The following is a 64,239-nucleotide window of genomic DNA, read 5'->3' as shown; positions in this document are numbered from 1 at the left end:
TATAAATGGATACACATTTTACACAGTTTCCCAAGATAAGAAGAGCATATACCAAAACAGTGGTGTCCGTATAGATACTTATGACAACGACATGCAGAGGGGCACATACTGCGATCAAATAGAGGAGATCTGGGAGCTGAACTATTTTGGATTCAAGGTGGTGCCGTTGGGTACATGGGGCAAAGAACATCACTAATGACAAGTATAGATTCATTAGCGTTGATCTCAAACATGTCGGATACAATTCTAAACTCTTTGTACTCGCTAAAGATGTTCGTCAAGTCTTTTATATGACCGACACAACAAAGAAGAAACGTCATGTGGTTCTCGTTGGGAAAAGACGCATCGTCGGAGTTACGAACGTCGTTGATGAGGAGGAGTTCTATCATTCGATGAAATCCACCCTTTTGCTAATGCAATCCTGGCACGCCTTTCGCTCACCTAGAAAACTCCTTACTTGTGCTCCGACCATAATGAAGGGATCCATGTCAAGAAAGCACGAAAAATATGAATATGAATTTGAGTGTCAAATTTGCAATTTTAATGTCAATTTTGTAATATTAATGTTAAATTTAAATTTTAGGTTTCAAATTATTTGAATTTGTAATATTAATGTTAAATTTATAATATTAAGATCGTATTTAAATTTGTAATATTAATATCAAATTTGTAATATTAAGATCATATTTAAATTTGTATATATTAAATTTACAATATTAATGTCAAATTTGTAATATTAATGTCAAATTTGTAACATTAAATTGCACACAACAAGTAATGAATTTGAATCTAGAATTTCTGTCAAAGTGATAGGTGACGGGTGATACTATTCACCCCTCACTTATTATACCTCATAGGTGACGGGTGACACCGTCGCCCATCGTTGTAACCGTCGTCATCGAGAACCCCGAGCCTGTCATTCGTCGCCCGTCGTTGCCATCACCACCGCGCCGAGAACCCCGAGCCCGTCGTCCGTCGGCGTCGCTCCAAGTACTTCTCCCTCCTTCCCCTTTCTCCTTCTCCCTCCTGAGGTTTGATGTCTGTGCATGGGTTGATTCTGCGCTAGTTTTGTTAGAGAGTTTGTGGGTTTTACTTGTTACGAGCTTCATGTGTTGTTTGGTAAGCAAGAAAATTACATAACATAACATAATGCTCAACTGCTCGGGGGAGACTGTGGGAAAGCAAGGAATGATTCCAAATGTGGACAAGGGGTGAATTTTGTTGCTAGATAGGTGCACCATGTATGCATTGGCAATAACTGGAGAAGAACTACACATGAAGTTTGATTGTAGTGTGGTTCTTGGTGGAAAATGTGATAAGGTGTTGATCAACCCAACAAAAGAAACTGGTAGAATTTGTTACTCTATAGTATTGTCGGTGATATACGAACCAGGGGTTCCCAAGTCCCGAGGCTAGGACAACACAATACCATGTGGCACCATCCCTCAGGGACCATCTCCCCGAGGGCCCGAGAAAAGATAGTTCTGGGAGGTGTGCTCGGGGCCAAGAACAGTTGGTCCCCGAGTACCCAGAGTTCCCCGAGGACCCGAGAAGAGCCAGTTCTGGGAGGGGTGCTCGGGGGCCATGAACAGTTGGTCCCCGAGTACCCAGAGTTCCCCGAGGACCCGAGAAAAGCCAGTCCGGGAGGGGTGCTCGGGGCCATGAACAGTTGGTCCCCGAGTACCCAGAGTTCTCCGAGGACCTGAGAAGCCCCTTGCCGGTGGACCCCACAAGGGCTCCACGGTAAGGTGTCAATCGGTGGGAAGCCCGATGCTGCATTTAAGAGGGAGCATGGCCTGTCACATCCAACCACTCCCCCCCCCACGCCTGTCGTACTGAGTATGTCAGTCCCTGCCACCGCCTGGCAGGAAGGCGTGGGGACAATGAATGCGACGGATCCCATCGCACGTCATCCTACGGGGCCCATAAAGGAAGACGGCTTGAAGATATCATTGATGGGCTCGAGACATATCGCCTGTCGCCCTGCCGTGTCAGACTGTGTCAGATCTATTCTGATCGGACGGGCACACGGGGATATTCAGCAGCTGGCTGGTGGGCCCCCCTGCACCTGCTAAAGTTGGGGCATAATGACCGACGGGACCAACCGAAGGGCGCATTTTTAACCCCTGTAACATCAAACTGTAGTCCCATGATGGTTGCTTTCCATTTATGGCTTACGGAAACTTGTGCCCCTGTTCTAGGCACGCCGAGCTTCCCCCCGATAGGATAAAAGGGGGGGAGCACTTCGTAGAAAGAGAGGTGACAAGTTCAAGCTAAGTTTTGAGCAAGTCGAAGGTCCAACAGGTGAGAAGCAAGGCGAAGTTAAGTTAGAAGTTCAGCAAGTCCAGAGAGACTGACACTTGAAGACCGAAACTCAAGACTTGTTAGATAGACCAAAAAACCTTGTAACACAGAGATCCAGAGAAAGGCATTCCAAAAGCATTAATAGCACATCAGACACACAGGAGTAGGGTATTACGCTCCGTGAGGCCCGGACCTGTCTAAATCCCTTATGCATTTACTCCTACTAGCTGAGATCATCCGTCCCGCCTAGATCCCATACATTCGTATTAACCACGTACGAGGTAGATCCAGAATCAGCCCCCCGGCCGAATCTCAAAGGGGGTCCCTCAGGATCCCCGCTTGCAGTGTTCATCCATCGACAAGTATAGTCAAGTATGATATGATTATTGTACTATTTTGTTTTACATTGTCATTGAGGTGTGTGAAAATGCCAATGTTTTTCATGAACGGATCACCAGAAGAAGCATTTTCCATGTGCATGGTGGCTTTGTCAGGATTCTAGTCTTGGGTAACTCTATTTTTGCTTTTATTTGCCCTGAAGAAAGCATAGCACCCAATTCTCTTCCTACCCTCTCTTCTCCATGCACTTGAGCGTGTCTCTCTGTGAGTTTTTCCTCACCCTTCCTCTCGACAACAAGGTTGCCTTTGGATGTTTGCTCGATGATGATGATATGAAATGGCATTGGGATAGATAGTTGAGTACAATAGATGTGGTTTAGTTTAGTTCTCTGATTATTGATTAGCATGGGCAGTAGCTGATTATTATGTATTGATTCCCTTTGATCAGTTCAAGTATTTTGATTTTGGACTTTGTAAGTCTTAGTTTACTGCCTTTGCTCTGATTCCTGGACATGAGCTACTGTAATTTTTTATTCTAGCTTATCATGTTTGCTTGGTAGAAGAATGAACAACTAATTTGGTTAGTTCAGTAACTAAGGTCCATTGCTTGCTGGTTTGTAGTTCTTCTTGTTTTCAAGTTATACATGAGCTAGTTTTTGTTCTCAGTGCTTAATTGCTTGTATAGAAGTTCTATCCAGGAAGTTGAACCGAACTCAGAGAACTCCTTTTCTAAATCCACATCTAGGTGTGAACTTAATATCTTGTCCAATTTGTGATATGTTTAAAGTACAGTTAGGGAGCATAACACTATTTGTTTTGGGGCCAACTATAGAGAACCATCTAAGAGCAACTTATGTTTTATGTGAGAGAAATTTGAGATATGTTTAAAGTATAGTTAGGGAGCAAAACACTATTTGAAGATCATGTTTAACAGATATGTACTACTCTGCTATTGTATTCTTATTTTTGGAATATTGATATTCATGCTCATTTTATCGCATATTATACAACAATCCAATTTTTTAGTTAGTTTGACAGCTTGTTAAGTGATTTTAGTTTCAGATTATAGTACTTTGAGGACCCAATTTACATATTCTAAGTCCAAAAGTTAAGTTTTCCATTGTGTTGCCTGGACAGGAGCAACCATTTGTTGCTTGCTTACATCTATTTGCTTAGCTCTCTTCACCCAAAGAACACAATACATATTAGCTTCTATTGATTTAAATCATCAAGCTTGCAATAACTGTAGAAAATGCATATATAGACATCTTAGTGATAGTTCGACTAGTAGATTTAAGAAAATCCTTAACCTTGATTCATTTTTTTTCCTCTAAGAAATCATAGGGAAGAAGAGAATTGTCACCACTGAGAAACCAAAAGCACAGAGGATACTAGCACTAGAGGCCGCCCCAGCACAAGATGAGGTGGATAGGATCCCAAGTCCGCACCTGATGTCCTCCTCCGGCAGCAGTGAGAGCCAATATCACAGCCCGAGCCCTGACCCATTACCGATGCGGGAGAGCAAATGTCGAGCAAGTGACGAAGAATACAATCCCACCAAAGAGGTATTAATATGAGTCAATGCTTTTTATACTTGTTGAATGGAGGAGTATTTTTTGTTTATATCAGCTCCCCTTGTTTTCTCTCTAGATGGCAGAAGCGCAGTTTCCAAGCCAGACAGCTGGTAGCGCTGCACGAGCCCAAAAGGCAAGGTCACAAACACAGTGGCCGACAGACAAGGTTACCATCACGAGAATCGATGCTGATAGGTTGCCTATGGATGAAAAGGCCCTGAATAGATTTCGGAGGGTCACAGAGCTCATTGCACGGGAGAGGGTACCGATAACGACTAAGTTCGAAGACCTCAGTGACGAAGCTAAGAGGGGCTTGTTCGATAATATCGTCAAGGAGTATTTGGAGTACCCTGGAAACATGAGTGAGTGTCAAACGATCGCCGCGCTCAATGCAGCAATGAAAGCGATCACGAAACTTCACCTAAGCTTTAAGAGCAAGCTTGTGAATCGGTACTTGGCTAAAGGGGTGGTGCCCTTCGAGAGCTACAAGAACTTGAAAGAGGAATATTGTGATGCTTTTGTGCAGATGAAGAACTCAGAGCAGTTCAAAAAGGTGAGTGAGAAGAAGAAGCAGCTTCGGGCTAAGAACAAGCATAATCACAGGACCGGTGCAACCGGGTACACTAGGAAAAGGGCCAAATGGCAGGCAGAGAACGAAAAGTTATCCAGAGAAGGCCACGAGAATCCTTGGCTCCAATTCCTGGGACGATCACAGTCATATTTGCGTGCAAGGGGTGAGCTGTCTGAAAGCGGGGAAATCACATTCAGAAACACCAAAACCCAGACAGTCGCAGAAAAAGTAAAATAAAAAATAGTCGAAGCCAGCCAAGGTTCTTTCACCGGGGCCAGGGAACATGATGTTCTCTCAGCGGCGCTGGGAAACCTAAAGCATCTAGGTCGAGTGCGAGGTGTATCAAGTTCCCAAGGCTGGAAATACAACTTTCCTGAAGACCTCGGGATGTACAAGAAGAGGAAGAGGCCTGCAGTGGATGTGGATGCATTGACACAGACATTGACACAGGATATCACCCGGAAAGTTTACGCAAAAATCATAGAGCAGCTTGTAGCAAAGGGAATAGATATTTCCATCCCAGCGAAAGTTAGCCCCAGAGCTGCAGGGAAGAGTAGCTGCGCCTCCAAGGAGATTGAGCAACAAGTAGTTGCTGCTGTGATTGAGCCGGATATGATTGACCTGCTAGAAGGGCCCACGCCCTGTAGCCTTGTAATTAGGCTTGGCGGGTATCACATCGAGATTGCAAGGGGTCAGGTGCTTCCAGGAGTCTGCATCTTACATACGGTCCCGATACATGCAGGCTATGTCATGGTTACGGTGGACATGGTACATAGCAATGCTACCGATCACGTGTTAGAGCTCCCCCAAAGTTGAAGTCACAACTCTGGGTGAAGCTCTTCGTCAAAGGATCCAGTGGAAGAGGGGCGCTATCGTGGTCTCCAGTGCATCCCAGTCTGAACGAGCTCTAAGTGCACTGTCGTCGCGCCCCCACTTCCAGAAAAGGCAGCTCCACTGCCTTCTCCTCTTCTAGAGAAGCTGGTTTCACTACCTTCTCTGCATCCGGCAACTTCGCTTCCAGATCCAATTCTGTCTCCCCTAGAGATTCCAAAGAAGAAGAAAAAGGAGGCCAAGAAGAAAGGCTCTAAGAAGAACCTGCCAAAGATGTCGAAGGCCATTGTATCGGCAAAGAAGTATACGGATATTGGAGCAGCATGGACTAGTGCCAACACGAAATTCCAATATAGGAAGCCCATGATGATGATAGATGGCCTAACAAGGGCGGGAAAATCATGTGTCAACCTATATAATTACTACACGCTGGCTTCTAGAGACAGCAAGGCCATATCCATAGTCATACAGTATAAATGACGACACCTCTTAAGTAATGATGACAGCTAGTTCATTGTGGGTTTCAATGACTTATACGACCTCTTCAACCTTGATGGCCTAGACGTTTCGTTATTACGGATCTTCACATTGTAAGTCCTTTAAAACTGAATATTCATGAATTAATATCACTAAGTCTTAAATCTAACTATGTTCTTATATGTAGACACTTGATGAAAGAAACAAAGAAGAACAAGGATTCCATCGTATGTCCTGACCCTGAGGCCATTACAGTATCGGTCATCCAACTTCACCCCGACTACGCTGTGGACCAAGTGGCCAGGGCAATGTAACAATATTCCAAAATTCAGTACCTGATGGGCTCCCACAACACCGGTGGCCATTAGATCTTACTGTTCGTTTGCCTCAAGTGGGACTTGGTGTTCTACCTTGACTCATCAAGACCAGTAGGACAAAAAGGCAAATCTGGAGAGCGTGATTACAACGCTGTAAAAGGACTCCTCGATACGTAAGTTCGGTGTGACTTAGTTTACATATTTAACTTTTCTAACATCCAAATGCTCCCTAATCGATCCATCATTATGCATTGCTTTTGACAAGTACATTCGAGCTCAACTTGACTACGACGCGAAAGCCGGCCGCAGACTGACACACAAGACCGGGTTCGTGGTAAATGCTACCTAACAGAATACCAAATGCTCTCTGCTACTACTTTTTTCCTTTTGATCTAAAACTAAATTTTCTTTCCAGCAGTGCCACCAACAACCACCGGGCAACACCTACGGATTCTATGTTGTTGTGGAACATGCTCCTCACGCTCCGCGTGAAGGATATCAAATCCTTCAATGTAAGTTCAATACGAGATTATTTGTAACTAATTTCAGTAATTAGTTTAATTCCATGATAACATGATATTGGTTACACGTCAAATTATTCAGGAATTTGACGTTCTTTTTTTCAACATCGGTGCACTCCCAGAGATTCGATGACGGACCGCAGAGTTCTTGGTGGCTGAAGTCATCAGCCCACACGGCGAGTTCCACTATAGAATCCCTAGGTTGTGAGATCTTATATGTGTAATATGAGTTGATCAGAACTTTGTAACATTTGTGATTCTGTTATGAATTGATTGAAACTTTATAACCTTTGCGATTATGTGATGAAGCAAGTTCTTATATGTGTGTTTGTGGATATAGATTTGGATGTGTTGCAGTTGTTTGCAAGGAGAAGACGGCTGCTAAATCCTGGCTATGCTCCAGGATGCAGCTTGGAAATTGGACATTCCCATAGGGTAACATACATATAAGTGATGGGTAACCATATTAAATATAAGTGATGAGTAACTAGCTTACCTGTCACTTATGTATTCCTCTCATTACATGACTGACAGATATTAGTGACATGTGAAGAGGTTACCCGTCACTTTTGTTAGGATATAAGTGACGAGTGAAGAATATCACCCGTCACTTATGTCTATTACCTATGTAATAGGAGACGCTCATAAGTGATGGATAACGGTATGATCTGTCACCGATGATCTTTTGTTAGGACATAAGTGACAGATGAAGAATATCACCCGTCACTTATGTCTGTCACCTATATAATAGGAGACGCTCATAAGTTTTACCCATCACTAATGACTAGTCATCAATAATGCGTTCGGGGTGGCGGATGCGGGACCCGTTACCCATGATAGTTATTATCCATCACCTATGATATTTTCTTCACGTAGTAAAACTAAGTTTGCTACCGAACTGCAACCCATGTTTGGCTTCAGGATTGATGGCGATAATTAAAGAAAAGAACTGAGGATAATGTAGACAAGGATCGATCACGTATATCGCATAGGATCGATTAAGGGGGCTTGCATGTATAATTAATAGCGAAGTGCCATTAAGAAATTACTCCCTCTATTTCACTACGTTTGTTCATGGTCTTAAGAGAAAACGTTTCAAAATGTTTGTCTATAGAAAAAATCAAGAGCATAGTCGTTACAATATTTTCACTTTCCAATCCTAATTAAATGCTTCAAAAGAGAAAAAAGTTGATTGTATTTATGGACAGAGCTACAAAGTAATCCAGGTAAGACAAGAACTACAAGGCAAAAATACGAATTTGTACAGTATACGTGAACGTATTTAAAAAAATGGATAATTTTTTATCTGTATTTACGATTTTAGCACATGTATTCGGCGCACGGTGTGTCGAAAATGGCTTTTCGGGACACGGTGTACCGAAAAAGGCATTTTCGGCACACCGTGCGCCGAATATACTGTATTCGGCACACGGTGTGCCGAAAATCACCTGTATTCGGCACACCGTGTGCCAAATATAGGGAAAAGCGTATTTTGGCACACCGTGTGCCGAAAATCACATGTATTCGGCACACGGTGTGCCGAAATACGCTTTTCCCATCACATCGTGTCGCGTCGCGCTTTACTTTTTCTTTTCTTTTCGCTTTTTCTTTTCTTTTCACTTTTGCTTTTTGCTTTTCCTTTATGCATGCACATGTCGACCGGTTGTTTGTTTTTTGCATGCGGCCAGGAGCTGAAGTCTCGCGCAGCGTAGCTATAAAAGGCTGTCGTTCGCTCCATCCTCTGCAAGCGCGAGCAGAGCGACGACGAGCAGAGCGACGGCGCTGCGTGAGCTGAGCAGCAGGTGAGCACGAGCGCGAGCAACATTTGAAGCAGCAGTCAAGCACGAGGAGCTATAGTGCAGCAGCGCGTGAAGAGGACAGCCTTCCGTAATAGTAAGTACGTAGATTATGTATGTACGTAATATTTAGATGTGTAGATGTAATTAGAGGAATTAGAGTATTTATTAAGTTGATAAAATATAGTAGGTATAATATTTGCATATTTTATGATATCGTAACAGAATCATCTAGTTATTTTGATCCTAGATTATGTATGTACTTAATATTTAGATTAGAAAATATGGCGAAGTTCAACGAGATATGGCGAGAGTTAAATGAGACCACTCGAAAGATGATTGTAGAGCAGGAAGCACAGGAGAACCATCTGCGGATGCAAATGGTGGGGGGCCAAACCATCATTAGCCATTCACGTGCTACGTTTAGCCAGTGGATCGTGGGAAAGCCGGCGGAGCATTGGGCCCTAATCCATGACACTCACGGTTCCATGTTAGAACATAGCATTTGAAAGATCGTATTTTACTTTTGGTTACGAAAATATCCCATCTAAAATTGTTGTCTCTTATGTTAGGTATACGATCATGACAACGAACATAGCGGAGGCGTTCAACAATATCCTAAAAGGTGTACGCGGCCTCCCATTGTGTGCCATCATTGAGCTCACATTCTATAGAATGGCTGACTACTTTTGAGACCGTGGTATAGTTGCAATGGAGTGCAGCACGTGGTTTGCACCTAAGGTGGAGGAAATCATGTTCAGAAGGAGGAGTAAGGCACACTTCCATCGGACTAGGATCTACGACCGGGCCAACAATGAATTTGAGTTCATGTGTCGTTGTCGGTACACTTCAGGATACAGCGCGGGGGACACAGTGCAACAATGTCAAATTAGTCCTCACGAGGTGAAGTGCACATGCAATAAGCCAAAACTGCACCATATCCCGTGCTCCCATGTCTTGGCCGCTTGCAGGGACATGGGCGGCAACGACGGATCACAATACGTATCACCCTATTTCACGATCGATGCACTGAGGAGCACATGGCTTCCAAAGATGTGTTCCTTCAACATCGGATCCAGCTACAAAGCAATCGAGGGGCCTAAGTGAGTACCTTATCCCAGGGCCAGACGCATAGATCCTGGAAGGCCTAGAGCCACGAGGCTACAAGGTGACATGGATGCAGCAGATGCTGTTGATGGACTACGTAGGTGCAAAATATGCAAGCAATCCGGCCATGATAGGAGGACTTGTTCGACCCGGCGGTAAACTATTAGGCTATGATCGAACTGGAATATATTAGATTTGTTGCCATTGAGTTTGTTATATGAAGTTTATTGGAAACATGGACTTTATTGTAATTTGTTATGCACGTATTAGGTGTTGTACCTATTTTGTAATAGTTGTTGTCTTATGTTGTTTTGTAATTGAACCATGAGGCTTGAAATTATTGGCATGGCTCACATTCACCTTCCCGAGCTTCTTCAGCTACGATATGACGAGAACCATAGGGGAAGGATGATTTTCACAGGGCAACAGGTACAACGATAATACGTGAATTTCAATTGCTCTGATAACTTGGTACTTACTCAATAAATGTATTGCATACCTTTGCAGTTGGTCCCGTTGTGTTCCAGGAGTGTGCGCAAGTTTAAGGAGTTAGACCCTCGATTCCACGAGCCACTCGCACAGGCCGAACTACTACCATTTGCTCTTATGATGGCAGGAGCTCCCATGGAGGGTGGTGGCAAGACTCCCCTACCGCCGATCGAGGTCTCACTGCTCACAGGCCTCGTCGACCGCTGGCGTCTTGAGACACACACGTTCCACTTTCCTTGCGGAGAGGTGACCGTTACTTTATGGGACGTGGCCATGCTGACCGGGCTCCCAATAAGGGGCACCCGTTAGTACTTCCACGACCAGCAAAGGAGCAATGGAAGAGTTATATTCAGGGCAGGTAATTATTTGTTACATAAAGCATTTCATACGCTGCAGTGTTGTTTATGGTTCATTGAGTCTCTGCATCTTGTAGGTTTAATGTGCAATATGACATGAAGGACGTAAGGCTCTCCATGTTATGGATTTATGGGCTACCACAGTTCAACCCTTGTCCACCGGATGCGAACGAGGCAACTGTTATGCAGCATTACGAGGTGTACTTGTACATCTTGCTTGGAGGCATTATGTTCTGCAACACGGCAGACGATTATGTACTTTCACATATTGTATGGTTAGCGCGTCAGCTCGCGTCACGTCCGTACGAGCCGACACATTACAATTGGGGATCTGCTGTGTTGGCCGCTACATATAAAGGATTGTGTGCCGCTACCCAACGGTCAACGAAGATGGGATCTATTTCTGGCTGCCTACACCTTCTACAGCTCTGGAGCTAGGAGTATCTCCCGATTTGTCGACCATGGGTGAGCAAGACCTACTATCCAGTTCCCATCTCTGATGGCGTTGTCGACGACATGAGGCCAATGATGGGGTATCGATGGATTCATGCCAGGCTGCGGTGGACTCACCACCAAGACCATGGAAACTACGCCCGGGTGATCAGTGACCTTGACGTCCTCAGCACCGACCTTGTGGAGTGGGATCCATGGCGTAGGGAACGAGTGGCCAAAATTGCGACTAGCGGCCTCATCGCATCCTCTTGTTTCCATGACTCTGACTTATGGATGACCAAAAGTTTTTTGCTTTACATGAACAATATACAAGTGTATTCTCCTGACCGTGTATAGAAGCAGTTTGGTCATCGTCAGTTGGTGCCCGTACCTCCCCCACGAGACGCTGGTCGGGCGCACGAGTAAGTGTGTTATTGTACGTACTATTCTTGTGTTACGAAATTGTAACTGTTTATGTCATATACAGGAGGAGTGCACAAGGGAACGCAGGCACACATGACTGGTCGGAGATTAATGCAGAGCACATAATCCGGTGGATGGAGTCAGGCCCAGTGGATGTCGTCGTTCCTGCGGGACAGTACGACGACAACACGTACTGGGAGTACCTTTCGTGGTACCAGTCACGCATGCGTGCCATCTTACTTAGCGGCAACGTACCGCCAGCCCCCAGACCCTTCCCCGAAGATCGTGCCTGGCTTCTTCATGTGGTGGTAAGTGATGTTGTACTTATAACGATTTTTATTAGTTTCTCATCCGTATTACTGACATAACCCTCAACAACTACAGACCGAAGTGGGGTACGAAATGCATAGGCATACGGAGCATGCATGTGGGGAAGCAAATGGATCATCCACGCGAAGGGATCGGCACCCTCTCCGGGACTACATGAGGACGAGAGGGTCTCGCTTGTTGTCCGCGATACGTGGTCTAGGTGGTTGCACCCCGTGTTCTAGGGGCTACGACGTACCCGCCATGGATCCGTCCTGTTCCTCCCACAACAGGCGCTCGTCCAGTGCTCATGAGGCACATTCACGGGAGGCACCTTCGTCTGCAGCCCATCATGTGACACATTCTTGTGCTGGAGCTGAGGAGGTGGCCGAGGCTCCTGCTCCCGAGGAGTGTACACTGGGTTCGCAGCCCCCTCCGTTCACACAACCTACTCAGGCTACGCAGACAACTCCACCAGTATTATCAACTCAACACGACGATATCATTGACTACACACAGCAGACGCCCACCTGGAGCAGCACACAAGATTTTGATTGGGTTGCTGCATTGCAAACGGGCAGCTTCACCAAGCTACTGAGCGGCCAATACCCCCAATATCCCGATGCACCTGGGGGTTCACAGTGGTACCTGGAAGCTGAGACTTCAGTATTTTGGACTCCATCCGAGCACGTACTACCGGCAGGCACACTCCTGCATGATGATCCTACATCGTGGTACATGCAGGGCCGAGTTAGCGGTTCTGGATACACATTCGGTGGAGTTGGAACACAGCACGATGATGAAGATGAGGACCAAGGGCACACGTGGCAGGGGCCAGCTCAGGCCGCTGGGATGAGGGCCACACACCCGCCAGACGCTTACACTCCTGAGGATTGCTTGCGGCGTCAACGTCGTTAATGAGCCAATGCAATATATTGTGTTCTCATCTATTTTGTGTACTCATCTGTACTATGTGTTATTCACTATATTATGTACTCATTTGTACTATACCATACACTTCAGTGTTCAAGTAATTACATTTAATTTACATAATCTTTGTCAACTAATTAGGACACATAACTTATTTATGAGTAACTTATTAAGCATTTGTATATATCATTTACGATATTTCATACCTGTTTAATGTTTATTAAATAACCAGCGATTCGTGCTTTGGTGCAGAGCAAAAAAGTTACAGTGAAAGATCAATACCTATATGGCGGGAAATTCTAGTACTAGCTTCCCATGGACACATACAACGATCGATATAGCATTAACTGCATCCTTGCATGTTGTGCATGGAGGGAAGGATGATCCCTTCAGAGAGAGCAACCTAATCCAAGCTATGTCTAAATTGAATGCAAGACCGCCATGTTCTGCGTTCACCGTTCCACCTCTACATGTAACAACTGACGACCTTAGGGCCCTCTTGCATGAGCGCCGCCAAATATACCTCAGGGTGTGCGAACTAGCCGACCATCCTTATGTACTGAGTTTCTATATGAGGCAAAGAAGGATAGCGATGTTGCCCGACCAGTATGCATCCCACATACAGGTTCGTCAATTTCTATTTGTTCACCATACTTATCTTATTGCTATTGATTCGAATACCCCTCTTTTGCTTTAGGCGCTCCCAGAAGATGCAGAGTTAATCAACAAAAAAATCCCACACTTCTTGGCAATGCATATGCTCTTCGGCGGGGGTGTGATACCTGGTTCGCGTAGAAGATGACGAAGATCAGCGAACCTAAGGGGTACAAGAGCTGATGATGATTTCATGTCACCAATGCCTCGACGTTCCACCAGCTATACAGGAGAAGGTTCAACGAACACTACAAGAGCACGTGCTTGTACCGTGATACCTCAAGACGACGACGACGACGATTTTATACCACAAATGCCTCGACGTTCCACCAACCATACAAGAGAAGATTCAACAAACACTACAAGAGCACGTGCTCGTACCGTGATACCTCAAGACGACAACGACGACGACGACGATTTCATGCCACAAATGCCTCGACATTCTACCAGCCATACAGGAGAAGGTTCAACGAACACTACAAGAACACGTGCTCGTACTGTGATACCTCAAGACGACGACGATTTCATGCCACCAATGCCTCGACGATTTCTCTAATCTACGTCGTCACTTTCCGCTGCCATCTTGAGATGATCAATGATACCAGTGTTAATGTTGCGTATGTTCAAACATACCTAAGTATTAAGACTGCCCGCAACCTTAGAGACTATATGCTTTCTTACTCATGCATTTTGAAATGTACAGTTAAATTAGCAACTAATTTCTAATTTTGTTCAGAGTTACTAATTACATAAAATAACAACACATCATTATATAAAATGAAGAGCCAAATCACGAGATAAAATGACTGTTAAATTAACAACTCGTTTCAAATTTAGTTGAAAGTTGCCAATTACATGAAATAACAAAATACCTGTAACATGAAATCGAACCGGCCGCACGGGCAAAAAAAAAAGTATTTCGGCACATCGTGTGCCGAATACACGTTATTTTCGGCACACGATATGTCAAAATACGCTTTTCCCTGTATTCGGCATACGGTGTGCCGAATACAGGTGATTTTCGGCACACCGTGTGCCGAATACAGTATATTCGGCGCACGGTGTGCCGAAAATGATTTTTTCGGTACACCGTGTCCTGAAAAATCATTTTTGACACACTGTGTGTTGAATACATATGTTAAAATTGTAAATATAGAAAAAAATATCCATTTCATTAAATACACTCACATAAATTGTACAAATTCGTTTTTTTTGCTGAACTACCCTATACTTTCAGGCTTTAGTACCTCGGATCTCCAGCGGCCTAGCCCGATCGCCAGAAAAAAAAAAAAAAAAAAAAAAAAAAGGCCCACAGGCGCTCAACAGAAGCTCCACGCGCGACGTCCGGGCGTCGTACCATCTCCCATCGGCCCCGACTCCCGATCCGCCATCCCCATCCGTCGCGCGCGACGGCCTACCGCGCCGAGGCTCTCACAATGGCGCGTCGACGCGCTCACCTGCTACACCTACCGCAAGTCCCTCGCCTTCCGCATCGGCCTCTGGAACTGGTCCGTTGCTGCACCACTGAGCATTCCTCCCCTCTCCCTCTCTCCAGATTTGATACTGCTGTTGGGTGCAAAAGTTTGAAACTTTGGGAGCGATTAGTTTAGGAGTCCCTCAGTTTAGTTGCTTCTGCTCTGTGATTCGTTTAAGTCGTTTTGAGTTGAATTTGGCATGAACTTTAATTTTTCCGATGAGGGTAATCTGACATGGAATCACTCGTGCTTGTGAATCCTGGTTGGTTGGAGGTGGTTTATTAGTCCAGGTATTGTCAATGTGCCTGTTGGTGCAAAGTGAGTGGAGAAGTAGCAAATTACTTGGATTATTTTCATTCTCTGTTTGGTATTGTAGTTAGTAGTTCTGAAACAATCGAACTATTAAACTGAGTGCTGGTTTTGATTGTAGTAGATGTTTGTGTTTATCCGGTTCAGATTGGAAAAAGTTCAGTTTCTTTTGCTTTTTTTTTTTGAGCAAGAAGCATGACTATGGAATATCTGATGGCAGTTCCAGTGTAATAGTTTTTTAGTTTGCCATCTTGTTCATTAATTTTGGGTGCTCTTTTTAGATAATGCTAATTTTGGACGCTTTTTTTAGATAATGCTAATTTTGGATGTATCCGCTAAAATTCTATAATTCAAAACCAAGACCGTTGAACTTCCTTTTAGTTAGTTTCGCATACATTTCTTCACCAACTTATATTTGGTATCTAAGAGAGAAGTGGAGGCTTTGCTTGGAACCAAAGATATTTCAGACAAAACTTTCACTTTCTTGAAGCTTTTAATGATTCCTTTCTGGTATTACTTAGAAAAAACCTTTGATTAATTTGTATGCTTCCTCAAATTTGTGAAAGAAATAAGGTCATCCTCCCACTCTGACACATTTAAAATCATTGAGAGTTCTTTCATTGCATTTGTAGAAGGGAAGCATGGATTTGATAACAATTGAAATACATCTTGATAATTTTATTGATGATATGAGAAAAGACGATAGATTCAAAGGCCTAAATAATCTTGCAGAGCTCTCTATTAGACTTGTTAAAATAAATAAGTATATTCTTTATGATTTGGTATACTTATTTCTTAAATTGGTATTGATCCTAATAGTGACGATGACAAGAGTTGAAATAGTATTTTCAGCATTGAGTCTAATAAAAAATAAGTTGAGAAATAGTATAGCCGACATGTTATAAAACGATTGTTTAGTCATATTTATTGAATATGATATTTTCTACAAGGTAAGTGAGGATGACATAATTAAGACTGTTATGGCCATAAGAAAACACAAAGTAGTGTTATAAGTAAGCATTGTAATTTTATATCTATGTAAGACTTAATTTCATATTTATACTATTTATATTATATTTTTCATAAATTTTAAATTTATTTGTTGAATTTACGATGTCAAGAACTTTTAATACTATTATATTATACTTTTTTTCCAATTTTTTATATGTATATTGGATTCAAAAATTTCTACCGGGCACACCAGCGAAAGTCCTGCTCCGCCACAGGTTGTATAATGTCATTTTAATCGGGGATGCTTGGATGGTCATTTTACATTGACTGTTTTTTTGGAGCTATTGCTTCTTTGATTAGTACACACGGTGGGCTAGGACGGAAGGAGAATCTTTAGGTATAGTTCAGGCTAGCAGGCAGCCTAACAGAAGGTCATTTTATTTAAAGGGTCTAAATAGGTCGTGCCTATTAGGCCGGCCCGAGATACGATATTATAGGCACGGTTCAGGCACGGCACGGCCCGTCCGGCACGATCCGGTCCGGCACGTAAATATTCGGTTATTTTCTATTATATATATATATATTTTTTTTTAATTTTGTAGCTATTTTTTATCTATTTTTTATATTTTTATCTATTTTTTATATTTTTATCTATTTTCTATATATTTTTTCTATATATTTTTATTTTCTATATATTTTTTTTATCTATTTCGGCCCGTCGGACCGATCGGGCCGTCGGGTTGAAATCGTGCCCGGGTCGGTACGCGGGTCGGTACGGCACAACCCACTACAGTAGATGAGCCGTTCGGGTATACCGTAGCCGGGCCGTGCCGAGCCGGATCCGTACCAGGCAGGCCCAAATGGCCCATTTGACCATATTTGACTTTATTAACACTTAGTCATTATTCCAGGTTCCATGCATTCCTCTTGCATGGCACTAAAAGTCTCCCTTTTTTCAAACAAGAAAATTATTCTGAGTACTCTTTCTAGTCACAAATATTTGATATTTTGAACGACGACATAGTCTTCGAAACATAGCTTTGACCACTACTTTTTACTATAATGTATTTATTAAATCCAATCATGATATTACGAAAATGTATTTAAATAAAAATCTAACAGTATAATTTCCATGCTTCCGGTCTATATGTTATGCAACATATTGACAGTCAAAAGTTTGAGTTTGACCAGAAGCTTGTCTGAAATGTAATATATTTCTGACAAGAGGAAGTATAAGGACATATAAAGAGCTCGTCAGCCATAACCTCATGTGCTGCCGTTTGGGTATTGGGAAATGAAAATTGGGAATGAGATCACGCCATGCATTTGTTTGTAGGGTATGAGAATAGAAGAGGGATAGGGAATGAGAACCCACGCTGGTTGAGAAAAGAAGAGGATTGGGAATGAAATAAGGATTCATTTCCTAGAGATTGAAACCCCATTGGGAAGTTTCCTTTTAGAAAATAAAATAATGCCTCTTGTCCTCTGTATCATATGATACACATAGCCATTAACTTTTTGCAATATCATAACACAAATTTGATATAGGTACCAAAAGTTCAACGAGCCATTAGAAGATTAAAAACAAGTTCGTCGATCAACATTCACAGTCCCGTACCAACAAATAAACGTGGGTGAAAACTTGTCTCTAATATTCATATTCCATTGCCAATCAACATTTCTTAAAATCCAAACGGCACCTAAAATCAGAAATAGGAAAAAGGAATGGAAAGGAAAGGAAAAAAAAGCCCTGCAACTGTCAACCCGACGGAACGTTTGGAAAGAACATTAGCACGTCGCCCATTTGTATCCGTATGCAGCCTGAGCAACAAGTATCCCTAGCCCAGTAGCTCACACGAGGCCCAAAAGGTGAGGTGTTCAAAGCTCCATATGTGCTTAGCTTTCCCGAGTTTTTTTAATATTAATATTTAAACAAATAGATTTTTGATGAAAAGATTTATAAGAATAAACGTCTATCATTATCTTATAGGACGATTAGACCCTTACCGTCTATTAAGAGCGGTCCTCGTGTGAATAGTATTGCACCAGAAGTGATGTTCACACACACACACACACACACACATATATATATATATATATATATATATATATATATTGTAAAATTACACTCTGTTTCAAAAAATAATGGCAGAGAATTAAAAAACCGGTGAGTGACACGTGTCACCCGTTCACCGAGCAAGACCTTACTTGTCATCGGTGAACAAGCAACACCCTGCTTTGGTCGAAATAATTTAATTTGGATCTTTTTTATTGTTGAATCGTCAGTGTCATTATATGTTTGTGTGGTATTTTGTATACTCAGATTTGATGAAAACGAAAAGTTGAACACGATGATTTTAATGGGAACTGCGACATACACAGACGTTGGTATGACCTAAACAAGTATCGTGTCTAAACTTAACATAATTTAAGAAATGTAAATAATATGATTACAATATCTGATCTACTGAGAGCAACATGTGTACTTTCCTTTCCTCGCCGCTTCGGATCCTACGTTACGTGCCCGATATGCCCTCTCGCGCTTTCTCTCCCTCTCCGCCTCACGGGCTTTCGCCATCATGCGGTTATGCTCCTCCCTCATCTTCTACTTCTCCTTCTAAATGCGCTTGCACGTAGCCTCTCTCCTCTCGTCGGCTTACATCTCATGAAAGTGTCTCCAAGCGGCGTGATGCTCAACGTGAAGGAGAAACACATCCGCTTCTGACTGCTCAGTATCCAACCACTGTAAGAAGTCACATAGTGGTGACGACAACTGTAATGAGGATTAAAATATTAAGTGGTAAATCTTAGTTGTTTTTAAGTAGTTTAGTAACAAGTTATTATCGGGAGACATGAGCCAACATTGGTGCTTCTCTGGGGTGGATCGTACTCGTAGTTGCGGCACATGAAGAACCTCCTTTCGTAGCTGTAGGAGAACTCGAATGATTTCATCATCCTACAAATGTCTCTACACCAGTATATTGGCACTTCGACCCCATTAAGTGGAGTATCCAACATATATTTCTTGGTGAAAGGATGAGATGCCATTTTTGTCGAAGTTGTAGAGGTTGAGGCTAGTGGTTTGATTGTACATGTGGGCAAGAGATCATGTATTTATACAGCGGAATCATGTTGGTGCATGGACTAAGTTCATGAAAATCGGCCTTGAAAAGTAGTTAATTCTGTAGTAAGGTGTGGTCATATCAACTGAAAATGTTACTTCGGAAAAACCTACTTCTGAAAAGGCTATGACTGAAAAGACTAGGTTTGAAAAAGGTTGCTCTGAAAATACTACTGATCAGAAGGCTAATTTTGAAAAGGTTAGGTCTAAAAAGGGTAGGTCTAAAAAATAGAGTACATGTTAGTAATGTGACTAATTCTAGTAGAAGCCATCGATTTTATTATTACGGTTAAATGTGTGTGAGTAACACAAAGTTGACGATAATATTACATTGATCCGGACAAAAAAAGGCTTCTACTGGGTGGACCGAGGATGTCTCCCTCTTCGTTAATATGCCGCTTCGTGTTCAGCCTCTTCCTGCTGGCGTAGGAGTGCTTCACGCCTTTGAAGCTCAACATCATTCCTCCTTAGAATATCCTATCAGAGACGATATTCCTCCTTATGCCTCTGAAGTTCCTCGGCCTCTTGCTTGTGTTCTTGTTCTTGATGTTGACGTTCTTATAGGTGCTCGTGCCTTGCCTCCTGCCGCAACCTTGCTTCCTTTATCCTAATCTCGTACTCACATTTTGTTTCAGCCTCTCTGATATATCCCTCACAGTATGGTGGCTTGACATGGTCGATCTATTCCTTGAAATGACAAGGCTTAGGATAATAAACTCGGAGTTAGAAGTGATATACTCAAGGTATAATTAGGAGGTGTGGACGAAGGCAAAGAGAGAGACGTACCATGAAATTGTCATCAAGCTCTGGGCATATAAAGAACCTCCTACTAAAAGTCTAGACCTCAAAGAACGTTGACATTCAAGCTCGATCGCTACACCTGTACAATGGATGCTCGTTCCATTATGGCACTCCTATAGGGTGGTTCCTCCAGGAATCCATGACGACCTCTTTCGAGGCGGCAAGAAAAGACAATTATTATCACGGTTTGAAAAGGCTAGGTCTGAAAATATAGTACATGTTTTATTATCATGGATGCATATGTGCGGGTAACACAAATTTGAAGGTAATATTACGCCACGGTAAAAGACCGTATGCTGCTACAATGTATCTATAAAAGACTCATGTATCTAAAAACTAAAGCAACAATGATCAACTTAGGGTAAGGCGGGAGGGGGCGAGGAAGAAGGGGGGCGGGGAGGCCGGCGGGGAGATGGGAGGGTTCATTTTGTCCAACTGAGTACGAGGAGCATCTCTACAACTTCAGGATATGAGTGATTTTCGTTATCTAAGTCACCTAAGGATTTAAGAGCACCTGAATGAGCCCTGGTCTAAGTGCTCCCATGGGTACGACTGCACCTTCAGATGTATAATGGGAGCATTCATTGGGGTCATCGATTATTCCGATGTTCTTTTGGTAGGGTGAGAACTATATCACCATGAACGTTTGCATCCTTTTTTGAAAACATTATACATTATGACCTTCACAATTCTGAAGGCCTCCAACGATGACCCCGATAACTGCCAGTACACGAGATGAGTTGATCCTCCTGTTCTGCAACATATCCAAGACACCACCTACGAGACCAAATCTTCGACTTGCAGAGGGAGGTTGAGAATATGCCAAGTCCTCCTGTAATATACTTGAAAGACACTTCTGTATGCATCGATCTATGGTGCACCTGCTCGTGCCACAATAGGGATGCTCTTCCTCTACCTCAAGCTCTTCCTCTACCTCCGTCAATGTAATACTGTGCTAGAGTATTGGGACTCAAGAGCCTCCTCGCAGTTCACTCTAATTTAGTATGATTAGAACCACAGTCAAGACGGCATTATAATTTGTGTATCAACCCATCGATCTTCACCCTTTTTACATTCCGTAAGGCATGTTAAGCGAAACTCTGGTACACCATTGGGGTATCACATATGCCATTCTACGTTTGGTTGCCATGTTATATTATGATTATTACAGAATGGTCATAGTACGAGTCTATGGTCCGAATAGGATAACAAAATAAAAACACGGTACATGAAAGATAATATGACAATAACAATAACATAGTAGTTTGAAGAAATTAGCACCACACTAGCACTAAAATAGTATCATAACACCAACAATAACATAAGATCATGAAACTAATAATAACCTAGTAGCCTATAGGTTATGTCTCCTCTTTGGGATGACCCCTCTGGTCGCATCTGGCCTCGGGGCCTTGCGCCTCCTCGCTCTCACTTGGTTAGTTGAGTACGTCAGGTGGTTCGGTGGAACGATCGGCAGCTCAGGTCATCCAGGAGACGGTGGAGTGGCGTAGTTATCCTAGGAGGGCTGTGTCCCCGTAAGTAGCACGCCAGGTAATTGCGATGCACCGAGCTTATCGCTATGTTTGAAGATGTAGGACTACCTAAGGACCTGACTCCTGTCCCTAGTGAGCAATTTCGTGTAGCTACCCTGTGCCTCTACATCTCAGAGATTGTTGATCTCTGCACATGGAACAACAAAGAAAGCATGTTAGCACTGATAAAGCGTGACATACGTAACAATTGGTTATGCATGAAGTGAGTGTCGTACCTGAGCCAGGGACGCGACAACTCAAAGGACCTGGGTCTGCGGAGGAAGGGTGTGTGGCCCTGGTGCCAGTGTAGAAGTGATCACCGGCACCAGTGAAGGCTAGCCTATACGCTATGATGCCATAGCAGGGGTCACTAGCGCTGGAGAATGAAATCCAAAGCCACACGCCACTTTAGTGCACGTCACTAGCCTCGGTGAAGGATTGCCTCGCTGTAGTAGGGGTGGAAGAGGAAGTCAGGGTGGAAGACGACCTCGACGGCTCAGCGACGAAGGTCAGACATATCAATGGGTGAGGTAGCTTAGTGAACGTGGCTGATGGGTGTGGCGTGAGAGGAGATGATGCTCGTGGTCCCATCGAAACATCCGAGGATGAACTGTAGCTAAGCGACTGGAAGACCTTGTTCACTTTCTAGATAATCCGGCCTAACGCCTTGCTCACCTCACCCCTGGGGACCTTGAGGCCACTGTCGATCCGTACCTTGATCGCTCGTGCCTCGACCTCAACCTGGTACAGTATGTCCCTATACAAAAGTTTTATTTGAGTACACAATTTCCTATACCAACAATTGTAGTAAATGATGAGTCACGTACTGTTATTCGTACCTTAAGTGAACGCGCCTGGTCCCTATGCGCCAGATACGTGTCGCGAACGTTCAGCACGTACCGAGGAACCTCGGTCAGTGTGTACATCACCCAGATCTATGTCCGAGCCATGGACCAAGAGAGGTACTTCGTGTATGGCTCCTCAGAGTGTGGCCGATTCTTATCCACGACGTGCTTGACAGCTTAGTCCCATTCGACAACCCACATGTGCGCACGAGATGCAAACGCGCTCGTGGTATGAGCCTCCTTGCACGTTAACCTGCAAAAACATAAGGACATGAAAAAAGGTGCAGCAGTGTCTCGTATGGAAATGTAATTATAATATTACACACTATTGTATATTGGTAGGCATCGTCCTAGTCAGCCATAGTGGGCATGGAACTTCTCGAACAGCCGCATCACGTGATGCGGTGAGTACTCCTCGATGTAGATGTCACCGATGAGGGCGCAACGCGTGAGCCAGTACTCCCAGTCTAGTAAGCAGTGCATTGAAAGGCTAAGGGGAGTGCGTTGAAGTACCTCGTCCTCCGTGTACAACCTCCAGTGGACGTCGTTCACCATCAGCTCAAACTGGTGAATGAAGTCCGGGTACACGCGATGTATCTGCACGTTGGAGCAAGTCAGTTGTGCAACCAAACTAAGTTAGAGAAACAAAAAATGAAATAATGAACATATATGCACACAATATCATAGCACTTTCCATACGTTTGCACCACAACGACCCCATGGTCGTGCCGTTGATGCCGTCCGTAGGGAGCTGGTACACGCTATGGTTGATATGGGTCTGCCGATGACGAAGCTCTCGTACGACCACATTTGAAGTAGCATGGGACACCCAGTGAGGATTGTGTTGTTGTTGGTCCTAGTGCAGGCGTTACACAGGCCGCAATACATCACAACCAACACAAAAAAAGCCTAGCTGTACTGCGGGACATCCCCCGAGTCGGCGTCTGCAACCTCTCTATCACAAGGGATCATGCTCCTAGAGACCATGTTATCGTGGGTCTCGGTGAACATGACCCACCCGAAACAACCTAAACATGATACGCCTCCAAGTGGCGGGACACGTCCTCATCGCCTGCCAGTAGGTGGATGTTGTCTGTCAGTCAAAAAAGGAACAATTACAAATATCTTCATCCGTTAGTAACGTAAAGGATATGAAAAATAGTACAAGACATACGTACCACAAACTGAACAAAAAAGGCCTTCATCGGACCGTGCTTCTTTGGTCCCTGGAAAAACCCTAAACGTGGCTAGGCCATCCCTCCGTTGAATGACGGAGAAGCATCCCAGCAGCTCATCGCGCCATATCACACCCACGTCCCTAGCCCCATCAACGGCACCTGCACAAGGCAGGCCCATCAGGAGCGAGACGTCCTCGAGCGTGAGCGCCGTCTTGCTGCATGGGAGGTGGAATGTGTGCATCTCTGGATGCCATCTGTCGACAAGGGCCGCGAACAGGGCCCTGTTGTAGCTGAATCGTGTGGGCGCCTCTAAGCTCCCCACCAACGCATCCACCTCCACCAACCGACACAACGGAAGTAGCACAACAGCACACAACCTTCAAGCATAATATAGTTAGCCATGGATACCGATAACAAACCATACAAACCTTGGGATCTAGCGCACGTCATCCCTCATGAGCTCATCTGACACATGTGAAAGGACAATGATTTACCGTATTTATGTTACTTTTTTCTATACCCGTTATCACTTTCAAAATGAATTACATTGCGATAAATTTTTGTATGAATGTTACTTACAAGATATATGTTATTTGTTTACCTATTGCTTAGAGCACTATTGAGTGATATGAAGGAATGTTAAAACCGCAATCTTACTTTTGCCTTCTATTTATCATATGTTTTACGTTCCACACTACAATCAGTCCAAATCAGAGCTTCTGCAGTATGTCACTAGCTGATATACTATTATCCTAAACCTTGTTTCTTACCAGCGCCATTATCTACTAGCAGCGCACAAGGGCACGTCGGTCTCTACTATTATACTAGTAAAGTGCGTCCATTCTCTCAAACTTCATTGAGCCACATCATCATCAAACCGTGAGACGTCGGATCAAGCTAGCAAGGAGACTGTTGGATCTAGACTTCGTGAGTCTTCCCATAGCACGCCCGTCCACCTGATTCTTCTCCCTCCCTGAGTTCTTCTGCTCCTCGCGCCCCGCCGACGCCCCTGACGGAAACTCCTCCCCGCTCCTTGCCATCCCCGTACCATGGGCGATGCCACCGTCGAAGACGCCCCCACCAGCTACATCATTCAGCACCCTACGCTGCCTTCCCTGCCTCTTCTGTGCCCACGTTCCTCCCCCTCTCTGTTCTGGAGGATGTCGACATGGCCGCCGCCGGGGACCACGCATCCAAGGTCCCACTCCGCGCTCCTTCGGCCTGGTCGCAATTTGCTCGTCACCCAAACGCTAGCGACATAACTGACCTGTGCCCGCATGCACAGCTTCAAGACCTCGATAAGATGAAGCGCCGGCTCAAGGAGATGAAGGAGGAGGCCACCGCGCTCCGCGAGATGCAAGCCAAGGTCGCCAAGGAGATGCAAGGTTGGCCCCTTCTTCTATGTCTCGTCTACCACGTGTGTTATCCAAATTCTTTCACCAAGAAAATCCCCAGATCCGCCGTGGCAGCTTCGAATTCGATCCCCTCCCTGAGTCGACTCTATCTGATCGCCAGATCGAGGATATCGGCCACCGACCATGTGAGTGGCTTTGTGCCTGGCGTCGTGCTGTGCGGCGTGTGCATGCGAGGCGTGATGGACGGCGGTGAGCAGCATCGTCGCAATGCCACTGTATGTCGCCACCGCCACGGCGCTGCTCATCGGGGGCCTCGCAGTGCCGCTGTGCTCAATTAGGCATTGCCTCGCACCGCCTCCTGGTTCTTTTCTCTTTTTGCAGGCATCATTTTTGCACCCCCCACCCCACAGATTGCTCCAGGGATGAATCCGCTCCTCCCTCACGTCGGCATGGCTCACTGTCACGATGGTCGTAGCGTCGTGTCTTATTTGTATGCTCACTGTTGTGAGCAGTGCTCCTCACCAAGGTATAGTTCAATGCTGCCCAACTTCAGTGTGTTCCCGTTTCATGGCTATTCTCCTTCTCTTTCCCCTCATCTATGTCTTTTTACCAGTTCCTAGTTTCTTCCTTCCATCAGACTGGGGAGAGGCCAAGGAAGGATCCCTCCCTCCTGAAAGTGAATCGCAAAAGAAAGAAAGAAAGAAAGAAGATTGCACGATTACAGAGCCATCATACCAAAAATTAGCTTCTCTTCTGGATTATTCCTTGCCTTGCATTATGAGTTTCTCCACATGGATGTACATGACATCCACTCTTTGGTTAAGGATGACATGATTCAGTTTTAGGTGTCTAACTAACAGTTTTGCGCTTTTTGTATTGAGGGTACTATGATCTGATATGTTTATTGAAAATTCTTTTATAACTCACGGTGCACTGGAATGATACTCGGCCTGGACTTTGCCTCTGGGGAGGCAAATTGATGCCTCGTCAGATAGTGGAAAGCCTGTACCTTTAATGTATTTTTTTAGACCTAGGCCTTTAATGTAGTTAGAATTGCTCTATAATTATATGTAGTATTATGCTACTGAATCCTTTTTGATGTTCATAGAAAAAAGCGAGTGTATTTCACATGTTTCGCCATTTTTGTTTTGGTAGGTTATCCCAAGATAGTGCTTTTACCTTGCAGTAGATTGCTTCAACAGGGAAAAAAAACTGGAAGAGAAAGATGCCTGAGGCCAAGAATATGAAAGTAGCAGGTATGGTACACATTGCTTGCTTACCATGATCTGTGTACCTAGAGCATGCTTACATCTGAATATTGATATCTATCTGAGTCTAATTCGTTATAAAGATAAGTTATAAAGACAATTACATGTAAATTGTGATACTTATACTCCTTAAGTGCAAGGCTTCATATGTATGTCCAGTTGATGCTTACACAAATGGTTGATTCTCAATTACTACTACCTGCTGCACTAATCTTCAGCACTTCCTATTTTAGCTAACCTATTTTGCTAATTTTACAGGTGCCACACACAATTCTGTTGAATTTGTACATTGATAGCTCCAGATCTATATAATGATCTCATATAAATTCAGACATCCATCGCCACTTTTCACATTGGCTTATCAATCAGGCATCATTGTAATCGTCGAATATGTTAGCTGATCTTCATGTCAGTTCTATGGCTTTATTGACTCATCAATTTTATGTGCTGTGTGTGGGAGGCTGCTCAAATGCTCAACAAAGTGTAAGAGGTATTGCTAAAAAAAATTTCCATAGCCAAACCTAAATTGGTAGCATATTGGTGAAAAAGTAGATACAGCTCCACCTTATGCAACCATCATATTTGGATAGCTTACCTTTATTAGAGGCTATATAGCAATATTAGGTGCTAGATTTTGGGCACCAACCCAATCGATGTTGTGCATAAGACTATGTCATGTCTTCTTTTCAAAGCACACTAATGGATGGAAAATTTTAGCCATTTTCATGTACTGCTAGAATATTTGGTTCTCCATTGTCACTGACGGATAGCAGCAACAAAATTCTAATTTTTCTGTCTCGCTATGCAGTATCTGTGCCCATCCATAAGTCGTAACATTTACCAGTCTTTCAATCTCAAATAGGAATACACAATTATAAATCAATTGATCAGTAGATATTAAGAGCATTAGTGCTTAATGGTGTGCTCAAATTTATTTGCTTTGGTGGTTATGATATAAGAGTTGTCAAAGTAGCCATTAATTTTCTTGAATTGATATGTAATAGATCCATTTTCATCTCAGATTCAACAAAGCGTTTTTGTGGGAACAAAATATTCAGATTCAGTTTTCATCCGGGAGAGGCGGCGTTTGTGTCACAGCGAGCGCGAGGGTTGTGGGCCTCGTCATGGCAGAGACAATCTCGGCGACCTCCTCCGACCTGAGAATGTCATGTGGCTGGCGATGCGCTGCCACCATCACCTTCTCCACCACGCTGCCCCCTCGCTCTCACTATCTGGTGACAAATGGAGTATAGAGTTAGGGTTTGGTCCGGCGACGATTTTGTTCTTGGCGTAGTCGTCCTCAGCCACCAGATTCAATCCAACATTTGTAATCCTTTTTGTATTGGGCTGTATTTTCAGTCAAGAGCCCAACTAATTTATGTTTTCTTACCTTTTTCCATGAGCTGCTAAATTGTTCTACGGCCAAGCAGAAAGCAAATTTTGGGCTTCAATTATTTTCAGCGTCCCTATGATCTTTAACACTGTTTCTCCCTTACGTACTATTCAAATTAACGTTTACTCACCAAAATTCATGCAGCTAAATTATGAAAAATTATAATTAGTCTCCAATTATAATAGACATTTTCAATGTTAATTTCGAGACTAAACACAACATTCAATTCTGCTTTTACCATTAGTATCGAAATTACAACCAATATCATCATTTGATTTCACGAAGTAGCTCCCAACAAGTAGCTCCCAGGTTTTCTCTAAATTCCATATAAGTTCTTAAACTTCTCCACACAAACACAGAGGTCTATGTCTAAAGCGGAATTCTCTGCTCTATATCTCGACATCAACAGACCAAAGCCTGAACATGTTCTGCCTCCAAGCCTTTCCCTGACTGATGGAGCAGCTGATCCAACACCACAGCTATAGGGAAAAACTATAGATTGAGGTAATGTGATATGAAATTTCTAATTCATTGTGAAGCTACAGATTATAGCAGACCGCTGGATTAATGTAGCTTTGAGCCTAACCTTGGATTTGGTAGTACTGTTACTTCTTGGCCAATATGATTTCTTCAGATTGAATTTGTTCATTTGTAACTCATTTGTTATGGCATAATGTTCTTTCAGAATTCACTTACAAGTTACAAACCTGAAAAATATGTGCAGTATCTTCCATGCGAAATTGATTTCTGTTTTGTTAATAATGTCATATGTTAACCTATGTTAGACATGGATTTGACTAATGTCTCTTTTATCAAGAGTATTTATTTTACGATCTAATTATCCAGTCAATTATTTCCCTGTAAAAGGGATACTTATGCACTCTTCCTGAGAATATGATGAGTTCATAGCTAAGTAGGTCATCTAATTTTCAAGAGAGGCTACCAAAAACATAAAAGATTAAACTCACTTGGTATTTTCTGCACATCTTCCAACAGAAAGAAAGGAGCTGCTTTTGGCTGCAAGATGCGATTTATCTTTAATCTTTGCATGTTCTAGGACAATATTTTTCGTACAAAACCTGCATCTTATCTTTCACGAGTTTTGTAACCAATAATATATCCCTCTATTGCTTGATTGCAGTTGTACCAGCAGGTGAAGGAACTGAATTACTGGTTAGTCTGCAAAATGAGGGTAACCTATCATGTTTCCTTCATTTTCTTTTGTTTTTTCTCTAGCACATCCGTGTAAGCTAGGATTAGTAGTGGGCTTGGGCTACCTCTATTTACATGGGATTTGGTAAGTGGATGTTCCATGCTCATGTGTTCTGTGAGTTTTGGTTTTTTGTGTGGTAACTCGCTACAAAATCATTTTTATTTGGGGCGGTGTGCAGTCTTTCAAATTGTCCCGGTTGTTCAATGTTGTCTGGCTAGCTTGTATATAACTGCTTTTGTGTAACAATCATGTTTGTTATTGCAACATTATAAAATCTGTTGCATACATCTCACAACTGTTACTAAACCTTTGGCTTTCTCTATCTGTTATCAGGTAAGTTAATGATAGATAACAGATTTAATGACAGTGGATGACCGCTTCAATATCATACCTTGATTTGCAATTGTAATCTAGGCGAAATTTGATGGATGGATTTGTTTTCCCTGCATTTAATTATTTAATATGATAAGCTATAATGGAGTTTTTATTTATGCAAGGAGCTCAGGTGGCAAATATTCTTAGTCTTTATCGATTCCTCTTAGTCTTTAGAAACTCCGCACGTCAAAAGCTGATTCATAAGCACCAACCAATAATTTACAGCTGTACCCATAAAGGAAAAAAAAATTCCTTTTAATCTGGCAAAAAATTTAGCCATTTGTTTAAAGCTAATGCTCTTAACATTTATTTTGCAACCGAATTGGAGTGTTGTTTGTGAATTGTATTTGGTGTATTCAATCAAGGTGTGCTACCAATTCCTAATTATCAATAATTTTATTAGTGTTGTCTTGCTCCATTTTTCTCTAATGGATATTCTTTATCTTCGAATGTGCTATTTTATTATGTATATTTATGTGTATAGCGTAAATAAGTACTTCAGTAAATCAATCACCGGTGCCTCTGCATTGCACATCTGAACCACGCAATGAAAAAAAGCACGAATTCATAAAAACACCACTCATAATATGGGATGAAGCGATTATGACAAATAGACAATGCTTCGAGGCACTAGATAGATCATTGAAATATATAATGAGTGAGCAAAATCCATATGCTAAAATGTTCTATTTGGAAGAAAAGTTATTATCTTAGGAGGTAACCTTTGACAAATATTATTTGTTATAGTGAACGGTACAAAATCAGAAATAATAAGTGCAGCTATTATAAAATCATCCTTGTGGAACTATGTTTAGATTATAAAACGGACAAAAAAAATATGAGATTGAAGAGTAAGACAAATAATGCTATTGAATATCAGGAATTACAAGACTACAATAAATGGAAGAACTAACGCGTGGATTAGAGACCTCAGTGGTCCGACTAATATCAACATAACACAGTAACTGCAGTGCACTCAGCGTGGGCGGCAATGCCACACCGAACTTCTAGTTGAAGTCTGGTTCGGGAATCGGGACCTAGCTTGAACCAGGTGGTGGACGCCATTGCCAACAGCGTCCAGGTCTGAACGTCGTTCGTGACAACATCCCTTTCTGGACGCTAGGAAGGTAGGCGTCCTTCCCAATTTCAAAATTGAGTAAATTTCATGAACCTATAACTATTTATACATTTATAACGTAAAACTACATCTTCTAAGGCTCACAAAACTATAACTACTCGTGCCCTTAGTGGTCAGACAAAAAAGTTATAGTGTTGTCTTATTAAGAGCATAAGTAGTTGTAGTTTTGTGAAATATATTTTAGAAACTGTAGTTTTACGTTACAAAAGTACAAATAATTATAGATTTAGGAAATTTACACTTTACAATTTGTTTCCTTTATTACCACTATTAAAATTAAGGACATATTAATTATTAAAAATAAAAATGCGGTGTTCCCAAACAATCCCACGGAAATTTCGTCGAAGAAACCATCCACGCGACTTCATCTTGCCAGTTAGGAGAGCAAATTAGTGAACCTACATGTATACATCGATCTTTTTTAATTTAACTAATAACATTATTTTTTTCAAATTTAATAAATTTTCAAAAAATAGTGTAATTAATTAAACAAAGGGGGTCGGTGGGTATACCAATTTGCACCCCTATGACTGACATCCTAGTCACGGCAGTGAGGAGAGGGAAGGGGAATGTGATTCTCTGACTTCACGGTGGAGTGGAGTTGCCGTTGGATGGAGTTGCCGTTGGATTAAAATAGATGGATATGATTTATAGTATACTGTTTTGTAAATAGTGAGACTGTTACATCCCTATTGCTACAGTGATGTTGCTATAATATTAGACGTCAGTCTACTATTTACCCCTCACAAATAGTTATTCGCTTATGACATTAGAGCATCTTTAGCAGCTCTCTTAACCTATCCTCTATTTTTGGTATCCCCTAAACCAACCTCCATATCCCTTAATATAAGGAATCTATTTCATTCCCTATCCAGCCACTCCCTCATTGACGTGCGGATCATTTTTTTATAGGATATTAATAAAATAAAGTGAGATATATGGGCTGAGATTTAAGGAATCTGATGGGGAGTGAAAAAATATAAAAAAAGATTTTTTAGAAAAAACCTTTATATAAAAATATAGAGGATGAGTTTTAGCGTAAGTATTGGAGATACTCTTATCGGTGAATTTAGGTAGTGTTTGGTTGCTAGAATGGAATGGTACATGAATGAGATGGTTCATTTGAATGGGATAATTTAGTATGGGATGGTACAATACTATATTTGGTTAGTTATATAAGATGATATATGCTTATGTTTAGTTGGTTGTAAAGGATGGTACGAGATCGTACAAGATCTTGTTTGATTAGTAGGATGGATTAGCTCTTATTCTTTATTTGGTGCATATATGGTTGCAGCACGATTATTTTTGAAAGAAATGTCTTGGCGATCTCACACAATATCTGGCCGCTGTGCATTATACTACATGATAGTATCCTATGCACTGTCATAGGTTACACGTACGCGTATTGCTGACAGTACAGAGGCTCCGACTAAACAGCAGGGGATCTAACAGTACTGGTTACACGTTCAGCTCAATACATGCAGGTATTCGCAGGTACTGATGCAACAACTCAACAAACACATAGATTAGTCAGCATGTTAATTGAACATACTAACCAAACATTATATCAACTATCAAGGAAAGAATATATCATAGCCAAACAAACAACCTGATAGAAGTACCATATCATCATTCAAACGTCACCCGCCAAACAAACGAACTCACCAGGACCATACAAGTATCTGAATGTGGATAATACATGAATCTGTTTCACCCACCAACATTCATCAATCCAATAACATATTAACTAATAATATAGCTCATATCAGCATAAAGTAAATAAAGTAAACTGAGTCTCATGCTAAACTGATAATATAGCTCATATGAACTGATAGTATAGCTCATATGAACTGATAATATAGTTCATAAACTGAGTCTCCTTATAAGTCTCCTCTTGTCAATCTCCATCACACAAGTAAATGCAAACACATGCTCATATCAGCAGAAATAAAAGTGATAAACTTCAAAGGTGCTTCTTGATTAGCAAGCAAGCCAGCAACACAAAATTGCAGAACAACTAGCAACCTAAAAGGTGCTTCTTGATATACCTCGCAACCCATACCATTTTGTTAGAAAAGGATAGACTGTTGAACGCCCTTACTTGAATAACATTCTCACATAAGTAAGCATAATAGTGGACAAGATGCGCCTCTTCAAAGCCAGGGATACTCATCAGGTCATCATAAAGACCATCTAGAATATCAGCATCTGTAGTAGAAGTCTTCTCTATAACTTTAGCAATTTTGTCAAGACTTTTGATCATTGCATACCCCAACTCATCATCATCAGCTATCTTGGCCCTCTTTGATGCAGGTCTATTGCCTGAGGACTCCCCACCAATAGTGCCTGATGTTGTAGCTTCACAAATGTTGGTTGACATTGTAGGTTCATCGACACCTTCTCGTTCATTTGTTGTTATACCATTTCCATTGCTAGTTCTTTTAGTTGCATTCTCTTTCTCTAAATCAATCACATCTATAGCAAGAGGTTCACTGCATCTCTTGGCATATTTGCCAGTTGCCATAGCATTTCTAATAACCCAATAACTAAAATTGATACACACGGAAAAGCTCATTAATGCAGTAATTTGAAACTACGTTATTTAGTAGTGCACTTCAAAGAACTAGTAATCAAATCTATCAAAAGTTTTACCAAATAGAGATATGTAATAGCTGAATCTACCACAAACAAACACCAATCCTCCTCCATTAATCACAATTTAGGCTATAATAGTACAATTTCGGTTACATATCTTCTGTTTGCAGGAAAAGCAAGCCAAGAACGGAATCAGGAAGGACGAATCTTGGTGCCCAAGGCCGCAAAATCCCTCTGCCGCCAATGCCGGATTGAATCAGAGTTCACGTCGCCCGCCTACAATTCTTTGCCCGATGCTGACCTCAAAATCTTGGTGCTCGACATTGCAAACCCCCTCTGCCACCGACGCCAACCTTTCCGTAGCCGTTGCACCCATCTTAACCCTCTGCCACGCATAGGATTTACGAGTTTGTGAGATCACACGATAAGGAGGGAAGGGAGGAGGAGCATGTAGTCATACTAGATATTCGATTATCGTCGGCGGGGTCCGACGAGGGATCCAATGAAGGAATCGATCCTCAGTGACGGGTCACGCGAGAAAGAAAAAAAGAGCGATGGGTCACAAGAGAAAGGAGCGACAAGAGGATTGTGTGGTTCCTAGATAGTGTCGTTCAATTAATTTGGACTTACGGGACGATTCAATGTATACATCCAATATTCTGCAAACCTAGATCTTTTTATCAAAATAGATCGGTTCTATCTAACAAACCAAACACGGGATGGGATTCAATCCTAAACAACCCATACATAAACAACAAAGATATGAGCATCCAAACACATGGTTAGAGGATTCGGATTCGAGGGAGCGTGGGGCACGTGTGCCCCCCTTCCCCTGCCCGCTTCCCCCCAATTTCCCCTGCAATTTCATTCGCATTTCGATTCCCCCCACTCGGCTCCACGTCTCCACCCCAACCCCAACTGCCTCTCTCCCCACCCATGGCGTCCCCCTCCCTCGCCGCCGCGGCCACCAGCCCCGCTTCCTCCCCGCTAACCCTAGACCCCATCCCTCTCGCCTCCCGCCCCGCCACCGCCGCCGCCCCGCGCAAGCGGCCGGTCCTCCTCCTCGACCACCGCCCGCACCCCGCCTCCCCGACGCCCCCACTCGGCTCCGCCGCCGCCGCCGCTGCGGCCGCGGCCGCGCCCCAGGCGCGGAGGAGGAAGCCCCATTCCTCGTCGTCCTCCGCGAGGCCGAGGTGGCAGACTGCGCTCAGCGTCGCCGCCAAGAACGTGGCCCTCCTCGCCGTGCTCCTCTACCTCGGCGACCTCGCCTGGCGCTGGTCACACCCGCCCCCTCCGCCGCCGCCCGACCGCGCCGCGCTCGATGCCTACACCGCCCGCGTTGCCGAAGTCGAGGCCTCCCTCGCGCGCGCCTTCCGTATGGTGCAGATGCAGGTCGAGGCTGTCGACCGCAAGATCGAAGGCGAGGTCGGCGCCGCCAGGGGTGAGCTCGCCGCGCTGCTGGAGGAGAAGCGGCTGGCGCTCGAGGGCCAGCTCACCCGACTCGACGCCAGGGCCGACGAGCTCGGCGACGCGCTGAGGGGGCTCAAGCGGATGGAGTTCCTCAGGAAGGACGAGTTTGAAAAGTTCTGGGATGAGGTGAAGGGTAGCCTGGGCTCGGGTTCCGGGAGCGATGTCGATCTGGACCAGGTCCGAGCGTTGGCGAGGGAGATTGCGATGTGGGAGATTGAGAAGCATGCCGCAGATGGGATCGGGAGGGTGGACTACGCCGTGGCCTCGGCTGGAGGAAGAGTTGTCCGCCACTCGGAAGCGTATGTTGCTAAACGTGGTGGTATCTTAAGTGGGTTGCTGGGTGGAGGTAATGCAGACCCGCAGAAGATGCTTCAGCCGAGCTTTGGGGAGCCTGGACAGTGCTTTGCCATGCAGGGCAGCAGTGGGTTTGTGGAGATCAAGCTCAAGATTGGTATAATCCCTGAGGCAGTCACTCTCGAGCATGTGTCCAAGGTAAGGTTTTTGGACAACCGGCATGTAGAGAACTAGTACTATTGCATTGCTATATGCTCAGTTCTTGTTTACAGTGTTAAACTCATATTCTGTATCATTGTTTCTTCTAATATTAAGTCATGGATGCAATTATTTGACCCACATGAAAGAGTAGAATGTGCCAGCTGTAAGTGAAATAACTAGTTGTTAAAGTTTGCATTAGTTGCTTGATGGGATTTATGCATTATGTTTGTATCATTGAGTCCAATCGTAGTCAATTTTAATAGAAGCCTTCTGCAAGTAAATTATTATTTATGATTAACATTCTTAACCATTTCATGTTCAATCAACTAGTAATTGCTACTGCACACTTCATGGCCATTATCATTACATGCATAGCTGATGCAACAAGAAGGATTCATAAAGTAGCAATCCTGCTTCTGCTTGGACATTTTTTTCTTTGTTGTTTGATTGTGGAAATTGAACAGGGCAAACTCTTTAACTCCTATGTTAATATGAAGCTGTGGTGTAGTGTGTTCTTGATCTCACTTGTGTTTATGCCTTCATTTAGAGTAGTCGTTAGTAAACCGTGCTACGAACAATCGGAGCACTAAGCCCAATTACAGCTTTACTCCTTAATTATACCTCATTCTCCTAGTCCTATTCCTGATTGTTATATCGGATTCTGTGCCTGGGTGGTTGATCATACAACACCTGTCGTTAGTAAACTCTTTTGAATTGTGATATAGATTCATCACTTTCTCACACTGAACAATAGTCCAGTACAACTTAGAGTATTAAATAAATTCAAAGAACCCACATCTTCCCAAGAAATTGTCCGATGGACACTCTTCTGACTTTCTTAGCCATAGTTCACCTCTGGGAAAAGGCAAAATGATTTATCACTTCTGCAGCCATTTATCTAACTCGAAGCCAAGACTGCCAGTTTCTTTTGTTCCTGTTAAAGCATTTATAAAAGCTGTTCACCATTTTCCCTTAGTTTATTGGAATGAATCTATAACATGTTTTGGATAATGAAATGAATCTATAACTTATGCTCTGGATTGCCAATCTTGCAATGAGTAAGATACATGCCAATTTACATATTGCAACAAGCAACCTGATTTGAAAAAAATAGAGACTATACTGTATAATTGTACCAGGTTATGACCTGGACGTGATTGTTGAAATGTGCTAATTGAATATTTATTGTTTGAAACCAGAGTGTATTTGGTTGACAGTGTTTGTTGATAACTATTCCAAACAAATGAACATGTACTGTTGGGTTACTGCTGAAGGGAAATGAATGTGATATGAAGACAACCCCGTTTATCTTTGCATAATTTTCCCATTTAGATTTTAGACTGCACATTTTGATTTTTGAGTTTGTAATTCGTTTCCAAGTTTTCCAAATTGTATGCCAACAAATGCTTATGGTTTGTCTTTGTTTGTTGTCTATTGACTGCGTCAATTGGTCATGTAGGGTAGATTTTATCTTTTGAACAAACTTTTGTTTGTGTCCTGTTAAACTGTTACTATAAGTCTACAACTGTAGCAATAATATTTATATGCAAAAAACTATGCAAGCGATTGCTCCCTCTTTGTTTTACCTAAGATGAAAATGCTGAGCCCAGAGGTCCTGCTGGTAGATTGTTGGTGTTGGAGATACTGGTAATATTATGGCAACGAGAGGAACAGTGGATACAAGTGGTAGGATAGGACAGGTCGCCCTCTAATCCTGGGCTTCTCCCGTAGACGAGAGGCTCTGATCGATGTCAAGGGCAGATCGCCCTCTAATCGTCGGGCTTCTCCCGCCGAGAAGAGGCTCTGATCTAACCATTTGGGCCAAAGTCTTTTTCTGAATTCTTCTTGCTTGATTCCCCTCTAACAAGGACTAGGCTACCTTTATATGAGAGGTACCATCTAGCTAACTTAGGAAACTAGGAAATAGACAATCACCTAGGATTCTCTAACCTTACCTAATACTAATCAACTAGGTAACTTGTCTAAACTAACTTGACTCATTCCATAACACTTCCCATAACATAGATAACTTGCCTAAACTAACTTGACTCTTTCCATAACATTACACTGCCCGTCAAAGACAACTTATCCTCGAGCTGTGGTGGTGGCCATAGTTGTTGTCCTTGACGAACATTTCATGTTGATGAGCAGAGGCATGGTGCAGCGGGAGAGTGGCGACTGTGTGGTGCAGCAGGTTGATGGCAGCAGCATGGTGCAGCAGAAGGGCGGCGACGTGGTGCAGCAGGAGGGTGGCGGCGCATGAGCGAACCTGTCTCTGGCAGACGTAAGGAAGGGCAGCAACGATTTTTTTCTCTATTTTTTTTTTTGCGAAATTGGCAGTGGGCGGGCGGCATAGGGATAAGGCGGCGGCTGCGGCTTGGCATGGGATTAACGGTGAGGGTGCATGATCGGTGTCTCTGATACCAAATAGTGTGGCAACAAGAGGAACATTGGGTTCAAGTGGTAGGATAGGGCAGATTGCCCTTTAACCCCGGGATTGTCCCGTAGACTTGAGGCTCTGATCGATGCCAAGGGTAGATCGCCCTCTAATCGTCTGGCTTTTTCCGCCGAGAAGAGGCTTGGATCTAACCATCCAAGCAAAAGTCTTTTTCTGAATTCTTCTTGCTTGATTCCCCTCTAACAAGGACTAGGCTACCTTTATATGGGAGGTGCCATCTAGCTAACTTAGGAAACTAGGAAATAGACAATCACCTAGGATTCTCTAACCTTACTAATACTAACCAACTAGGTAACTTGCCTAAACTAACTTGACTCTTTCCATAACACTTCCCATAACATAGAAAACTTGCCTAAACTAACTTGACTCTTTCCATAATAGGTAATCTGAATAAAAAATGGTAAAACTCTCATAAACATGGTCTATATCTGCAGCATTTATAGGGATTCAGCTGTAGTTTTGGTAAACAAAATATTCTTTAAGCCAAATCGAATATAACTATGAGTGCATGTATTGAGCATATATTTTGACCTCACAGTAAATTACATTTGTTAGCTTGAAACAAGCATTATGGTACTTTATATTTGCTGCCCTTCTGTTTTATAGTTTGGTTTTGATATATTTTAGTCCACAATTATGCTTCAATTTTGCTCCGAGGAAGATTTCCTTGGCAACATATACTGGATACTAACTCTGATGCATGACATGCAGGATGTGGCGTACGACAGGTCTACAGCTCCAAAAGACTTCCATGTCTCCGGATGGTATGAAGAGACACCCGGTGAAACCCAGTCAAGTCATGCTGCAAAGATGGCTGTCTTGACAGAGTTCACATATGACTTGGAGAAGAACAATGTGCAGACATTTGATGTAACAGCCCCAGATGTAGGCGTGATCAATATGGTTCGGTTGGACTTCACTTCGAACCACGGAAGCTCATTGCTGACATGCATCTACCGCGTTCGGGTGCACGGTCTTGAGCCAGTCTCTCCAGGAAGTGCAGGTTCTCAGGCCTGAGAATGGGGGGAAGCCTTGTGTTCCTCTTCTATACACGTTTTTTTGCTTTAGGGCTCTCTCGTTGTGCCCATTCTACTTTGGGCCTAGGATGTTGTCATATATACACTGTAAATCTAGCAATTGTTGGGTAGCATGTTCTAGTCCGGTGACAAATGTTTAGTTTGTGCCGTCCATGGATGGTCAATATCATTTTGTCCAGTAATGTTGCCGGTACATTTGGAAGGCTTGGAGCACGTCTTGAGAAAAATGGTTCTGTTATCTTTTGGTTTGGACACTTGCATTGATATCCGAAGCATGGGTTGTTGTAACAGCAACTCCAATCCAATTGCTACTTGGCTCGCTACTTTTTTTTTTTGGCGAACGGGGACCAAAAATGTTCTCCAATCGGCTCGCTACTTAGCATCGCTATTTTTTAGGGCTCGTCATCCTCACAGCTTTGGTTGCCAAATTTGGTGAGAGGTGCATCCTCGCTATCCAGCAACCCAACAACCGACGCCATAGAATTCTCCTTCTGTGCCACTGTCCAGCAAGTCTGTTTCCATCTCGTCCTCTTTCCTTTTTCCCGATTTGAGGGAGGCTTGCCAGATCCGCCGAGGCTTGCCGTATCTGAGGGAGAGAGACGTATGGGGGGAGTTCGTTCGCCGCCTGCGCTCGCCCACCATCGCCCTTACACTCTGTTGTTGTCGCCCTTGTGCCCTGCCGCCCATGCTCGCCTGCCTACGCTCACCCGCAGTCGCTCCTGCGCCTGGCTTGTGCGCTCCCCTCTTGACCGCCTCTGCAGGAGCCCCCATGGGCGGTTGCTGGATGGGCCGCCCACCCTTGTCTGCGTACAGGAAACCTACCGAAAGAGATAAAGCAATGACGATGGTAAGTATATTGTACAGAGAAGGTAGTTTTGAGGTCATCTATTTTATTTCTACAGCCCAATTTGATATTGATTTGTTCCCCCCACAAGTCAGGCCATGTACTGAAAATTCAGATGACCAATCTACTCTTTGCACATTATATGTTTTTCTACAGCCTAATTTGATATTTGATTTGTTCAGTTGCCTGGATATATGGCCATTGGAATTATGACTGTTGAAAATATAACTGTTGGAAATATCATCGTTTGAAATAACGCCGTTTAAATTTAAAACGTGAAATAGGGAGCTAAATTTGAAGAGCTGGTTTGAGCGTGCTGATAAATAGGGAGTAAATTCTGGACAGAGAGTTTCCTATATAGAAGAATAAGGAGCCAAATTTAAAGGATCAACTGAAGTTGCAAGTTACATAGATACAGAGTGCGCATCACAAAGCAATCTCTGCTTCTCTATAGCAAGTACCCATAAAAAAGCAAAGAACTGCTGTTGAGAGTGCAGATCTAAAGTTTGAGTCCTTGTCCAGATGAATGTGTGTGCTTATATTCTTTTTAATATAATATAAAGCTGAACTGCTATTGAGAGTGCAGATCTAAAGTTCGAGTCATTGTCCAGACGAATTGTTTCCATTTTTTTTCTAATATAATATTAAGCTACTTAATTTCTCCTATGTTAGTCTATTACATATAATAATTGTAGTCTATTACATATATTAAATGTTAAGAATTGGAGTAATTCTAAGGGGTGAAATTACTGTAGGTACTGTTCATGTAGGCCTCACTTATTGTACCTACGTGTATATATATATAGATATGTATATGTATCAGTATGCATATATATACATATACATGTATGTGTGTGTATATATACATACGTATATGTGTTCGTGTGTGTATATATATACACATAATATTTTTTTTGCGAAATTCCATAAAAATAGCGAAAGGAATAATAGTTATATTGATAAATCGGATAAATAATCTAAAATTCATAAGAAAATATCTAAAACTCAAAAAATATAAAACAAATTTGGTTAGGTTCGTATTATTGTCGTCTACATGTTAAAATTACGTGCATGCATGAAAGTGCTATTGTTTTCTGCATAATTAAATGAATATGTTAAATATTGATAAATTCATCAATAAATATTGAGATGTCCAAAAATGGTGATCTTAATTTTTTTTTATCTTCTTTTGTCATGCTCTGTACAACTTAAAAAAGGGCATGGCGTAAACGCACCAATCTGCTTAGTTTTTCTAGTTTGAAAAGAGAAAGAAAGAAGGAAACAATCATAGTACATATAAAAAACAGAAAGATACGGTCATAACCCATTCATGTCCGAAGGCAGAAGACTATCATAAGCCATTCGTGTCATAGAAAACAGTTCAACCAGTCATGGAAACACTTCAAGTGAGAGCTAAAACAATACACCAGCTGTTGGACAATCACAACCAAGAAACGAGGAAACATATACTGGTCGAGGGTCCAAAAGAAGAACCGGAGCAAACGAAGAGCCTGTGGACTCTGCCACTGCTTGCCTGTTGTCTATGCAGGGAATATTTGCTAATGCTAATGATAATGTCGCCCAAGTTAACTAACTGCTTTCAGTTCATGCAAGAGGATATTGCAAGAAAGCTAGAAGTCTTTGAAGAATTGTTGAAACTACAAGCTATTCCAGGTGAGGATCGTACGAGGGCTGGTGCTATTATTTGCGCATCGATCAACCAGACAAATTACTTCTTTTCTCTTTCAGAGGAGTACAACACTAGTACAGAATGATACTGTACAGGCGGGTGGAAACGTTTTTTTACAGGCGTTTAGCGCATCCGTCTGTGACTGAAGGCCAACGATTTCCATAGACGCAAAAGTGACCGTCTGTGGAAATCGAGACGGTCCACATAAAGAACCGCCTGTGAAAAACGATTTCCACAAACGGTTTCTAATGTCAACCGCCTATGAAAATGGAGAATTTTCACATGCGATTTCTTATGTCGACCGCCTGTGCAAATGGATCTATTTTCACGGGTGATCCACATAAGAAACCGACTGTGAAAATTACTTTTCACAGGCGGTCCTCAGCCGCACGGAGTCGCAGCTACTTTCTCAGACGGTTCGTAGGAAGAACCGCCTGTAGAAATGAAACCTAGGTGTCTCGAAAAATAGGTTTTATAGTAGTGCAAATTAAGTTACTTTCGGATGGTTCTTGATGGTCACATAAATTGATTTAAGTTAAGTGAATTTCTTAGTTTATCATAAATTAGAATAATTAACTGGTTTTTCTGTAAAATTCTGGGACTATGTCTGCCCAAGTTCTTTTAGGTTTGAAGCTATTGAGATTGTTTGGATTCTTTCAATAAATCGTTTTGCTGCTCAAACGTATAACTTATTCTTTTGATGTTTAATTTCCAAAAAATGTTTTGATCACTATGCAAAGCATGTCCATGGCTCCCTGCGTGCTGACATTTTCAGGCTTGCACATTCTTCCAGCGGGTTGACAGCGAACTTGTTTGACGTGCTTGACGCTGGCCGCCGGACTTGCATACGGGATGGCGATGAGGGATGGTTGCCGAAACTCGGTGTGCTTTGCGTCGGTGGAGTCCTCGCTGAACTCATCATGCTTCCCACTGGCGGAGTCCTCATCGCACTTGCCCTCGACATACGACTCATGCTAGCATGATGGCAATGGTTTCTGCTTAGTTGTAGTTAAGCATACACGAGTTTGGTTAATTAGATTCTAGTACATGCAACCTAAATATAGTAATCATCTATTCACTCGTAATCTAACAGATAGTAAAACTAGTTAATACTATTATCGGGGAAAAAATCTCAGATAATGATTTTGAGATTCGGACGACGGATGCGTGATTTTTATTCGGGGAGTGTCTACTGAATTTGCTTGTGTGTGTGACTCAAGAACACCGAGTATTATCCAGTTTTAGACCCTCTTAGGATAATAGCTCTATATCATGTGTATTTTATTTTTATGGTCTCAGTTGGTTACAGATGACGTTCTTGTTCAGCCTTCTTCTTACTCCTTTTTGGCTTGAATCCCTCTACTTCCTCGGCCTCCCTTGACAAGCCTGGTACTCCTCCCTTTACATATCAGAGGGAGAGAGAATTTACACGTGAGTCAAGACATAGACCCAGGCCTAACTAGAGCATCCCACCCAAGCCTAGCTAGAGCTTCCCACCTAGGCCCATTATTACTAAGAACAGACGTATCTCATTTTCTCTACAGCGCTACAGGGTCTATCCCATCGCTCCACCGCCTGCGTCATCCCGGTCGCCTGAACTGCCCTGTCCCGTCCCCACGTGCCGCCTGCGCACCTGAAAAAACCTCCTAACATACCTGTCAGGCCGTCCCGTAGCGTTTAATGCTATGGACAGGACATGACAGCTCTGTACCGACCACGTCTTAGTCGACCAGAAAGAGAACCTGAGAAAGAAAAATACTCAAGTGAAAAACATTTACTGTGATTAGTCTACCGGCCACACGGCTAGAGGAGACTGGTCGCGGGATTTGCTCCTGCGATCTAGTGACTGGTCGCGGAGCTTGGTCGGAGAACCTATTTGCATGGTCGCGCAGTTGCTGACTGGTCGCGCGGGGTGACCATGATTACGGACAATCGGGGCATACAACACCTGCTGATATTTTACCGGTGTGGATCCACTTACGAGGAGACATCACTAGTTTTTACACCGATAGCTATCTCATTCCTAGGGATAAGATTCATGAGATTGTTACGATTCTAACTCATCTAAATATCCACCTACAAAATGCAACCTTGTGGATTCGAGAATGGTTTTTGATTGCAAATGGGGTTGTACAAGAGAACCTTGACTGTGATGCTTCAATCTCCGATATGTATGGCTAAATAGTCGATCCGATATGTACAAGAGAACCTTGACTCTAATCACGCGGACTGAATGTCTCTGCTCCAAGCACCCAGCCGAGCAGCATGTAGTAGCCCTAAGGCACTGCACGAATCTCAAAAGCGCCGCTGCGGCTGGCTTACCCTCTTCTCTATTATCGCACAAATCTCAAAGCGCCGCCGCGGCTGGCTTCCGAAGGTCAGCTTGTCTAGTAGTCACCGCGTGCTTGTCGCGTTCCTCTTCTTCATGTAAGCAAATTCTAGACCCTTCTTTATCTAACGACACATGTTTATTTTTTTCTTTTTAATCTAGTTATTAAATAATAAAATAAATAATATGAACAGGGTCTCCTAATCTTTCTAAATATAAGGTCATATAATTTGTTTTCCTTCTTCCTCTCCACCCAGCTGGAGGAAGCTGCCTCTGGAGTCTGGACGCGCGGCCTCCCCCCTCGCCGTCCGTCGCAAGGAAACTCCCGCCGGTCCGCAGCGCAGGTACGACGGCGACCGCGGAGCCATCGAATCAGTCCTTTCGCCGTCCTTCTCCCCCGCTCTTGGTCCGCCGCCTCTGTGGCGCGGCATCTCGTTGCTCGTGCTTTGCCCGAATCTCCCGAGCTGCTCCCTTATTTCACGCCGCGTCCTCCCTGCTGATCGGGGTATTTTTCTTACTTTACTGTTCCACTCGTCCCTGGAATGAGCAGGGCCAAATATTCGGCGGCGAGAGCGTTCAGGGCAGGAAGAGGAGGCCGCGGATCGGCGCACGCAAATTCAGGCGTTCTACTTTGAGGGGTTGTCATTTTCTTATTCTGCTGGTAAGCTAAACCGGTTCCTTTCACTCGTTTCCGGAAATCTTGCGTGCTTATTTTTCTTGATCTCTTATACCTTTTGTTCTGCTTGTAAATCGGTGGGATCAAATAATTGCAGGCTAGGGTGCTAACCATTTAGCCTTCCCAAATCTCCTACTGTTTCTTGGTTTATAGTTTCGTTTAAGATCCAAAATTCCGTTCATTGTTTGACTTCATGATCCTGACGGCCTCATTGTGAAACCATAATTCAACACAATGATTGCTTCGTGACGCATTTGGCGTAATTTGCTCCCCTTTAGCCCTTTCTCTGAGAACCCATGGTCCCCATATCGAGAAATTTCTCCTTATCAGGAATTTCTGAGGATTTTATGTTTTAGTTTATCAGTAAAGTTTGTTGTTCTCTTTGTTTTGGAAATTATCTGAATATAGGGCGTAAAAATCAAGTAAAGAATTACTGTCATGTAAACATTGCATTCACTTTAATCAAGACATGTTGAATACCACTGTTGATTTTGCGATCTCCAAGCAATATAGTGCTATCATTAAACACGCTAGAAATGTGATTTTACAAGGTAATAACGAAGCTTGGAGCTTGGTCTTTTCAGTGTGTTTAAATGCGGTATCCCCTGTTAATGAAGTTTTAACGTTTTATTTTATCAGACCAACTGCCTTTTCTGTTACAGGGATGGCCGGAAAAGGAAACTATGTTCCGCCTCAGTATGTTCCTTTATATGGCCTAGATACTGAAGAGGATCGTGTACCTCCTGTGGAGAACCATGCTACACGGCATAAACTAATCCGGGATCCGACACAATGGTCTTCAGGCATCTGTGCTTGTTTTGATGATCCACAGAGCTGTATGCTACTTTCTGACCTGTGATCCCTTGATTTACGGAAGAAAAGATAAAAGGTGCTTTTTGGTTGTATAATAGGATGCACACAATAAGTAAACATGACACAGTAGTATCTTAATTTTTCTACTGTCAAATCTTTTTTGGTGGTTCTGTAGCATACTAGGAATGAGTGTGTGCTTCAGACGAAATTGACCTCAGCTATGGCTTGTTGGGATAATCTTCCTTCTAATCTGAATCCTTCTTGTCTTTTTTATATTATGCTCTAAATTGGACTAGTTCTTGTGGATAAAACAGCAATATCTCTTCTTATTACTTGACATGTGGCCAATCCGTTGACTGTACAACTACTCCTGTAGAATACATATCACCATCAAGTAACTGATATTCAAGTTAAATACTTAAAGCAATACGAAAGTAATGCATGAATGTTCCATAAATTATTTTGGTAGTGAAGTACCAATATAAAACTGTAAAATCGATTTTTGCTCAATATTCTCAGTGAATGACTCGTGCGATCTCAGTGAAACTTGTGCGTAGATAAGAATGACTAATAGGCCAAATTTGTTCATAGATGAGGATGACTGGGATTGTAATAGTAGTGGAAAATCTTTGTTTGTTTACCTATTTATTGGGAGCTTATCAATAGCCTCATGTTGCCTGCTCATTTTTGGGTAGTAAAAGATTGAAAAAGGTCAGAACTACTTCTCGTGGTTACTAATGCAGTTTGTTACCATTTGCATGGGCCCTGTGCACTTGAATCAGCAAGTTAATATTTAATCTTATCTTGCTAGCTATCGGTTGCTCCTTTTCTTTCACCTTCTAGCTGTCTTTTGAAATCATAGTAACAAGGTACTTTTAATATGTAACTGACCAACTTCTCATGGCATAGGTAAAAATGAATGGTTGCGTAAAAATACGTCAGTCCTATTCTGCTTCCTAACTCTTTAACTCATTGGCGTTTTACAAATTGGTTTAACTGCCAAATTTTTTGTAAACACGGTAATTATAATGAAACAAGATAGGACTAAGATGGAATTATGCTTGAATAACACCTCTTTTCTACATACAGAGTATTGCAGTATTTATTTACTTTATAACACCCTAAGAAGCATTCTTAATCCAATTTGGAGGTGTTATCATCAAATACATAATCGTATAATGCTGAAAAGTTTCTCCTTGTATAATAGGAAAATGCCCTCAAATTTTCTGACCATCTTTCTAGGTTGTATTGGTGCGACTTGCCCCTGTTTCCTTTTTGGAAAGAATGCACAATTCTTGGGATCTGGAACTCTTGCTGGATCATGCACTACACATTGCATGCTTTGGGGACTTCTTACAAGTCTCTGCTGTGTGTTTACTGGGGGACTTGTATTAGCAGTTCCAGGGTCTGCTGTTGCTTGTTATGCTTGTGGATATCGCAGTGCATTAAGAACAAAGTACAATCTTCCGGTATGCAGTTTGAACCTCTGCCAGTTGTTATTTTATCATTTACCTTTTTTGTGATATTCCCTGTATATGGATATGTTACAATTTTAAAATGTATCAGAGGCAAAAAAAAAAAAAAATTAACATCCCGTCCTGTTCGTAGCTGCTGTAATTTTGGCTACTGGGATGTCTTCACCACAGTATATTTATCTTGTGAATTTATATTTCACCAAATACAGACTATGACTTAATACAGGGCAACATCCTTTACTGTGCCTTTTCTGGCATTAAAAGAAATACAGAAGCTCTTATGCAGTCCTGTAATGAAATTGAGTCTCTTAGTATTGAAAGAATCAGGAGCATTCTTTGCTTACCTCAGTGCCTCACATACAATTTCATTGAGCTAACATACAGCCATACAGGCAGCGAGCAAAATGCCAGCCTCTTCAGTGCCCAAGGACTGGGAAATGATAATTAATTTGGCTTTTTATATAGGATGCATAGTTCATAAATCTACAGTGAGGATATGGGAGCTTTATGTTTTGACAGAAATGTATCTGGGACTGGATGATTTGGAAGTTGACCTATGGGAGTAAGTGCTGGGAAATAACTATTTGGACGAAGGTGGCTATATGTTATTTGACACGATAATTTGATTACTTGGATCACATGGGCGTTTGCTATGAAGATTATTTAGTCATATAAAGTTTTGTTAACTGGCTCTAGATACTAGTCATTTTTTGTTTTTTTTTACCGTATGATCCTCCTGACATGCTACAACAAAATTTTCAGAATTTCAGTATCCTCCTATTATCCACATCACAAAATCCTTTTGAGTTTTTTATATATGTATGGTTTAATAAAGATACCCCCTTTCTTGACCATACATTATTCATCCCAAAATATTTTCTTTACAGGAAGCACCATGCGGCGATCTGACAACACATCTATTCTGTCACTTATGTGCCATATGCCAAGAGTACAGGGAGATCTGTGAGAGGACAGCCAGTAGCACCTCTGCAGCTTCTAATGTGACTCCACCTCAAATTCAGACTATGGATGAGCCATGATATATGTACACGATGTGAAGGTATCCTATCTGACAGAAGTTTGGTTGTCGACTTGGTGCTGCCTTTGCCTGCTAGCGTTTGTCATGTTTTTGTTGTTGTGCTCTCACAATATTACTATGAAAGTCTGGTTTCATAGTGTTGTTGTAAAGATAACTTTTGAACCAATGAATTGCTAACGAAGGTTGTACGAATAGCTGGATCATTGGACCGAAGCACTACTGTTACATGTAACATACTTCTTTATATGTATTGGGAGGGGATGGGAAGGGAAAAGAAAATTGCTCTTCTATTGTATAACGTTCTATTGTGTACTGCTTGCAAGTGTTTTTCCTATATTGTTGATTTCCAAATGCTCCTAATGTCAGGTGCAAATGTTCTGGCCATGAAAAATGTTTTGTGGAGGACAGTGATAGTCAGAATCTATATATTTCTGACTGCTCTATATATTTCTGACTGCTCTCGGACATCCTATGAACTCATCATATCGAGCATTGTTTGATAAAGTTTGGGTATCACTCGATAGCCCAAACAGAGGTAGCCAAAGTTAAGAGAGAGAGAGAGAGAGTATCTTTTTATTACCTTTATACCCTGCTCTCCGAAAAAAGTTTGTGACCACATACCTCACTGGCCTTAGAAAAGGCAGTAGAAGAGTTTTTGAGTTTGTGACACATTCGAAAAGAAAAGAAAAAGAAAAGCAAGCAAGAAGCAAAGAGTGCCAAAAAAAAGAAGAAGCAAAGAGTGCAAAAAAGAAGAAGCAAAGAGTGCAAAAAAAAAAAGAGAGAGAGAATTAAAAAATCAGTTTGCATTGCGAATTTTGTTCCATTGTGCTTGTGTCTGTTATAGTTTTCAGCTTGCTTGAGCTAGTTCTAGGAACGTGTTCGGACCAATAACTGTAACGAGTATTGTGGACTTTTATTCAGCTTTGCTAATCTGATTTCAATTATTGTCATTCCTTGCTACTAAATATTTTCTGTCCAAGATACACCTTCTCTCGATCAGAATGGTTTCTCCCCTTGCATCTACCTCATTCACACCCGATAAGGTATCACGAACCAGCCACTGGTTGTGCCAACTGCGGTGATTGGTAAGAACACTTGCAAGAGCGTGGTAAGACGCTTGAGAGTGTGTGACTCCACCTCCACCACCTAGTAGTCGATAGGGATAATTTATCTTTCGTTGTTTTCTATCTTCGACTAACCATGACAGGAGAAGCATCAGATACGAAAGAGTGTGTTTTGAGGAAAGAATTCACAATGTTGTTGGATAATCATCAACAAACTTTTAATGACGACATTGACAAGGGGCTTACAGGAACCAAAACCTCATTGCAACGACTCAATGAAAGTATTACTATGCTCAATGCACGCTTTCATCGAGTGGTTAATCAGCCACAAAATTATGGGTGTGTGGATCCTCATGGCGCAGACCATGAGCAAGAAGAGTCTATCACTGATGATGAAATTTTGAGGCAAGAACAAGATGCCTTTGATGCACGACAACGGGACCGATTAAACTTCAACCGTCAAGGTATGAGAGGTAATAATTTTCGGTAACATAACCTACATGTTAATGATGATCCATTTTCTAAGGTTAAGTTTACCATACCATCTTTTGTGGGTGCTTATGATACTGAAAAGTATTTAGATTGGGAGATGACGGTTGAACAGAAGTTTAATGCTCATTTAGTTCCTAAAGTGCATAGAGTTAGGCATGCCACTAGTGAATTTAAAAATTTTGCAATCATCTGGTGGAATAGGGTATGCATCGACGGATTAGCTCCTACTACTTGGAATGCTTTAAATATTGCTATGTGTAACAGATTTGTTCCACCCTATTTTAAATGTGATTTGCGTAAGAAATTGCAACGCTTAAACAAAGGTGATAGATCCGTAAAAGAATATTAACAGGAGCTACAAATTAGTATGTTACGTTGTGATATTATTAAGGATGAAGAGGCTGCAATGGCATGCTTTTATGGAGGGTTATGGTATAAAATTCAGGACATAGTTGATTACTAAGAATACAATAGTGTTCCTAGATTGTTTCAACTTGCATGTCTGGCAGAAAAAAAATTGCAGGGACGACAACAGAGGCCAAGGAGCAATTTTGGAAGCACGCTCACTTCAAAATCAACACTAGGACAAGTCAAAATAGCCCCACATTCAGCTACACGGTCTGCTGCCTCCTTCTCGAGTAGGGTGCATTCAACAGTACCTTCGACACCGTCACATGCTCCCAAGGTAAGAAAATTCATAAGTGTGCAGGGGCCAGCCAAGAGCTCTTTTTCGGTTGTTTCTACAGGCCGATCGACCGGGATTGTATGCCACTGATGCAACGGAATAGACCACATCATGAAGGACTGCCCAAGTCAGCGAGCGTACATTGTAACAGAAGACGACGGATATGTAAGTGCTAGTGATATTGAGAATGAATATGCACTTGCAGCTAACCATGCAGGCGATGGGGACGAACATGAGACGGATATTAACAATGAGGAAGAATTGAGTGCAGCTGCTACGGAGAATTATAGGACACTTATTGTGCAGTGAGTGTTAAGTACTCAAATGGAGCAAGGAGAACAGCTATAATGACACAATTTATTTTAGATGTTCCTCATAGTCAAGGATTATCGTGTTCGAGTCATTATTGATGGAGGAAGCTGCAACAACTTAGTAAGTTCAGATATGATCAAGAAACTTGCCTTGCGGACAAGAAACCATCCTCACCCATATCATATTCAATGGTTCAACAACAATGGTAAGTTGAAGGTAATGCAAACAGCTAGGGTGCATTTTTCTATTGGTTCATACCATAAATGTGCTGATTTCCATGTAGTTCCCATGCAAGCATGCTCTCTTTTGTTAGGACGATCATAGGAGTTTGATACTGATACAACACATCATGGTAGAAGTAATAAGTACACCCTTATGCATAAAGGAAAGAAAATAACTTTTCTACCGTTAACCCCTGCTAAAATTGTGAAATGTGAACAAGAGATAGCGAAAAATAAGAAAAAAGAGTTTGAGAATGAATCTGAAAATCAGCATGTAGCAGAAAAAGTTTTTTCACCCAAAAAGAAGAAAGCAACAACAACTTGTAAGTCCGATGGAATTAGACTAAAAGGGTGTGTTATGCTTGCTACTAAATCTGATCTTGCTGAAATTTGTGATAATGAGCTGTCATGCTATGCTTTGATATACAAAGATGCTTTAGTTTCACTCGAGAATATATCTAGATCTTTGCCTCCTGCTGTTGCAAACCCTTTTACAGGAGTTTGTGGATGTATTTTCAGCTGAAGTACCCACGAGATTACCACCTATTCGAGGGATTGAACATCAAATTGATTTGATTTCGGGAGAAACTTTGCCAAATCGTGCTGCATATAGGACCAACCCAGAAGAGACTAAGGAAATTCAGCGAGAAGTTCAAGACCTTTTGGATCACGGGTACGTCCAAGAAAGTCTTAGCCCTTGTGTTGTTCCTGTTCTTTTGGTTCCTACGATAGTTGGTGTATGTGTGTTGATTGTAGAGCCATCAATAATATTACTATAAGATACCGTCACCCTATCCCTAGGTTAGATGATATGCTTGATGAGTTGAGTGGTTCTATAATTTTCACAAAAATTTACTTGCGAAGTGGATACCACCAAATTAGGATGGAAGTTGGAGATGAATGGAAAACTGCATTTAAAACTAAGTTTGGTTTGTATGAGTGGTTAGTAATGCCTTTTGGGTTAACTAATGCACCTAGTAGTTTTATGCGCTTGATGAATGAAGTTTTACGTGTTTTCATTGGGAGATTTGCGGTGGTTTACTTTGATAACATCTTGATTTACAACAAGTCATATGAACTACACTTTGATTACTTACGTGGTGTTTTTAACGCTTTGAGAGATGCAAGTTTGTTTGGTTACCTCGAAAAGTGCATCTTTTGCACGGATCGAGTTTCTTTTCTTAGCTATACTGTTACTCCACATAGAGTAGAGGTGGATGAAGCAAAAATTAAAGCCACAAAGAGTTGGCCAACCCCTGAGACTGTTACTCAAGTGAAAAGCTTTCATGGTCTTGCGGGTTTCTATCGACGATTTGTGCGGGATTTCAGCACCATTGCTGCTATATTAAATGAGTTGACAAAGAAAGGAGTAGTTTTCAACTAGGGGCCTGCACAAGAATAAGCATTCAAGTTGTTGAAAGAGAAACTTACCCATGCTCCTTTACTCCAACTCTCTGATTTTGGTAAGACCTTTGAACTCGAATGTGATGCTAGTGAGATTGAAATTGGAGGTGTGATAATTTAAGAAGGTAAACCTGTCACTTATTTCAGCGAGAAATTAAGTGGACCAAGTCTGAATTATTCCACTTATGATAAAGAATTGTATGCTTTAATTCTTGTGCTTGAAACTTGGCAACATTATCTATGGTCCAAAGAATTTATTATATATTATGATCATGAATCGCTAAAACATATTAGAAGTTAAGCTAAACTGAATAAACGACATACTAAATGGGTAGAATTTATTGAGTCATTTCCATATGTCATAAAACATAAGAAAGAAAAGAACAATGTGATTGCTGATGCGCTTTCTAGACATTATACCATGGCTAAATGGGTAGAATTTATTGAGTCATTTCCATATATCTTAAAAACAGTAAGATTTTTGGTTTAGAGACCATTAAGGACTTATATCCTGATTTATACTTTAAAGAAGTGCTTGAACATTGTAAAGAAGGGAAGATGTGGAATAAATATGTGATGAATGAAGGATTGCTCTATCGTGCTAACAAGCTATGCATTCCAGCTATCTCCGTTCAACTTTTGTTGTTACAGGAGGTGCATGGATTGATGGCACATTTTGGAGCAAAAAAGATGGAAGATGTGCTAGCCACCCACTTCTTTTGTCCAAAGATGAGATGTGACGTTGAGCACTACGTTTTATGTTGTACCACTTGCAACAAAGCTAAGTCTTGCTTAAATTCATATGGTCTTTATATGCCTCTTCCTGTTCCTAGTGCACCATGAGAGGATATTTCTATGGATTTTATTTTAGGACTACCTACTACCTAGGACAATGAGGGGGAGGGATAGCATATTTGTAGTTATGGATAGATTTTCTAAAATGGCACATTTTATACCTTGTCACAAGATACAATTATACTACAGATATAGCTGATTTGTTTTTCAGAGAAATCATTCGCCTACATGAAGTGCCTAATACTATCGTCTCGGATCATGACACAAAGTTTTTGAGCCATATTTGGAGATCACTTTGAAATAAATTGGGAACGAAACTGTTGTTTTCTACTACGTGTCATCCCCAAACTGATGGTCAAATAGAGGTCGGTACACTCCACCACCAAGATTTGAAGCTATATTTGGGAGAAGAAGATAAGCTTGAGTCGAGGATGACTCTGATTCAAGATGTGGAGAATGATGAGCCTATGGATCCTTCGAATACGATCAATACCGTCAATAATCCTCAAATCATATAAGGTCCAATTACAAGAGCACGTGCACGACAATTACACCACTAGGTGAACTCATCACTTGCTGTTCATGCTTCATTGGATGGATTACTACTAAATTATTATGATATTTTATTACTTAGGAATGTGGGAGAAGCAGCACAACCTTACCCAGACATCACCCCTCGAAGGCCAAGTCTGTTCGGACTCGAGGCTGAGTTCTAGTCGTGGTCGTGGTCGAGTCCCAGGACAGTACGTCAGTAAAACAGGCATAACTCTCCCATATGAAGTCCGTTTTAGGTAATCTTGGACATTATGGAAAGCTTATGACAAGACCTTTCCAATGGATATGAGCTCGACCAAATATTCCTTACGGTGTAGTCAGAGTTGAAGGAATAAGGTGATGTGCCACCATTTTGGACCTAGGTTGGTCTTGTAATCATGTCGGAGTCGGACTCCAGGTTGTGTACGCCTCTTTCACAGCTGAAAAACCCTAGGTCGACCTCCTCATGTCCCTCTTATATATATACAGTAGCTATCATAGTTTAGGCTCAGGTTTAGCTTAGATTATTCTGTTTTATACAGTTTCATTGCTTATCGATTTGCTAAACCCCAACTTGAGTACTTCATTGGTAATTAGCAATATTCAGATTGCATCTACCTATTCTTGTTTGTGTTCTCGATTCGCTTGCAGAAAAAGTTTTCTTGGCGAGGTCAACTACGTCTTGGCATGGTTGATAACCACAGAGTAGTGGTGTAATGGTTGCGAGGGTTCTCGATCTATTCTATTCAGAGCCTTTGGATCATTAACGTCGAAGCTCCACCAGTCGACTTATCATATTACCTTTCGGAAGATCGGGCAAACGTGCATCACCTTTACTATCAGTTTTGGAGCCAGCAGTGGGCAACAGACAGTGATAGTCAAGGATTATCACTGTCGACTCAGTGGACTGGCAGTAAAGGGGGTTATCACTACCGACTGAAGGATTTGGCTAGCAGTGATACCCAAGGCATCACTGCCAGCTGAAGCCTTCGGCCGGCAGTGTTTTCCGTCTCCTTCCTCCCTAGTCCTCCCTCTCTTTGTCCTCTCTGTACTCCCTCTCTCTCCTCGATCTCTCTGTCTCTCCCTCAATACATGCATGCAATGATACATATATTTATTGTAAATCAATAATAAAACATCTTTATTAATACATAGTAATGAACATATATTACAAGTTAGGCCCACAGCTCACATATATACATAATAGTTCTCACATGTCACCCCTAAAAAGTCGGTCGAGTTGAGCCAATCCAGTATCCTTCTACCTCTCTCATAATGTGGATCACATCTCTGCACTGGCTACTGATGGCGTGTGTATGTCCGGGGACGTTGAGGGACCGATGGTGGTGGAGCGAAGGACCTGACCACGTCTGATCGACCGCAGCGTTGCTTAAGCTCTAGGCTCGCTAGCGTGTCAAAGACATCAAAGTATAACACCTGAACGCCTCTACGGTTTGAGTCTTCGGCCTCCTCTGTAGCACACTTACGGGACACCCTCTTGTCCTCCCCTCCTGGGCACGTTTATAGGACGCTAATTTTTGCTCCTCCATAGTGCACAGCTGGCGGACCAGCCTCTCATCCTCCTCCTCCTGGGCACGCTTACGAGACGCTGCTCCTTGCTCCTCCGCGGTGCACAGCTGATGGGCCAGCCTCTCATCCTCCTCCTAGGCACACTTACTGGCCGCTGCTTCTTGTTCCTCCTTCGTATTATCGTTGGAAGGCCATTTTGTCGAAGAGTCGTCCGACAATACCAACTTTGCATCATACATAATAATGCATATCATTCATTAATAAATAGTAATTAATATTATTCATTAATATTGTGTCAATTGGTGAAATGTAATATGTTGTCAAGCCCCTTGGTAGCCTTCCTCCTTATCGCATACTCTCTACTAGAAGGTACGATGTTATCTGAATGTCTCTCATGCGTGGACGGCATGATTGGTTCATGCACCGTTTGGGTTGATAACATGTTCCAAGAAGAACCTGACCATCTGTTCTTGAAGGGCATGTATTTCTACAAGTTGTAACACACTTATGCGTAGTTTGTAGCACTACGTTTGAAGAATCAAAAGAATTAGTCCTTGAACATGTGTAGAAATTGAAAAGAAAGGCATCAGCATGTTATTTCACATCTCAAGATCATTGAACCTAATAGTGTCTCCGTCTGAGCTGAATACGTGCATGAAAGTAAGAACATAAAACAAATAGAAATTGTTGCTGGGTGGCTGCCTCATACACTTCAAAAGGAAAAGATTCGTCAGTGTAATGAATTGAACCTTTTTATTCAGTAGCAAATGCAAGATATGAATATGGATTGTATACCAGAAAGTTAATTTTTACATTATACTGCTTCCTGAATGGAAAGAGGATAACACTATTTTTGTGGTATCTTGTGTACGCCATGTACGTGAATATGAATACCAATTGAACTTAGATGCAATCGTTGAGAAGATTAAATGATCGAGTTAACTTATTTAGCATGTCGATGAGGTGTTGGTAAGTGGTCTTATCTCTCTTTTGTGAGTCCAAGACAATGATCTTGCTCAAATCTGGGTAGATGACAAAGAGGATCCAATAAAAACTGCAGAATATGTCACTATAGCAAATTAGTACTAGAATTGAGTTACCCATAAAATGAGGATGCCCTGGCACACAAACACGTACTCATAGTTGTAGGGTAAGAGTATGAATTTCTTGTATTGGTGGTGAAGCAGACACTTCAATAAGTAGTCCTCGGTGAAGTCCGAATTCTTCATTACAAGTTTCTAGTTTGCAAGCCTAGGATCGATGAATCCTACTTTCTTATATAAGTCTTGTTCATATGCTTGGACCTCTATTCTACGAAAGAGAGAAGTTAGCTATACAATTTCAAGGTACAAGATCATATAATGTGAATTATATGCATAAGTCACTTATAGAGTCCACACTCTGACTATAGCCACATCGAGAGCATCTTCTTTGTACAATTCATACAAGTACAAGAATTCCAACCAAAAGAAGCCATCCCCATTGAGGAAATATTCATCTCTGTATTTTACAAGGAACACATAAAAACAAACGTCATGTGGCTCACCACAAGATCGGGAGCTTGACGGGCAATGCCTAGCCGTCTAGGTGGACGAACCACCAAGAGTAACAAACACGAAATCACCAGTTTGACGAAGAAAACGAGTGCTCAAAGATTGGAGTTGTTCTCTCTAGCACTAGATCTCTCTCCCAATTTAATTCTCAAAACTTTGCAAATCTCAAGCTAGAGCATGGTGGGGGAGAGTGCTTTTGGCTCTAAAGTTGTTCATCTTTTCGAATAAAGCAGCAGCCAGCCAAAGGGGGGAGTGATAAGGTATTTATACCAAACTCCCAAAAACTAGCCATTATAACTATCAAAATGCGGACTCTCCGCAAAAGTGTGGACCTTACGCATACCCTTAGGTAACCCAAACTCCACAAAAGTGTAGACTGTCTGCAAAAATATGACCACTCCATATTTGCACATCTTTACAACATAAGGGCTAACCTAGATGCACGTGTAGTGTTAGAGGTGTCTCTCATATGTTGTTAGATCTTTTGAGCACTATTTGTACGCAAACAAGTAAATTTTGTATCCCCTTAATAGTACAGAATCCTAAACTCAATTTTAAATGATAAATGAATTTAAAACTATACGATTCATGAGCCGCTTTTCCCCCTTTTTTGGAGATCACCATGCATCAAATTCTCACTTGATTGAATTACACATGTCCATACTTTATAAAACTTATTAGTTCTTTAATTGATTTGTCATTATCACCAAAACTCACTTAGGGGCCTAGATGCACTTTCAATCTCCCATTTTTGGTGATTGATAACAATCCAATTAAAGCTTACAAAAGATGTATATAATTAAAGCCTTTGAATCCTTATGATATAGAGAGCTCCCCCTAAAAATGTGCATATAAATGAACTTCTAAAATTTTGGTCTTAAATGCCAATTGCAAAATTTTAGGATAGTATGGAGACTCCCCCTATATCATAGCATTCATGGGGTGCAACAACATGTGTGTAAGATCATAAATAAACGTGATGCGTATGACATGATATGCTCAACAATAACTGAAATTTCTATCAATGTGCGGAGGCTCTGCAGAAATGTGTGGACTCTTCAAAAAATGCGGATAATCCGGATATTTTTACGGACTCTCCACACTTGACAGATTCTAATATAAACATATCTCAGCACAAGAATATATGAGCTCACACTAGCACAATAAGACTTAGTAGCACATCACAACCACACAAGTTCATATCCACCACCACACACAAAGGATAAAAGGAGTTATTACAAAATGAGTACACAAATAGATAGATAAGTTTTCACTCCCCCTTTGGCATCAAGCGCCAAAAAGAGAGAAAAAGAAAGAAACTATGAATATCAACACCTACTTGTCATCATCGTCATCATCTTCTTGATAATCGCCCTCTTGCTCACTTTCTTCTTCTTCTATCTCACCATGAGTAGAGCGAGAGCAGTGAGAGCGGGGAGCGGGGGGGGGGGCTCTTCTTCTTCTTCTTCTTCTTGATCCACTGCCTTCCACTCGGCAAACGGATCACCAAAATCAGGCACCTCTCAATGAGAGGAGGTGGGAGGCGCTAAATGCCCTTTGATTTCTTTTACTTCTCTTCGAAGCTCATTTACTTCTGCGGCATTGTACTTGCACATATTGAAGATTGAGAAAAGCACATTCTTGATGTACTTTCTACGATCACGAGAGTCACAACCATGAGATTGTGAAGAGGAGGGTGCATGAGATAGAGGTGGGGCTACACGGGATGAGCTTGAAGCATGATATGGCCTAGAGAATGCCTTCTTCTTCACACGATAGGGCTCGTGAATGCAATCCTTTGGGAAGAAGATCTTTGTAACCTTCTCAATAATGTACATGATATATGGAGCATATGGAAGGTTTTTCCTTGCATCATCCATGGCATCACGAAGCTCGACCAAAATGAACACACCAACACTAAAGGGTCTTCCACCGGATCCCATTCTAAGAAGAATGTTCCTTGATATACCATGAATCTTAGTCCCATCTCCCTTCTTTAGATATATGGTCTGGCAAAATAGAAGATTTAGACAGTGAAAAAACGGCTCAAACCATGAGTGGTGCCATTGGCCATTCTTGGGTCCTCGTACAACTCACCCAAGTCATACTCCTTGATTTTGTTCTCAACATATCTGGTACCGTGTTCAGGATCCTTTGAACCAAGAGCAAGAAGACGTGAAAAAGTCATGTAGTCTATGCAATAGTGGATTCCAAGTGTTGTCCAATGAACCTCATTCTTGCGGGTGTTGAAAAAGAAAGAGGCATGGAATTGAGCAATGATTTCTTCATTCAAATTATACTTGAATTCTATGATATCTTTCATTCCTTTCTCCGTGCAAGCATCAATGACTCCATCAAAGATGGGATCATTTGCTTCTTCCATGTATTTCCAATCATTTTGCTTCGGTAGATGAGTGATAGATGGAATTTAAAATGAAATTGGCACCAAAATCGTCCATCTGAAGACTCATCTTTAGGCCACAAGTAGAGGTCATTTTTTCTCTCTTTCTTGACCACTAATCCCTGATTCTTGTAGCTCTTAGAAGTCGAGGATCATAGGGTTGGTCGACTTGAGCAAAATGCATCTTTGGAAACTCATTGTATGTCACTTGATCCCTTCTAAAGTTGAGATCAATATGTGGAAGAGTGTTAGGACATGCCCTTGGATCAATCCGCTTGCCCAACCGTTCTTCATCTCTTTCCGCTTGGGTCTTGTGACCCCTAGCTCTTCTAGCAGTAGTAGCATCATCATCAACACCAACATGAGGTTCCTTAATGCTAATACCCTGACTGCCACACCTTCCACCTCACTTGGGCGCTTGCTTCTTTGCGGCAATCTTAACACGACCACCACCTGACCTAGTCGTGCGAGAGCTACCACCTTCATCTAGCTATTTTCCTACCCTAAAAGTGATATCGGCTTGATACAACTCATCAAAGGGAGGAGGTCCATAGCCTTGAGCTTGAGGGTCATGGCGGCGTTTAGTACGAGATTAAGTAGTCGGATCCCTTGGGTCTGGATGTTCCATCACAACTGAAAGATAAAGAGGGTGCATAAGCTATGGAAGAGACTGGTACAACGTTCAAGAAGGAAATCATGGCTTAGACCTTATTCTGCAAACTGTGGAGTCTCCGCAAAAATATGCAGACTCTCCGCAAATCGCAGACCAAACCCCAAATCGTGATTCCGAAAGATGTTGCGAAGGGATTCAAATGCCACTAGATATATGGAATCAAAGACACGTACTGAGGATATCTACCAAAGGAATATCACTCTAGGGAATCAACGAATAGATCGGGCAAAAACCTTGTTTTGTACCTCGAGAGAGAAAGGAGGTGAACTTAAGGTCAATTCTCTGAGCTTCATGGAGAATTTGCACTCGAAGGGCTAGTCTTGATGCAGATACGGAGTCTCCGAAGATTTTTCCTCCAAAACATCGGAGATGGAGATTTGAGAGGAAGAACTTGAGAGTGAAGTCGAGAGAACGAGAGAGAGGGTTGCCGGTGTAAAAGACTGAATAACTGTTGGAGAGAGAGAGAGAGAGAGAGAGAGAGAGAGAGAGAGAGAGAGAGAGAGAGGTTTTAACCGATGGGTAGATTAAAGGAAATGAAAAACTAACAGACTGCGGAGTCTCTGCAGAATTATGCGGAGTCTCCACAAATATGCGGACTCTCCATGGAATTTTGCGGACTCTCCGGATTTTGTCCAACAGGAAGGAAAAGATAGATTTCAAGGAGGATTTCAGAGAGAGAGAGAGAGAGAGATGTGTTGTGATGGATATGACAAATCATACCACTTGTGATTAGCCAGCAATCAACCAATCACAACTATAACCATAAGTGACATGACGTGATCAAAGATCAAAGATACAAATTTTTATTAAAAACACACAACTCTAAGCCTATCTTTTAGAAAAAAACTCCTATCTAAAAGCTAGAAATCTACAACAATCAATTGTATGCAATAAGTCAAGCCATGTTGTGAGAATCTAGAATATTTAGCTCATTTCTAAACTCGCAAAACATTTGCTTGTCTAGTGGCTTGGTGAGGATATCGGTTATTTGTTTTTTGATTCTCACATGGCGAATATCAATATTCCCTTTGGTTGAGTCGTCTCTCAAGAAGTGATGTCGGATGTCTATATGTTTGTTTTTTTAGTGTTGCACGGGATTGTTGGCTATTTTTATGGCACTCTTATTGTCATACAAAAGTGAAACTTTGATCATGTTATAGCCATAGTTTCTCAAGGTTTGTCTCATCCAAAGTAGTTGAGCACAACAAGCACCCGCGGAAACATACTCAGCTTCGGTGGTAGATAGGGCTATGAAATTTTATTTTTTTTAGTACTAAGATACCAAGGATCTACCAAAAAATTGGTAAGTCCATGAGATACTCTTCCTATCCACTTTGAAACCGGCATAATCAGAATACGAATAGCCGATAAGGTTAAAGGTTGAACCTTTAGGATATCATAAGCAAAGGTAAGGGGTATGCACCAAATATCTAAGAATTCTCCTAATGGCCACTAAATGACACTCTTTTAGAGCGTCTTAAAATCTTGCACACACTAAGCATAATATCGGGCCTAGATACACAAAGGTAAATTAAAGAACTAATCATGGAGCGATATATCTTTTAATCCATGGCCTTTCCATCTTCGTTGAGATGAAGATATCCATTTGCTTGCACGGGAGTCTTGATAGGCTCAACATTCTCCATGTCAAACTTCTTGATAATATCTTTGATGTACTTGGTTTGACAAATGAAAGTCTCTTTCTTGAGTTATTTGATTTGAAATCCTAGAAAGAACTTCAACTCACCCATCATTGACATCTCAAACCTCTTGGTCATGATCCTACTAAACTCTTCATAAAATATTTTACTAGTAGAACCAAATATAATATCATCAACATATATTTGGCAAATGAATAAATCATTATCAACTTTTTTTTGAAAAGAGTATAATCGGCTTTACCTATTTCAAAGCCTTTCTTGATAAGAAAATCTCTAAAGCATTCATACCATACTCTAGGTGCTTTTTTAAGCCCATAGAGCGTCTTATGGAGTTTGTACATATTATGAGGATACTTAGGATCTTCAAATCTGGGTGGTTGCTTCACAAATACCAATTTGTAAATTGGTCTATTAAGAAAAACACTCTTCATGTCCATCTAATATAGCTTGAAATTATGGTGAGTAGCATAGGCAAGGAATATACGAATTGACTCAAGCCTAGCTACGGGAGCATAAGTCTCACTAAAATCTAAACATTCTATTTGTGTGAAGCCTTGAGCAACCAATCGTGCCTTGTTTCTTTTCACGATCACGTTCTCATATTGCTTGTTGCGGAAGACCCACTTGGTTCCTATAACATTTTACTTGGGTCTTTCCACTAAGGACTAAACTTTATTCCTTTTAAAGTTGTTCAATTCCTCTTGCATGATCATCACTCAATCCGGATCTCCGAGTGCATCTTGTACCTTCAAAGGTTCCAAAGAAGAAACCAAGGAGTAATATTCACAAAAATTTACAATTCTTGAACGAGTAGTTACCCCTTTAGTATATCACCAAGAATGTTGTCGACCGGTTGATCTCTTTGGATACTTTGGTGGACTCTTGGGTGTGGCACTTGAGACTTAGCTTGAATGTCTCATTCTTCATCATTAAAGAGGTTATTTGAATCATTATGAACTTGATCTTGACCTTGATCTTGTACATCTGCATTTGTCTTCCTGCTGTTCTCGCAATGTGCGGACTCTCTGCATATTTCTATGAATTATCCACATATTCGTGTGGAGTCTCCGCATATTCTTAAGGAACCTCTGCACTTTATCGTAGCTGAGGATATTTCACCTTTTTCTTCAGCTTCCTTTTAATCTTGAGCTTCCTTGGGCCTTACTTCACCAATGGCTAGCTTCTTGATTGCTTCACATGGAGGTTCTTCAATTCGTACAATATTTAGATCAACTTGCTCCACTTAAGAGCCGCTAGATTCATCAATTGTTATGTCATGCGCGATTTCAACACAACTGGTGATTATGTTGCACAGTAGGTGTAGGCATTAATCCATAGCCAAGCATAAAGCCTTCATCAACCTTAGGAGCAAATTTAGATATTTTGGCTTTCTTATTTAGAATAAAGTATTTACTACCAAAAACTCTAAAGTAAGATACATTTGGCTTGTTACCAGTTAGAAGCTCGTAGGTGGTCTTCTTCAAGATCTTTTGGAGATATAACCGGTTGATGGCATGACATGCGATATTAATGGCCTCCGCCCAAAATTGATCTGAAATCTTGTACTCATCAAGCATGGTCTTAGCCGACTCTATGAGAGTCCTATTCTTCCTCTCGATAACCCTATTTTATCGAGGGAGTAGGCTGCCGAGAACTCATGCTTAATCCCTTCTTCATCAAGAAACTCTTTAACTTGCGTATTCTTAAATTCACTTTAGTTGTCTCTTCTCACCCTTTTGATCTTCACATCAAATTCATTTTGAGCTCTTCTAACAAATTTCTTGAATATGACTTGTGTTTCACTCTTACCGTGCAAAAAGAGCACCCAAGTGAAACAAGAATTATCATCAACAATAACCAAACCATATTAGTTACCACCAATGATTATATAGGCGATTGGTCTGAATAAATCAATGTGAAGAAGCTCCAAAGGCCTTGAGGTTGTCATCACATTATTAGCGAGGTGAGAAGCTCCAACTTGCTTGCCCGCTTGACATGCACTACAAATTCTGTCTTTCTCAAAAGAAATGTTTGTTAGTCCTATAATGTGCTACCCTTTTGAAGTTTAGACAAATTTCTCATGCCAACATGGGCTAGTCGACGATATCATAGCCAACCCATGCTAGACTTAGCAATCAAGCAAGTCTTAGGTCTCATTTCATCCGTTGAAAAATCAACAAGATAAAACTTGCCCTTCAATTGACCAGTGAAAAAACTATTAAGGAGTCTTCCCTTGTAGAGATGGTCACACCCTCATTAGTAAAAAGGTAATTGTAGCTCATCTCACAAAGTTGTGATATAGATAACAAATTATAGTTAAGAGATTTGACCAACAAAATATTTGAGATAGAATGATTATGAGAGATAGCAATTCTACATAAACCAATTATCTCTCCTTTCCCATCATCACAAAAATAATATTCTCATGAGATCCACCATTTTCTTCAAATGATGAGAACATACTCTTTTCTCCAGTCATATGATTTGTGCATTCGCTATCAATCACCTAACTTGACCCACTGGAGGAGTATGCTTACAAAACAAATTAAGCTTTTGTTTTAGGTACCCAAATTTGTTTGGGTCCTTTCATGTTAATCACAAACACTTTTGGCACCCATAAATTCCTTTTGACAATTAGATCCTTTGTGCGGGTAACAACATATAGAGCAATCATTTTATCACAGTGGTTTCTCTTAAACATATAGGAGGCATAAAAGGTTGATTGAGGTGCATGGCCTTTGGGTTGCTTGGCTTGTGTTGTGTAAGCATGTGGCTTTCCACTCTCCTTGACAAACTTTAGGCACTCCTTGCCATTTACCACAACATGCTCAGTTGGCTTGCTTGTATGCATATCAAATTCAAGTCATCTCTTTTGACTATTGTCCTTGACCTCAATGGTCTTGTATAGTGCATCTTCGGATTTGTATGTCTTAATGCACCCACACTTAACCAAGGTGTTTAGCCTCTCATTTTCTTTTTACAATACTTGCAAAGATATAACATTAGTAGTACAAGAGAGTGAGGTTGCATCATTAGAACGGGACGAGCTATTCCTAAGAGCATCAAGTTGCACTTCAAGAGTTTTGTGAGTTTCATCCAAACATAAAAATTTCTCTTGAAGTATAGCATTGCTACCCTCTAGACTAGCAATTGAGACATTGGACAAATCAAGATCTTTAGTCAATTTCTTAACTTTCTCCTTCTCTTCGGCAAGGAGCTCCTCGAGTTCAATGTTTCTCTCCTTTTCAAGGATGAGCAAGTCCTCTTGCTTCTCGAGAATCTCCTCTTGACTCTCTATTGTTTCCATTAGCTCTTTCATTTTAGACATAATGTTTTTACTAAGACATTTAAGCGTGTTTTCACAACTACTATCACTATCTAAGAGCTTGGGTTGTGATTTTACCTGCCGCTCTTTTGCCATGAGACACTTGGGAGTGTCGTCGTCGCTCATATCAACAAAAAGTGACTTCATCGGTGTAGAAGAGTGGATGGTGATGGAGTCAGCTCTCGAAACTCCTGTGGATGCATAGCTACTCTGATGACCTCTAGGGATGGAGCGAGCAATATTAAGAGACGCTGTCGGCCGTTCCTGTTTACTCACAATGGCAC

At 41.8% G+C, this 64,239-nt stretch overlaps 3 protein-coding genes across 8 annotated transcripts; all 3 read left to right on the top strand.

Moving 5' to 3' along the window:
* The first annotated feature begins 24,564 nt into the window (after window positions 1-24,564).
* On the top strand, window positions 24,565-29,516 carry LOC133899121 (polyadenylate-binding protein 2-like). 6 transcript variants are annotated; one of them, XR_009906320.1, is made up of 6 exons: window positions 24,565-24,837; window positions 24,925-25,024; window positions 25,155-25,520; window positions 25,608-26,250; window positions 26,521-26,752; window positions 27,284-28,772. XR_009906320.1 is itself a non-coding variant. In XM_062340068.1 (3 exons), exons 1-3 carry the CDS (start codon window positions 24,808-24,810, stop codon window positions 28,889-28,891), a joined length of 225 nt encoding a protein of 74 aa, XP_062196052.1. In that variant the 5' UTR covers window positions 24,565-24,807; the 3' UTR covers window positions 28,892-29,516. The 6 variants fall into 6 exon arrangements, 1 of the variants encoding a protein (XP_062196052.1); XR_009906319.1 differs by having other exon boundaries at window positions 25,095-25,520; XR_009906322.1 differs by lacking the exon at window positions 25,155-25,520 and having other exon boundaries at window positions 26,150-26,250.
* A 4,274-nt stretch (window positions 29,517-33,790) lies between these two features.
* Window positions 33,791-38,677, top strand: LOC133899111 (SUN domain-containing protein 1-like). The gene is made up of 2 exons (XM_062340057.1): window positions 33,791-34,941; window positions 38,114-38,677. Exons 1-2 carry the CDS (start codon window positions 33,916-33,918, stop codon window positions 38,417-38,419), a joined length of 1,332 nt encoding a protein of 443 aa, XP_062196041.1. The 5' UTR covers window positions 33,791-33,915; the 3' UTR covers window positions 38,420-38,677.
* Window positions 38,678-43,505: 4,828 nt separating this feature from the next.
* LOC133899104 (cell number regulator 5) lies at window positions 43,506-47,619 on the top strand. The gene is made up of 5 exons (XM_062340045.1): window positions 43,506-43,646; window positions 43,853-43,963; window positions 44,641-44,814; window positions 46,034-46,260; window positions 47,154-47,619. Exons 3-5 carry the CDS (start codon window positions 44,643-44,645, stop codon window positions 47,304-47,306), a joined length of 552 nt encoding a protein of 183 aa, XP_062196029.1. The 5' UTR covers window positions 43,506-43,646; window positions 43,853-43,963; window positions 44,641-44,642; the 3' UTR covers window positions 47,307-47,619.
* Window positions 47,620-64,239: the final 16,620 nt, after the last annotated feature.

Source organism: Phragmites australis, chromosome 2 (genome assembly GCF_958298935.1).
Source record: "Phragmites australis chromosome 2, lpPhrAust1.1, whole genome shotgun sequence".
Classification (NCBI taxonomy): Eukaryota; Viridiplantae; Streptophyta; class Magnoliopsida; order Poales; family Poaceae; genus Phragmites; species Phragmites australis.
The sequence above is the reverse complement of the archived record's forward strand: the minus strand, read 5'-3'. Positions and strand labels throughout refer to the sequence as shown.

Bases quoted from the DNA above. Each gene is read 5' to 3' on its own strand.
- LOC133899121 (XM_062340068.1), top strand. From the start codon at position 24,808: ATGGCCGCCGCCGGGGACCACGCATCCAAG. The intron at 24,838-24,924 runs GTCCCACTCCGC...CCGCATGCACAG, and splicing joins CCGGGGACCACGCATCCAAG to CTTCAAGACCTCGATAAGAT. The intron at 25,025-28,796 runs GTTGGCCCCTTC...GCTTGATTGCAG, and splicing joins GGTCGCCAAGGAGATGCAAG to TTGTACCAGCAGGTGAAGGA.
- LOC133899111 (XM_062340057.1), top strand. From the start codon at position 33,916: ATGGCGTCCCCCTCCCTCGCCGCCGCGGCCACCAGCCCCGCTTCCTCC. The intron at 34,942-38,113 runs GTAAGGTTTTTG...CATGACATGCAG, and splicing joins CTCTCGAGCATGTGTCCAAG to GATGTGGCGTACGACAGGTC.
- LOC133899104 (XM_062340045.1), top strand. From the start codon at position 44,643: ATGGCCGGAAAAGGAAACTATGTTCCGCCTCAGTATGTTCCTTTATAT. The intron at 44,815-46,033 runs GTATGCTACTTT...CCATCTTTCTAG, and splicing joins TTTTGATGATCCACAGAGCT to GTTGTATTGGTGCGACTTGC. The intron at 46,261-47,153 runs GTATGCAGTTTG...TTTTCTTTACAG, and splicing joins GAACAAAGTACAATCTTCCG to GAAGCACCATGCGGCGATCT.